At 44.2% G+C, this 62,385-nt stretch overlaps 1 long non-coding RNA gene, 1 other non-coding gene and 1 pseudogene across 3 annotated transcripts; 1 reads left to right on the forward strand and 2 right to left on the reverse strand.

Annotated features, from left to right (window-relative positions):
• Window positions 1–34,371: 34,371 nt before the first annotated feature.
• Window positions 34,372–34,552, forward strand: LOC132209473 (U2 spliceosomal RNA; annotated as a pseudogene).
• An 850-nt stretch (window positions 34,553–35,402) lies between these two features.
• On the reverse strand, window positions 35,403–50,629 carry LOC132209464 (uncharacterized). Of its 2 annotated transcripts, XR_009445548.1 has the most exons (5): window positions 50,403–50,629; window positions 48,585–48,760; window positions 45,104–45,202; window positions 41,768–41,814; window positions 35,403–39,519 (listed from the first exon to the last, which is right to left on the reverse strand). It is a non-coding gene; the product is annotated as an uncharacterized LOC132209464 (long non-coding RNA). The 2 variants fall into 2 exon arrangements; XR_009445547.1 differs by lacking the exon at window positions 41,768–41,814 and having other exon boundaries at window positions 35,404–39,519.
• Window positions 50,630–60,528: 9,899 nt separating this feature from the next.
• On the reverse strand, window positions 60,529–60,610 carry trnas-cga (transfer RNA serine (anticodon CGA)). The gene has a single exon. It is a non-coding gene; the product is annotated as a tRNA-Ser (tRNA).
• Window positions 60,611–62,385: the final 1,775 nt, after the last annotated feature.

Here is a 62,385-nt window from a genome sequence, read left to right on the forward strand (position 1 = left end):
TTCCACCCTGCCCTCACTTTCACCTGGTCTATTTCTGAGCCCTCCCTTCCCTTCTTCAACATTTCTGTTTCCATTTCTGGGATAGACTGGCCACTAATATTCATTACAAATCCACTGTCTCCCACAGCTACCTGGGCTATATGTCCTCACACGCACCTTCCTGTAAAATCCTGTAAATGTCTTGCATTTATGCAAATTAAACACAATCTGCCACACCACAGCCCAGTGAGTGATATTCCCACCGCACCCCCACACAACCCTGACATGTTTTGAAAGACCCTCCCAGCTCCAGAAGGCCTACAAACTCCGGTCTTTATTTTCGCAAAGACTCCCTCCATCCCATTCTCTCAGTTCCTCCGTTTCCAGCACATATGTGCAGATGAGGCTAACTTCAACAAGAGAGTCTCCGACATGTCCACCTTCCTCCTCCACCAAGGATTCCCCAGCTCCTTTGTTGACAGGGCCCTCAACCAGGTCTGATCCATCTCCCACACTTCCGCCCTCACTTCTTCTCCTTCCTCCCGCAACAGCGATAGGGTTCCCCTTAGCCTCACCAACCATCCCAACAGCCTCCACGTCCAGAAGATCATCAGACGCCATGTCTGCGATTTTCTGTGAGATGCCACCACCGCACCACCTCTCCCTTGATAACAAAGTGTGAAGCTGGATGAACACAGCAGGCCAAGCAGCATCACAGGCCTGCCTTCCGCAGGGACCGTTCTCTCTGGGATACCATGGTACACACTTCCTTCACCCCCAACAACTCCCCACAGCCCTACGGCCCTTCCCCTGTAACCGGTGAAGGTGCAACACCTGCCCATTTACCCCCTCCCTCCCCAGTATCGCCAAACATAACTACCCAGGTGAAGCAACACTTCACCCCCACTTCCCAGAATCTAGGCTACTGCATTCGCTGCACACAATGTGGTCTCCTCTGCATTGGGAAATGAAGTGAAGACTTGGTGAACGCGAGGTAGAACATCTATGCTCGGCTTGTAAAAAAAGTCTCTGAGCTGCCTGTTGCCTGCCACTTTAATGCACCACCCTGCTCCAGGCCAACATCTCTGTCTCTGGCTTGCTGCAGTGTTACAGTGAAGCCCAAAGCAAGCTGGAGGAACAACACCACATTTTCCACTTGGGGACCCTGCAGCCCTCCGGACTCAGTATTGAGTTCAATAATTTTAGGGCCTAAACTCTCCCATGTCCCACACCCCACTGCACACACCAGGCCTTGTTACCACATACCCTGCCATTACACACTCCCTGTTGTTAGTCACTAACAGTCCCTCTTAGCAACTACTCACCCTCCCAGCCTGATCGTTATTAACTCCTTTGTCTGTCCAACTTCTTTCTCTCTCTTTGGGCCCTAGCATCTCGGTTACTCTCTACCCCATCCACCTCCCTATTCTCAGCATATGAACTGACATTTTCTCAGCCACCATCAATTCTGAGGAAGGGTCACTGAACCCCAAACATTGACTCTGTTTTTTTTCCTTCAAAGATGCTGCCAGATCTGCTGAGCTTTTCCAGCAACTTTGTTTTTGATCCTAGAATCTAATTTGTTGCTGTGTCACATTTAAGGCTTTTAGGAGGAGGGCAGTCACGCCTTAGAGGTGGGAAATAGTGATCTGCAATATGATCTGTTGGGGTTGGAAATTATGCTCTTTTGTCGTGTCTGGTGTTCAGTAATGTCTAATCGAGATTCTTCATAGTGCAGAACATGTCTGCAGAATTTCTTTCCCTAACATTGCAGTCTCCAGATATAGTAGGAACTGCTGCTGCTGGAGAATCTGAGAAAACAAAGTATCGAGCTGGATGAACACAGCAGGCCAAGCAGCATCAGAGGAGCAGGAAAGCTGACATTTTGGCCTGGACCCTTCTTCAGAAATGGGGGATGGCAAGGGGATTCTGGAATAAATAGAGAGAGAGGGGGGGAGGCAGATGGAAGATGGATAAATGAACAGATAGGTGGAGAGGAGACAGACAGGTCAAGGAGGCTGGGATGGAGCCAGTAAAGGTGAGTGTAGGTGGGGAGTTAGGGTGGAGGTTGCTCAGTCAAGGGAAGCGGACAGGTCAAGGAGACAGGGATGAGACTGGTTGGTAGGAGGTAGGGGCGGGGATTGAGGTGGGAGGAGTGGATCAGTGGGAGAAAGGATGGACAGGTCAGGGAGGCAGGGACAAGCTGGGCTGGTTTTGGGATGCAGGTGGGGGTCGGGAGATTTTGAAGCTTGTGAAGTCCACATTGATGCCATTAGGCTGCAGGGTTCACAAGCAAAATATGAGGTCCTGTTCCTGCAGCCTTCGGGTGGTATCATTGTGACATTGGATGAGGCCCAGGATGAACATGTCATCCAGGGTGTGGAGCGTAGATGTTCCACAAAGCGGTCTCGAAGGCTCCGCTTGTTTTCCCCAATGATGAGGAGGCCACATCAGGAACAGGGGACACAATATACATCAGCAGATGTGCAGGTGAACATCTGTTTGATGTGGAAGGTTTTCCTGCGGCCTGGGATGGAGGGTACGGGGTGGTGGGGTAGGGGCAGGTTCCGCACTTCTCGCAGTTGCAGGGAAAAGAGCCGGGTGACATGGAGCTGGAGGGAAGTGTAGAGCGGACAAGAGATTCATGGAGAAAGTGGTCCCTCCAGAAAGCAGGGAAGAGTGGCGTGGGGAAAATATCTTTGGTGGTGGGGTCAGATTCCAGACGGCGCAGGTAGGATGATGTGTTGGATCCGGAGGTTGGTGGGGGTGGTCGGGGCGTGTGGGGTACCTCAGGATGAGAAGATTCTGTTTTGGTTTTATTGAGGGGAGTGGGTGTGAGGGATGAGTTGCAGAAAACATGAGAGATGCGTTCGAGGGTATTTTCAACCACTGTGGAGGGGGAGTTGCAACCCTTGAAAAACGAAGACATCTGGGATGACTGCAAGTGTAATGTCTCATCTCAGGAAAAGATGCAGAGGAGGCGAAGGAATTGGGAATAGAGAAGAACATTTTTGCAGGAATGTGGGTGGGGAGAAATGTATTCTATGTAGCTGTGGGAGTTGGTAGGCTTGAAATGGATATTGGTTTCCAGGTGGTTTCCAGAGATGGAAACACAGAGGCCTAGGAAGGAGATAGATGTATCACACATGGTCCAGGGAAACTCAACGTTGGGATGGAAGATGTTGGTGAAGTGGATGAACTGTTTGAGCTCCTTGTGGGAGCATGAGGTGGCACCGATACAGTTATCAATATAACGGAGGAAGAGGTGGGGTTTAAGGCCAGCGTAGCTTCGGAAAAGGGATTGTTCTATGTAACCTACAAAGAGGCAGGCATACCTTGGGCCCATGCAGGTCCTACGGCCAACCCCTTTGTCTGTAGGAAGTGGAAGGACCTGAAGGAGAAGTTATTAATGGTGAAGACGAGTTCAGCTAAGCGGACAAGGGTGTCAATGAAGGAGGACTGGTTGGGCCTGGGGGACAGGAAGAAGCAGAGGTCCTTTAGGTCATCTGTATGGGGATTATAAGTATACAGGGATTGGAGGTCCATGGTGAAGATGAGGTGTTGGGGACCAGGGAATTGGAAGTTCTGGAGGAGTTGGAGGGCGTGGGTGGTATCATGGACATTGGTGGGGATTAGCTGGACCAAGGGGGGGGGGGAAATGGAGTCCTGATAGTTGGAGATAATTTCGGTGGGCAGGAGCAGGCAGAGACAATGGGTTGACCAGGGCTGACAGGTTTGTGGATTTTGGGAAGGAGATAGAAGCGGACGGTGCAGGATTAGGGAACAATGAGGTTGGAGGCTGTGAGTGGGAGGTCACCTGAGGTGATGAGGTTCAGGATGGTCTGGGAGATGATGTATTGGTGGTCAGGGGTGGGGTCATGATCAAGGAGGCAGTAGATGGAGGTGTCAGAGAGCTGGCATCTGGTCTCAGCAATGTCGAGGTCAGTGTGCCATTCTACAAATGTGCTTCCCTTGTCCGTGGGTTTTATAGTGAGGTGAGGGTTGGAGACAAGGGAGCGGAGGGCTGTAGGTTCTGCGGGGCGAGGTTGGAATGGGTGAGAGGGGTGGAGAGGTTGAGGCAATTGATGTCTCAATGGCAGTTGGAGATGAAGAAGTCGAGGGAGGGTAGGAGGCCTGGGGATGGTGTCCAGGAGGAGGGGGTGTGTTGGCGGTGGGAGAAGGGGTCAGTAGAGGGAGGATTTCAGATAATAACCATTTAAGCTGGAAATCATAGCCAAGCAATTAAAGATGCTAATAGTTTATCTCAATGACGCAGCACATTCCCTCAACATCCTCCAGTTGAGGCAAGTACCTTGCAATTGTTCAACACTGAAAAATCTTCCCTGTATAATTCAGTAAATTTAACCAGAAATTGATAAATTCAAATTCAGCTGAAAGTTGGCACGTAAAATGTGACTCAAAATCTGTGCCAGAGGTCTGATTCAATTCCAATCTCTGAATCGATGATAATGTCACTAGCTCTGGACCAGAAGTTCTGGATACAACTCCTGCCAGTCGAGGAGGTGTGTCACAGCCTGTCAGAACAGGTTGATGAGCAAATATACGGGACAGTCATATTGTAGATTCAGGGGCCATCACAGTGTGGTGGCCTTCATCTTTGGACCAGAGGCCTCAATTCAAATCCCCCAGCAGTGTTTCATAAAATGTCTAAACAAGTTGGTGAAATTTTTTCCAGAATTGTGACTTGATTGAGAAGGACCAGTGTTGAATTTCAGAATTCAGGCCCGGGATAACAGAAAGCACAGTCATTCGTGTTGATTGTAGTAAAATGTGCACCTTATATATGTTTATAAAATCATGAAGGGCATGGATAGGGTGAATAGTCAGGGTCTTTTTCTAGAGTATGGCGAGTCAAACATTAGAAGGCACAGGTTTATGGAACAACGGGAAAGATTTAAAAAACCATACGAATGAACTTCCAGATAAAGTGCTGGAGGCTTGTGAAAACACCATTTCAAAGGATGGGTATATGTATTGGAAGGGCCCAGAGGAATGTAGGCCAAATGCTGGCAAATGGGATGAGATTAATTTCGGCTACCTGGGCAGCATGGACATGTGGACCAAGGGATTTGTTCCCATACTGTACATCTTTATGATTCATTCATTTGCTCAGGATCTCTTTGTAATCTTGGATAACCTTGTCTGTCCATGGTTCATATAATCTCAGTGTCATCCGTAAACTTGCTAACCTTGCCTTCTATAATTTTCATCTGAATCATTCATTTAAATGACAACCAAAAGTAAATCTAGCACTGACCCCTGTGGATCACCACAAACCACAGGATTCCAGTCTGAAGGACAATCCTCCATGAACACCCTGTCTCCTGCCATAAAGCAGGAACACACACACACACACACACACACACACACACACACACACACACACACACACACACACACACACACTCACACACACATGGACACGCACACGCACACGCGCATGCACTTGCACACATGCACACAGCCGTGGAGATAGATACATTCTGATGAATAAGCAGTTCAAGGGTTATGGTGAGAAGGCAAGGGAATTGTTTTGAGAAATATGTCAAGCATAATTGAACAGCAGAGCAGACTCGATGGGCCAGATGGCAAATTCTGCTCCAATTTCTTAAACTGTCTGGTCTGAAGGTATTGGGAATATTTAGAGAAGGTAATTTGCTGTGTGGCTGACACACTTTAAGGAGTCTCCCAATTAAGACTGAGGTACGAATATATCTTTCTCTTTAACATTGTGCTGTCTGTGGTGTTCTCATCCCCAGGGAATAATGAACACTGGATTAGTGAAGATATTCAAGGCGGAGCTCAACTGACCTTTAACGGACAAGAGACTCCATTTTTGGGAATAAACAGGAAAAGTGTGTTCAGCCACAAACAGATCAGCCACGATCTTTCTAAATTAAGCAGCAGCCTCGAGGGTCCAACTGGCCAACTGCAGCTCGTATCCTGTTTGTTGTTGTCTCACTCCACCCTTCAAAGCTGTTGCAGAGGAAAAGGATGTCCCCATTCAAACAGTCATGGTTGCTATCATAGAGACACAGAGATATACAGCATGAAAACAGACCCTTCGGTCCAACTCATCCACGCCATCCAGATATCCTAAATAAATCTGGGCCCATTTGCCAGCATTTGGTCCATTCCTCTCTAAACCATTCTGAATCATATACCCATCCTGATGCCAATTAAATGTTGTAATTGTACCAGCCTCCACCACTTCCTCTGGCAGCTCATTCCATAAACACATCACCCTCTGCATGAAAATGTTGCCCCTTAAGTCCGTTTTAAACCTTTCCCCTCTCTCCTTAAAGCTGTGCCCTCTCGTTTTGGACTCTCCCAACCCGGGGAAAAAGACCTTGGCTGTTTACACTCCTATGTCCCTTATGACTTTGCAAACGTCTGTAAGGTCACACGTCAACGATATTTTATTTTATTGTGTACCAATTGTGGCAATGTTTCCACACAGCACCCACAGCCAAAAATGAAATTAACCAGAAGCTTATCTGTATTTGTGATGTTCTTAAAGGGACAGATGTTAACCAGACTGATAGGAAACCTCCCCTTCTCCTCGATATATTTCTGGAGAAAATTGAACACCTGATTGAGAGGGCAGACTAGATTTATTGCTGCATCTAAAAGACAGCATTTCTGATCTTACAGCGTTCTACTCAAATGTCAGTCTATATCCTGTGCTTGTTTTTTAAACACTGAAGGATCAAAATCATTGACAGTACAACCTCTACCTGATGATCTGACAACAAATGGCCCTAATGGTGTAATGCTGAGCTCAGATACTTCTCGACAACCAGCTACACACCACAGGAGAGGCCCTGCAACCTTTCCCAGCTGCTGCACAGCGAGTCCTAGTTCACCAACAAGAAATGCAGAATATAGATAATTATTTAGTTTCAGGTTGGAAAGCAGTGATTAATGGAATTCCTCAAGAAATGTTGTGAGTTCATCAACAGTTTACAATCCAGATTAATGATGTCAATGAAGGGCTGATAGGATTGGAGCTCAATGTGCTAGTACAGCATTATAGTCACCCAATAAGAAGACAAGTGGAGGGAGGCGATCTACACTGGTGTGTAGACAGGGGGTGTTTGGGAGCAAACTTCCGGCAATGCAAATAAAACAGGAGAGTGTGGGTTGTGGGTCATTTGTGTTTTGGGGAAAGGATAAAGCAGCAGTAAATTATACGACTGGAGAAGTAACACAGAGATTGGTGCTACTGAGTGATTTGTGTGTCCTGGTAGAGAAATCATATAAAGTTAGTCTGAAGATGTCGCAAGTGATTTGGAAAGTAAATGGAATAGTGCTGTTTCTTGAAAAGGGTGCTGGGTATGATGTTAGGCATGTTTCCCTGCTTCTGTACAGGGCATTGCTGAGAATCCATCTCATACTCTGTCTGTAGGTATGATGCACGAAACTAAAAAAAAATCACAATGGCCTTTAACACTTTTCAAAGATGGTTCTCTTTCGACTGTCCTGTGATGAAGGCATTATGTTATGGAGGATTAACAGCTTAGGCCTGAGAACCAGAAATATTCTTGATTATATCAGAACTTGAGGAGAGTGTAAATGGTGAATACCCGACGGATAATTTGTCTTGATTGGGTGAATACAACTGGGGAAATAATTTTAAAAATAAAACAGATTCTGAGGAAGGTTCACTTGACCTGAAACATTAATTCTAATTTCTCTTCATAGATGCTGCCAGGCTGCTGACCTTTTCCACTAATTTCTGTATTTCTTTAGGAGTAAGACACATTCATTTTAATATAGATGTTGTGAAGATGTTGTAAATTATGCAGGCACACATAAACATGTCTTTAAATCAAGTAGGCCCTTTTGTTGCTCAGGAAATGACTCTGTGTATGACAGCAGCAATGATGCGCCAACATGGAGCAGGGAATGTGATGGAAATAAGTAGCTCGCACAATGTTCAAGAGGACCTCACATGTTCATGTTTGGGGGTTGCATAGCATTATTGCGTGATTCAACTCAGAGAGGGGAAAAGAAACACAACCTCCCTGAAAAGCAACAGCCTATCGCCTCTCTATTTCCTTGTTCCTCATCGCATCAATGTATGAGAGCTGAAAACGCACCAATCATCTTTACCACTCATGGAGGATTCATGATGAGGATTAATTGGAATCTCCCACTGCCTGTAGCAAAGGGAATGCAGCCAAATCTAATAGTTCCAGGAAATAATCCCATTGCCAACAACTTGTGCGAGCAGAATAAATTTGGAAGCAGAATAACATTTGGGACAATCTCTCACATTTTTCCTTTTATCATGAGTTCAACTGTTACGTGGACAAAGTTCTTTCAAGTTAATATTTCAGCTTGTCATCAAATATACGTGTGTGTGTGTGTGTGTGTGTGTGTGTGTGTATCTGTGTGTGTGTGTGTGTGTGTGTATGTGTGTCTTTCTTCTTTGCATCATAGTTTGAGTAAAATTGGTTTGGTCATAAATGTGTCATTTTAGCAGATTAAAGAAAACTGTGTGACTCTTTCCTTACACTGACCCTGACCCAGTCTGAGACCTATATTATCAGCCACATCTCCAACCTGGCTACATTTAAAATTTGGAGTGATCAGGGGAGAGGTGGGACTGGAAAAGGAAACACTGACCCGGCAGCCAGCGCGCCAGAGACCATTGAGCCTGACATGAGAGCTGGGTAAGTTGTTGGAGGCGATTCTGAGGTATAGGAATTACATGCATTTGGAAAGGGTAGAAGTGAATAGGGATAGTGAACATTGCTTTGTGCAGTGTAAATCACATCTCCCGAACTTGATTATTTTGAAGAGGTGATAAAGAAGGTTGATGAAGGCAGTGTGGCAGACATTTTCCAAATCGGCATCAGGAAGGTGTTCCATAATGTTCCAAACGGTAGACAGATTAGCAATGGGTAATCACATAGGATCCAAGGGGAGCTAGTCAATTGAATTCAAAATTGGCTTGAAGGTGGAGGATTGTTTTACAGACTGGAGACCATTGACCAGCGGTGTACCGCAAGTATCAGTGCTGAGTTCACTGCTTTCCATCATTAATATAAAGGATTTGGATGTGAATATCAGGGACATGGTTAGTAAGTTTACAGATGACATTAAAAAGTGGTGCCGTGGACAGTGGTGAAGTTTATCTCAATGTGCAATGGAACATTGATCAGATGGGCCAATGGGCCAAGGTGTGGCTGATGGAGTTTAATTTAGATAAATGAGAGGTTTTGTGTTTGGTAGAGTAAAGCAGGGCAGGACTTTGGGCCCCACAACTCAGGAATGACATACTAGCCCTGGAGCATCTCCAGCGGAGATTCACACAGATGATCCCTGGAATGGTACGTTTAATGTATGATGAACGGCTAAGGATCCTGGGATTGTACTCATCAGAGTTTAGAAGGTTGAGGGGAGACCCAATAGAAACTTACAAAATAATGGATGGCTTAGAAGGGGTGGGCGCTAGGAAGTTGTTTCTGTTAGGCGGGAGACTAAGGGAGACTAAGTTGTTTCTGTTAGGCGGGAGGAGAGCGAGGGCCAGACAGAGAGAGCGCCAGGAGGCTGTCGGGAATGTAACATTTTTTATTCCCACTTTAAAAAGCTTACCTCGAGCGGGGGCTGTCTTCATGTACTTGGGCAGGAAAAAGAGCGGAAGGGCGATAGTCATTGGGGATTCAATTGTAAGGGGAATTTATAGGTGGTTCTGCGGTGGAAATCGGGACTCCCGAATGGTAAGTTGCCTCCCAGGTGCACGGGCCAGGGATGTCTCCGGTCGGCTGCAGAACATTCTGAAGGGGGAGGGTGAACAGGCAGTTGTCGTGTTGCATATAGGCACCAACGATATAGGCAGAAAACGGGATGAGGTCCAACAAGCAGAATTTAGGGAGTTAGGAGCCAAGTTAAAAAGTAGGACCTCAAAGGTAGTAATCTCAGGATTGCTACCCGTGCCACGTGCTAGTCAGTGCAGAAATGAAAGAATAGCTAGGATGGATGCATGGCTTGAGAGATGGTGTAGGAGGGAGGGGTTCAGATTTTTGGGACTTTGGAACTGGTTCTGGAAAACGTTGAACTATTACAAATTGGATGGTCTACAGCTGAGCCATACTGGAACCAATGTCTTTGGGGATGCTTTTGCTAATGCTGTGGGGGAGGGTTTAAACTAATGTGGCAGGGGGATGGCAACCAAATATTGGATAGAAAAGACGAAGGAACGAAAGCCTGCAGGGTAATAGTTAATGGAGTCAGTGTGACTAAAGGGAATAGTAGTCGGGAAGCAGATGATGAACACAAAGGGACAGGTGGTCTGAGGTGCATTTGTTTTAATGCGAAAGGTGTAGTTGATAAGGCAGATGAGCTTAGGGCTTGGATCAGTACCTGGGAGTGTGATGTTATTGCTATTACTGAGGCTTGGTTGAGAGAACAGTATGCTTGGCAACTAGTTGTCCCAGGATATCGATGCTTCAGTGGGGTTAGAGAGGGAGATAAAAGGGGTGGAGGAGTTGCAGTACTTGTCAAAGACGATAACACAGCCGTACTGAAGGAAGGCCCCCTGGAGGACTCAAGCAATGAAGCAATATGGGTAGAACTCTGAAATAGGAAGGATGCAGTAACAATGTTGGGACTGGACTACAGGTCTCCCAACAGCGAGCGTGAGATAGAGGTACAAATATGTAAACAGATAATGGAAAGGTGTAGGAGAAACAGGGCGGTGGTGATGGGAGATTTTAATTTTCCCAACATTGACTGGGATTCACTCAGTGTGAGGGGTCAAGACGGAGCATAATGTGTAAGGTGTGTCCAGGAGGGTTTTCTCGAGCAGTATGTATGTCGTCCAACTCGGGAAGGTGCCATATTGGACCTGGTGCTGGGGAATGAACCCGGCCAGGTGCTTGATATTACAGCAGGGCACTACCTTGGAAATAGCGACTACAATTCCGTAAGTTTTACAATACACATGGACGAGGATGGGAGTGGTCCTAAAGGAAGAGTACTAAACTGGGGGAAGGCTGACTATACCAAGATTCGGCAGGATCTGAGGAATGTAGATTGGGAGAAACTGTTTGAAGGTAAATCCACATTTGATCTGCGGGAGGCTTTTAAGGAGAGGTTGATTAACGTGCAGGAGAGACATGTTCCTGTGAAAATGAGGAATAGAAATGGCAAGATGAAGGAACCATGGATGACAGTTGAAATTGTGAGACTAGCCAAGAGCAAAAAGGAAGCATACATGAGGTCTAGGCGACTGGAGACAGACGAAGCTTTGCAAGAATATTGGGAATGTAGATCGAATCTGAAACGAAGGATTAAGAGGGCTAAGAGAGGACATGAGATATTGCTGGCAAACATGGTTAAGGAAAATCCCAAAGCCTTTTATTCATATATAAAGATCAAGAGGATAACTAGAGAAAGGATTGGCCCACTTAAGGACAAAGAAGGAAAGTTATATGCTGATTCAGCGAAAATGGGTGACATTCTTAACGAGTATTTTGCATCGGTATTCTCCAAGGAGAGGGACATGACAGATGTTGAGGTTAGGGATAGATGTTTGCTTACTGTAGGTCAAGTTGACATTAGGAAAGAGGAAGTGTTGGGTAACCTAAAAATCATTAAGATGGACAAGTCCCCTGGCCCGGATGGTATCTATCCCAGGTTACTGAGGGAAGTGAGAGAGGGCATAGCCGGGGCCTTTACAGATATCTTTGCAGCATCCTTCAACACGGGTGAGGGCACAGAGCTCTGGAGACGTTCTAATGTTTTCCCCTTGTTTAAGAAGGGCAGCAAGGATAATCCAGGTAACTATTGACTGGTGAGCCTGACTTCAGTGCTAGGGAAGCTACTGGAGAATATACTGAGGGATAGGATCTATTCCCATTTGGAAAAAAATGGGCATATCAGTGATAGGCAACATGGTTTTGTGCAGGGAAGGCCATGTCTTACCAACTGAATAGTATTCTTTGAGGATGTGACAAAGTTGATTGATGAGGGAAAGGCTGTAGATATCATAGACGTGGACTTCAGTGAGATGTTTGATAAGATTTCCCATGGCAGGCTCATGGAGAACGTGAAGTCTCATGGGGTCCAGAGTGTGCTAACCAGATGGATAAAAAAACTGGCTAGGCAACAGGAGACAGAGAGTTGTAGGGGAAGGGAGTTTCTCAAATTGGAGACCGGTGACCAGTGGTGTTCCACAGGGATCTGTGCTGGGACCATTGTTGTTTGTGACATATGTAAATGATTTGGAGGATGGTGTAGGTGGTCTGATCAGCAAGTTTTCAGATGACACCGAGATTGGTGGAGTAGCAGATAGTGAAGGGAACTGTCAGAGATTACAGCAGAATATAGATAGACTGGAGAGTTGGGCAGATAAATGGCAGATGGAGTTCAATCCGGGCAAATGCAAGGTGATGCATTTTGGAAGATCAAATTCAAGTGCGAACTATACAGTAAATGGAAAAGTCCGAGGGAAAATTGATGAACAGAGAGATCTGGGTGTTTCGGTCCATTGCTCCCTGAAGGTGACAACACAGGTCAATAGGGTGGTCAAGAAGGCATATGGCATGCTTTCCTTCATTGGGCAGGGTATTGAGTACAAGAGTTGGCAGGTCATGTTGCAGTTGTATAGGACTTTGGTTCGGCCACATTTGGAGTACTGTGTATAGCTCTGTTCGCCATATTACCAAAAGGATATAAATGCTTTGGAGAGGGTGCAGAGGAGGTTCACCAGGATGTTGCCTGGTATGGAGGGTGCTAGCTATGAAGAGAGGCTGAGTAGATTAGGATTATTTTCGTGAGAAAGACAGAGATTGAGGGGGGACCTGATTGAGGTCTACAAAATCATGAGGGGGAGAGACAGGGTGGATAGCAAAAAGCTTTTTACCCAGAGTGGGGGATTCAATTACGAGGGGTCATGAGTTCAAAGTGAGAGGAGGAATGTTTAAAGGAGATATGCGTGTAAAGTTCTTTACACAGAGGTTGGTGGGTGCTTGGAATGCGTTGCCAGCGGAGGTGGTAGGCGCAGACATGTTAGCGTCTTTTCAGATATATTTGGACAGGTGTATGGATGGGCAGGGAGAAAATGGACCCAGACCGTTAGAAAATAGATGACATGTCAGACAGAGGATCTTCTGGATGTGAGTTTGCTCGCTCAGCTGGAAGGTTAGTTTTCAGACGTTTCGTCACCATTCTAGGTAACATCATCAGCGAGCCTCCGATGAAGCGCTGGTGTTATGTCCCGCTTTCTATTTATCTGTTTTGGTTTCCTTGGGTTGGTGATGTCATTTCCTGTTCTTTTTCTCAGCGGATGGTAGATTGGCTCCAAAACAATGTGTTTGTTGATGGAGTTCCAGTTGGAATGCCATGCTTCTAGGAATTCTCGAGCATGTCTCTGTTTGGCTTGTCCTCAGATGGATGTGTTGTCCCAATCAAACAGGACAAATGGACAATCAAATGGACAAACAGGCAGAAAGCTAGCCACCAGGATACATGAACATCAACTTGCCACAAAACGACATGACCCACTATCACTAGTATCCTTACATACAGATGAGGAAGGACACCACTTTGATTGGGACAACACATCCATCCTCGGACAAGCCAAACAGAGACACACGTGAGAATTCCTAGAAGCATGGCATTCCAACTGGAACTCCATCAACAGACACATTGATTTGGAGCCCATCTACCATCCTCTGAGAAAAAAGAACAGGAAATGACATCATCAACCCAAGGAAACCTAAACAGATAAACAGAAAGCTGGACATAACACCAGCGCTTCATCGGAGGCTCAGTGATGATGTTACCTAGAATGGTGACGAAACGTCTGAGAACTAACCTTCCAGCTCACCAAGCAAACTCACATCCAGAAACTCAACTTGAGCTACAAATCTTCTCAAAACTCGCTAACAGAGGATTATGATTGGCGTAGGCTTGGAGGGCCGAAGGGCCTATTCCTGTGCTGTAATTTTCTTTGTTCTTTGTTCTTTGACACGTGGGCACTGCCTTAAAATTAAAGGCGATAAATTTAAAACTGAAATGAGATGACATTTCTTCAGCCAGAGAGTGGTGTGCTTGTGGAATTCAATGCCACGGAGTGCCGCGGAGGCCAGGACGTTGGATGCCTTCAAGGCAGAGCTCCACAAATTCTTGATTGCACAAGGAATCAAGGGCTACAGGGAGAGTGCAGGGAAGTGGAGTTAAAATGCCCATCAGCCATGATTTAAAAGGCAGAGTGGATTTGATGGGTCAAATGGCCTTACTTCCACTCCTATGTCTTATCATCTTATGGTCTTATACAGTCAATGCTGGTGCCCTGGGGACTGTTGCTGAATAAAGAGACCTTTAGTGCACTCACTTAGTTCCTTGAAGGTGGAGTAGCATGTGAGACAGGGTAGGGAAGGACACATTTGTCATGATTGCCCTAATCAGTCAGAGCATTGGGTACAGGGGTTGTGATGGCATGTTGCTCCTGTACAGGACATTGATGAGGGCACTTTAAGAATACTGCGCACATATCGGTTGGCTCTGCTCAAGGAAGGAAGTTGTTATTTTTGAGAGGGTGCAGAAATAAAGATTTACAAGGATGTTCCTCAGCTGGAGGGTTTGAACTGTATGGAGAGGCCGAATAGTTTGAAAGGTTTTCCCCTCGAGTGTCAGAGGCTGAGGGGTGACATGACAGAGGTTTATAAAACTTCAATTCCATGAATATTCTGAATAACCAAAGTCCATTTCTCTGCGGGGTGGGGGGGGGGGGGGGGTGGGGGGGGGGTGGGGAGGAGGCCAAAAGTCAAGTGCTAAATTCAAAGCTGAGAGGGGAACAACTTAGAAGGGAATTTACATAGATCAAAAAACAAAGAAAATTCAGCCCTCCAAGGCTGGTCAATCCCAGGCAGGTGGAACTAGGATAGTTTGGGATTATGGTTGAAATGGACTGGTTGGGCTGAAGAGCTGTCTGACCCTGTAACTCTTTCACTAGCTCTATTACCACCTCTGTGTCTACTCTGGGATGTACCAGAGCAACGTATCAAACTTCAGTTCAATTAGTTTTGAGCAATTCTTCTTTGTTAATTCTAATCTCCCACAGTTACTCATTTTCACATTCACTCTGCCCTGCGGAATTTCTGGAAGATTTTCTGTATCTTCTTCAGTGGAGACAGAGTAATGTATCCCATCCAGCAGTGGGTCAGTGGGGGTGAGGTGAAAAGAGATGCCTCTGTCACCAAGCGAATACATTGGAGCACTGCACTTAGGAGATGATGGACATGGCACCCACTCCTGCTCGGAGAGTTCTAGAATCTAAACAGTTCAATGAAACTGTCATTTGACGACCATTGACAGGTTATGCTGAAACCAGTGACACAAAGCTGTAACCACCTCATTTTAGAATCAAACTGTCTTCACACTTTGCAACTGACATAGGTCCAGGGAGAGACAAGAATCAGTCTCCAGTCAAAATTATAGTAACTGCAAGTGTGGCCAGAAGAGAACTGCAACTGGAAAGGAGCAGATTATGATTTATTCATAAACAGCACTGAGGCAGAAGTGAAGACTGGGGATATTATTGGTGATAAAATGAATATTATGATACAGATCAGCTCTGGGCAAAATGGGCCAATGGTGGTTATGAATACTTTTCTTCATCCTCAGATGTTTGTAAGTGAAGCTGTGGCATAAGAATTGAGTTTGTGACTGAAAGTGAATACAATAGTTTCCATCTTTGCCAAATACAGAAAATAGAAATCGAGATGCTGTTCACAAAGACTTACAGAATTAATAAATGGAAAGACACAGAGAAACTTACCAGGAACACCAAGAAAAGCGAGAATGGGATAGTAACCTGCTTGAATAATTATCAGAACAGCTTCTATGAGCAATGTTAATGGTATCCAATTGAAAGTAAGCCAGTAAAGGCCAACGGATAAACTCCTGTCCATTGTTGGAATATTCCAATCTATTCCTCTCAGATTCTGGTGCGTTGTCGTAACATTCCACTCCATTGTTCTCACATTCTGATCCAATATTGGAACATCCCAATCTGCTAGTCACAGATTCTGATCTCCCCACTCTCTGGAGCTGCTGATCCCAATCGTGTTGAGGATGACACAGCCACTGATACTATGTGATAACACATTGAAAGAAACCCCTTATTAATAGAAGCGGGAAACCCTCCAGTGACACAGTCAGTATCCATGGGGACAGACATTAATTTGATTCACTGAACAAACAGCTCCAGTTAACCCCTTTCACACTGACACTTTAAATGTAACATGAATACCTGGTCTGGGTGGGAAGCTGACATTGCCTGCTATTGGTCTGAGTGCTCATCTCCAATTACTCTCACACTGTTAGGCATAAAGGAGAAAGGTGAAGATTTCTTTTCACAGGCTCGATGACTCTATTGTGTTATCCACATGAGGCGTTCGGTGTAACCACATTCCTAAGAGCCATTCAAGAGGTTTTCACTGCGCTGAAGCCTCCTCCACTATAAGTGCCAAAGTAAGCCCTGTCTCTGGACACAACTGCCCTGAAGAAAGACAGGAAACGCTGAACTTTCCTCTCATTGCCCTAATAAGGCAACATTTTATCTTTAACACAATACATTCAATAATTTCCCTCTCAAGTTGCAATCATTTTTTCACAGTTTATACACATTTTCTTTCCCATTTCCTTTGGCCTGAGCTTAAAAGTAAGCATTACATTTCCAATTGCCGTGTTTATTGGGATTAAAGAGTCAGAGACAGCATCTATGTGACTGGTTAGCATGCAGAAAGGAATTGGAGAATAGGAAATGCAGACTGGGCAGGAGTAAAGCAATATCCCCCAGACACCAATATCATCTTATAGTCAGAATAAAATAAAATGCAGAGAAGGAAAAAGAATATCCTTGTCCGAAGGAATGGCGAGTGACAATGTAAACAAAACATAATAGTTTGGAATAGAGGAGAAATGATTTGATATGTTCTCTGTCAGTGTGTGCAGATAGAAAAGACTGTTCATGTATGCACAAGACATTCAGAGTTAACAACTGAGACATAGTTCACAAAATATGATGCAGATGATGTACAAAATTTATAAAACATTTAAACATTGTTTGATTCTCAGCTGATGTGTTCTGTTCCCATTCTCTCAAGAATTTCCCCTCTCTGGGTTTCTATGCTCTCCTCTCTCATTCTTATCAGTTTGTGTGTTATAAATTTCTGCTTTGTGTGTCGTACCTTATTTGAATTAATTAACACACTGCAAGGAAATAAATATACTGACCTGCTGGGTTCTGTCAATGGCTGGCGTCTGTCATATTAGTGTAGATAAAAGTTCTGGCATCAGACAGAGAATGCGAACATGTTACTCTGTTGTACCTTCATTGTACTGAGGAACACAGCACACAGAAATTGCCAAAATAGCGAAGTACATTTACTTCTGTCAAGAATCTATTTTTACACCTCTTAATCCATATTCCCTCTCTGTTTCAGTCTCCCTTTCTATTTATATCTTGTTAATAAATCCTTCAAAATTCCCCGGTAAATCTCTCAAACCTCCCTCTTTCAGTTAGATCTATTGCTCATTTGTGGATGTGATGTGATAATAATGGAGGAACATCACTATAAAGGAGGAAGGATGTTGCCAGAGTTGATGGGAAGGGAAGCCGAGCAGGGAAAACAGTGGAGCGGCAATGGCAGGACTTTCTTGGGATAATTCGAAGGCACATTTTAATTTCCTCCCAAGGGAGAAGAAGCATACTCAGGGAGGACAAGGCAGCTGTCGGTAATACAGGAGGTCGGGGACAGCATAAGAGCAAAAGAGAAAGCGTTCAAAGTGGTGAAGACTATTGGAAATCCAAAGGATTATTAAGACTTGACATTCCATCTTAGGGTAAATGATAAAAACAATAGGGAGGAGAAGATGAAATATGATGGCAAGCTTGTTAATAATATAAAAGAAGGTTGCAAGAGGTCTTTAGATATATAACAAGGAAGAGAGGGAAGCAGGACCAAACACGGGACTGCTGGAAATGAGGCTGGAGTAGTTATGGGAAACATAGAAATGGTAGAGTATCTGATTGGGGACTATGCATCAGTCTTCACGGTGGAAGACACCAGCAGCCAGCCAGAACATAAAGCGAATCAGAAGCAGAGGTAAGTGAGGTAACCATCAGTAAGGAGAAGGTGCTGGGGAAGCTGAAAGATCTGAAGGTAGATAAATTAACCAGATCAGATGAACTGCGTGCCATAGTTCTAAGGAGATAGCGGACGAGTTTGTTTGGCTTTGCTGGTGATCTTTCAGGAATCACTGGAGTCAGGGAGGGTCCCAGAAGACTGGCAAATATCACCCCACAGTTTAAGGAGAGAGAGACACAGAAATCAGGAAATTATAGGTGATGGGGCAATGAAAAATATTTTGAACAAGGCTCAGTGGATCCTTAGTTTTATGAATGGAGGTCCAGAGTATTAAAGAGGGGAAGTGGTGGAGTATATTGAAAAAATATTTGATTAAGCTACAGCATAACAAGGGTTAAATTTACAAATTATAATACAAACTGAAGACTTGCAAGTGCGGTTGAAATGAAGGAAATCGGTTTAAAGCATACAGGAGCGCACATGACAAACAAATTGTTGCCTAGACCCTGTAGTTAAGGATGTTGGGAACAGCCTGTGAGTAAATTGAGGTTTTAAAAGTCTAAGAAGCACAATGAAAGCTGTTGCTGCAGAGGTCCCAATGTACAACAATGTTGTCAATATTGAAGATGAAATAAAGCCGGATATTTGAAAAGATCGCAGACTCATTCCTCCTTTCTCTGCAACCCAAAACCCACCTTCCAAGAGAAGCAGCATTTCACTTGTCCTCTTTCAATCCAGTCTACTGTCATTGCTGCTCACAATGCTGCCTGCTTTACACTGGCGAGACCAAAGAGAGACTGCTTTGCCAAACACTTCCACTCTGTCTGTAGGAATAACCCTAACCTCCTCGTTGCTTCCAATTTCGATAATATACCTTGTTCCCATGCTAACATTTTGCTCCTGGGTTATTGCAATGCTTCAATGAAGGGCATCCCAAGCTCGAGTTACACCTCATTTTATGCTTTGTGCTTTATAGCTTGTAGGCCTTAATATTCAATTCCATAACTTCACAGCCTGACACCATTGGGAATGTTCTCCATTTTTCGTACGTTCTCCCTCCCGGTCTCCCTGTGACCATGTCATGTTTGTGTCTTGTTTATCTTGCACTGAATGGAAGGAACCCATCTCTCCCATTCACACCTGTATTTACTCCCATTCTACATCTGTTTCTCTTTCACTACAACTAAACGTCCATTTGTCTTTTGCACTGTACAATACGCCCTCTGTTTTCTGTCACTCATCCTCCACCTCTGTCAAGGTATTTTCCAATCCTTTTCAGTTCTGAAGAAGGCTCACGCTGGACTTGAAACCTTAACTCTGTTTCTCTGTCTCCACAGATGCATCCAGAACTGCTGACTTTCTCCAGAAATGAATCAGCACAAAATAAATTTTCAACAAAACATAGAACTGTGGACGCTGGAAATCTGAAACAAAAACAAAAGTTGCTGATGAAACTGAGAGCTTTGAAGAAGTGTCACTGGATCCGACAGATGAACTTTGCTGTGACTCCATAGCTGCTGCCAGACCTGCTTAGTTTCTTCTGCAATTTCTATTTTCAAATAAATTCTAACAGTGTGTGTCAAAGCTGCACAAACGCCCTGTCCAACATGGAGCACCATACACTGGGAAGTGAATGGCACAGCAAGGTGCACTCATTTATTGGTTAAGGCTGGCATCACTGGCACTACAGAGCACTTAATCATGGTCAGGCAGAGAAACAGGGAGAAGCACATTCACTTTAAAAACAGAAGATTTCACTGGGGGAAGGGAAAAGATTCAGATGAATATGTTAAATGTGTCTTGAGGAATGTGACAAATTGGTAGCCTGAAATCATGGAGAGACTCTCAGAAGAATAAGAACAATAAAGTAGAAGTGTTACCATATCAGAACCCAGAGTATGCCACTGAGTACAGGAGCGATGGGGACTCGGACTGAACTGGGTGACAGGCCATACAATGACACTGCACATATTGCAGCTCAAACCTGGGCATTCATGTGGTGATGTAAACCACAGCAACAGCAGAAGCAGAATTGAATTCAACCACAATCTGTAACTTTTTGTCCCGGATAATCCCTCAGTCTGTGGTTACCATCAAGCTGATCGATGGTTCAGTGACGAGTGCAGGCAAACACACTGGGGTCAGAACCATCTGAACCAAAAACTGACACCAGCCCATTTTCAATACCAGATTTGGCTGCTTGCATTCCAAACAGCAGAACTAACACATGACAAACAGGGCAAAGTGACTGCAAGACCAACAGACCAGAAGTCCTGCCACAACCAGTCACAAATGGCGATTGACAGTTAAACAACTCCCTGGAGGAGAGGGCTCCACAAATATCCCCATCCGAAACAATGGAACAGCCCTCCACATCAGTACAAAAGTCAAGGATGTAGTATCTGCACCATCCTCAGCCAGAAGTATTGAGTGGATGACTTAGCTCACCCTCATCATGACACCCTACAAAATCACAGATGCCAGTCTTCAACCAATTCAATTCACTCCACATGATACCAAGAAAAAGATGATAAACTAAAGACACGAAAAAGATAACTGGCCCTGTCACTGTTCCTGCAATGGGACTGAAGGCTTGTGCTGCACAAGCCGTGCCCCTGGGGAAGCTGTTTCATTCCAGCCCCAACTCTGACACCTACCTGGCAATGTGGAAAATCACTCAGCTGTGCCCAGTCCCCTAAGAGGAGAATAGTTACAATCTGACCAACTGCCACACCCTCAGTTTCATCAGGGTGGTCGAATTGTTGGAAGTTGTTTTTGACAGAGCTGTCAAGTAGCACAGAAATAACCTGCTCAGGGTGGTTTCTGATAGTTCCCTATGTGGAGATGGTGTTGCTGTGGAAATATCATTAGATTACTAATCCAGACCAGGCAATGCTTTGGCAGCCAAGGTAGTTAAGACAATTAACAAAATATCAAAATTTCAAATCTGGTGTCAGCAAAAGTGGGCCTTGAAGCCAATATCGATTGTAAAAACCAATGTGCTTCAACAATGTACTTTCAGGATGGAAATCTACTGTCCTTTCCTGGTATGTCCTAAAAGTGACTCCAGACCCGTGTTGAACTCTTCAATGGTCTCTGAGACAGGACAGGGTGCAACATTACCTGCCAATTTTTATACTCAATGCCCAGACCAATGACGGCCGGCATGCCATATGCCTTGTTGACTACCTTTTCCAACTGCGTAGCCACTTTCAGTGACCTGTATACCTGGACACCCAGATCCCACTGCCTATGAGTGCTCTTCAGGGTTCTGCCATTTACTGGATATTTTCCAGCTGGATGAGACCTTCCAAAATGCATTACCTCACATGTTTCCGGATTGAACTCCATCTGCCAATTCTCTGCCCAAGTCACCAACCTATCGATATTCAGCTTTGTCCTTCGACGGTCCTCATCGCTGTCTGCAATTCCAACAACCTTTGTGTCATCAGCAAACTTACCAATCAGACCAGTTATATTCTCCTCCAAATCATTTACATATATATATTACAGATAGCAAAGGTCCTAACACTGATTCCTGAGGAACGCCACACTTTTGATCTCAATATGGCCCAAACTATCTACACACCCTTCCCCAGACTCATCATCCACCACGTCCTTCTTTATGGTAAATACTGACACAAAGTGCTCATTTAATACCTCGCCATATTCCTCTGGCTCCGCATATAAATTCCCTTCCCTGTCCTTGAGTGGGCCATCCCTCTGCCTGGCTACCCTCTTGCTCTTTGTATGGATATATGGGATTTTCCTGAATCTTGTTGGTCAATGACTTTTCATGACCCCTTTATAGCCACCCTGACTCCTCGTTTAAATTTCTTTCATCTTTCTTTTTCATCCACCCTCGCTTCGTATATTCCCAACCTCCTGGCCTTAATAAATGCTTCCTTTTTCTTTCTAATTAGGCTCACTATATCTCCCATTATCCAAGGTTCCCTAAACATGCTGTACTTACCCCTCATCCTTACAGTAATATACTTGTCCTGAGTTCCCAGCAACTTACACTTGAAAGCCTCCAACATACCAGATGTGAATTTGCCCTCAAACATCTGTCCCAATCTACATTCTTCAGTTCCTGCCTAATATTGTTATAATTAGCCTTGCCCCAGTTTAACACCTTCACTCGATAACTACAACTATCATTATCCATCAGGACCCTTAAACTTACTGAATTGTGATCACAGTCTTTGAGTTATTCCCTTCTTGAGACATCGACCACCTGGGCAGGTTCATTCCCCAATATTAGGTCCAGTACGGCCCCTTTCCAAGATGGACTGTCGACATCGTGCTTCAAAAAGCCCTCCTGGATGGTCCTTACAAACTCTGCCCCGTCCGAGCCCCAAACACCAAGTGAGTCCCAGTCAATATATGGGGAGTTTAAATCACCCACGACAACAACCTTGTTACTTTTACAGCTTGCCAAAATCTGGCAATGTATCTGTTCTTCTATCTCCTACTTGCTGTTGGGGGGCCTATAGTAAACCCCAAACATTGTGGGTGCACCCTTCCTGTTCCTGAGCTCTACCGATATTGCCTCGCTGTATGAGCCATCCGAGGTGTCATCCCATGGTACAGCTGTGATATTCACCTTAGCAAGTCGTGCAACTCCCCCACCCGTTATCTACCTGCCTCAATCCTGCCCGAAACACCTGTATCCTGGAACGTTAAACTATCAATCCTGTCCCTCCCTTAACCAAGTCTCTGTAATAGCAACAACATCATAGTTCTAAGTACGAATCCCAGCTCTAAGTTCTTCTGCCCTCCCTGTTACACTTCTTGCATTGAAACTGGTGACCTTCAATCTACTAGATCCGCTTTGATCAGCAACCACTCCCAGTCTGTTCTTTCTCTGAGTCTTACTGGCCCTATTCTCTAGTTCCCTTTCAGTCCATTCATTTTGCATTGATTCCCACACCACTGCCAAGCTAATTTCAATCCTCCTGAGTGACACCAGCAAACCTGCTAGTAGGAATATACACCTAATATTTTCAAATCCTGAAACATCAACTTTCCTGAACCTCTGATACTGCCTGGCCTGTTGTGATCATCCAACTCTACACCTTGTTATCTCAGATTGCAGCATCGGCAATTCCTACTATCTCTGAGGAAGTTCTGGAATGAAACCAGTTCACTTGATGGCCACTGTCAGTACTGGCCTCTCCCTGGTGCATACATGGCGCACTCTTTCAGTGTTGAAAATGCCTTCCTCTCCTTAGTTTATTTTCCTGGCTGATAAATCATTATATCTCTGTGCGGTCACAATGAACTGAAATTTTAATGTGCCCACACTGAATAGAAGCAGTTGACAATGTAATTGCACAATTTTCTGTACCACAGTCACAGTAACAGCAACACCACAATTGCTGCTGGAGTTGACAGGGGATGTTGGGGATGAGATGGCCTTGTGGAATTATTTCTAGACTATTAATCCAAGGACCCAGGTCACGACACACACCCCAATTCAAATCCTGCCACGGCAGATTGTGGAATTTGAATTCTTTGAAATACCTGGAATGATGAAATTATTAAGCCATCGTTGATCATTGGGAAAAAAACCACCTGACTCACTTATGGCCGTCAGGGAAGGAAATCTGCCAACCTTACCTGGCCTGGCCTACATGTGACTCCAGACCAACAGCAATGTGGTTACCTCTCAACTGCCATTTGGAATGACCAAACCAGCCACTCACATATATCAACCACCACAAAGTCTCACAGAAATGACACAGGACAGACCTATTTACCAGCAATACACAGCATGTGTACGGTAGAGATGCAAGAAAAAAGCTCACAAACACCTTCTCAAGGGCATCGAGGAAAGGGAAGTAAATGCTGGCCCAGCCAGTCACACCCACAAACCATTAATGCACAAAGAAGATGCCCACATTCAGGAAAGACAGACTGAGGTGACACAGCTTACTTTAAGCAGGGACTTAGAAGTATATCTACATGGGCATGATATTCAGGAATATGGGAACTGGCAAAAAAAGTAATTAATTTCACATTTTATTTCCGTCCCACCTGATCATCAACAATCCCTTTTTTTGCTTATATTTTTCTCTCGCTGTCTCTTTCTCAATTTATTCAACTCATTCCTTCCCCCTTCAAACAAATATCCCTGTCAGCAGCATAAATCACAATATTTGCCAGCAGATTTCAGCTCTGATATTTGTTCAGTCGACTTGAAATGTTAACTCTGCTTTTATTTCATCAGAGCCTGCCAAATTGTTCACTTTCCTCAGCACTTTGTTTTATTTTTGTTTCAGATCTCTGACACATTTCTTTCTTTGGTTTTACTGTTTTTTTAAAAATACATTTCACAGGATGACGAAATCATTGGTAAAAGAAGCATTTGATGACCATCATTAATTACCTTTAGCTGTGACCATTCTACAAGGCAGTTTGAAGCCAAACACATTTTGTGGGTCTGAATTCACACTTAATCCAGCCCGGGTAATAATGTTAGATTTCTTTACCAGAGGAGATCAGTGAAATGAGATAGGTTTTTTGACAAATTGCTGCTGGTTTTATGGTTGCTATGAGTGAAATTGGCCTTGGTTACAATTCTTATCATTAGAATGAAAGTCCAACCACCAGTTGTGGTAGGATTTGAAACAGTATCTATCATGTAATAACCAGTGTCTCTGCATTACCTCCAGAGTGACTTAACTACTCTAACATGGTGTCCCTATCACTAGTTACTTTGAAAACAAGACTTGTAACTTGGAAGACTGGTCAGAAGACAGCTAGAACCATAAAGTCTTAATTTTACCAACGCATAGATCATGGTTTATCAAGCCACAGTGCAGAGGCAGAGGGGGAGAGTGCAGATATTCTGGAGCTGGTATTGGACAAGTTTGGTAATGGAGACAATAGTAAGACATAAATCAAAAAAGGCCCTCAATGTTGTGAACAAGCCTTGTTCTCAGATGCTTGTGAAGGATGAGTCTGAAATTCATGGACAATGAAGCGAGGTTTAAATTCAAACTGAAGATAATTGTTTCCATCTTTTCCAAATACAGGTAACAGAAACGGCAACAAAGTTGTATATGCCTTGCGGAAGTAGTGACTGGACAGAGATAGAAAGGCTTACCAGGAACACCAACAACAGCGAGAATGGGATAGTAACCAGCCTGAATAATCATCAGTACACATAGTATTCAAAGTGGTAACGTTGACCAAGATGCGGTAAGATAATAAAGACCCGAGAATAAACCCCTGCCCATTGTTGCAACATTCCACTCTATTGTTCTCAGATTCTGGTCCATTGTTGTAACATTCCAGTCTGTTGTTCTCAGATTCTGATCCATTGTTGCAACATTCCAGTCTATTGTTCTCAGATTCTGATCCATTGTTGTAACATTTCAGTCTATTGTTCTCAGATTCTGATCCATTGTTGCAACATTCCAGTCTATTGTTCTCAGATTCTGATCTCTCCGCCCCCTCTCTCTGCAGCTGCCGATCCCTGTTAGTGCTGTCGCTGATGTTCTCGCTTATAGTATGGGATAAGACATTGAACAGAGCGCCTTAGTTATAGGAGAGGGAAAGCTTCCTGTGACGCAATTAGAATCCATAGAGACTGACATCAATCACAGGCACTGAACAAATAGTTCCAGTTAACCCCTTTCAATACACCTTCAGTGAACCTTCGGTTCACAATTGAAACTGGGCTGGATTGGATGTTAACATTGTTGGCTATTTGTCGTATATTCCATCACCAATTGCTCTAAAGATGTAGTGGTGAGGGAAAATGATGGATGTTTTCATTTTGCAGGTTAAGTGGCTCTGCCTTGTTGTCCATGTGCAATGCTGTAACCACCTGCATCAATACACTACGCCCCCCAAAAAAGACAAGCAAAATGTCATTACTGTGCTGATTGTACAAAAAAAAATGCTGAGCAAAATTGGGTTGGCCTTGCAGAGAAAGTGTAGATTTCTCATTGTTGTAATAAAACAACATTGTATGTTGAAGATACAAAGTTCTTCATTGCAGTTTATGTGCTTTAAAGCAGTAACATTTACATTTCTTGATTCAATTGACCAAAACTAAAATCAAATGTGGTGTGTACAATCATGTTGTTCATTAAAGAGCATGGACTAAAGAGCCAGGGACAGAATGAATGTGACATTGGTTCAGAGACAGAGAGGAATGGGGGCAGTGGCTGTAGAGACTGGAGAGGAGTACAGTGATATCCCAATGTCATCAGTATTTAGCTAGCACTTATTCTGACAGATGGAATGAAATGTAATGCAGAGCAAGGAAACAGATTATATTTGGGAGATGGAATGCCAAACAACAATATGAACACACCATGATAAATTTAAATGTAATAGGAAATTATATTTTATGCAAACACTGTTTAATCATGGGGTATGCAGAATGATAAAATTGTTCATATACGCACAGGATATTCAGAACTAAAAGCAGACAAAGATTTCAAAATGACAAGGTTTAGAGCTGGATGAACACAACAGGCCAAGCAGCATCTTCAGAGCAGAAAAGCTGACATTTCAGGATTTCAAAATATTTGGTGTATAGGGATTTTACAGGATCATAATAGCAGGGATATAGTTCACCCCTAGCTGGTGCAGAGATGATGGGCCAAGGGACCTCCATCTTTGGTGTAATTATTCTGAGATTTGTATGAAAAGGCTTCAGAGCCTGAGGGGAAACACTTTCAGTGACGGGCACGGATTGTGCCATCAGGAGTAAGCTATTTCTGTTGTCTCATCAAGTGCAGCTGCCTCGGAAATTTATTTTCAATCAAAATCAATTTCCTAAAATTCATGCTTTGAGGACGATTTTCATAAAATGTTTTTTAATAAAGAAACAGACACTGGTGTAATACACGTGTAACCAGCCCAATGGCTCTCACAGAATCAGGAATGGACGATATTGTCCATATATAACCAAGTTCAACATCGAGACCTATCCAGAAAAGCAAAATTCTGGAGATTAAGTAAACCTGAAATAGAAGTTAGTGGAGAAACACAATATATGAGGCAACATCTGGAGACAGATTTTGAGTTAACAGATCTGGTCTGTGATGAATCTGTTCTGAAAAAGTCATATTGCAGATGCTGCTAGACAGGATAATTTTTATTCCAGCATTTCTTTTTTTACTTTTCACTGTCACAATTTGTCTGATCTGAATCAGAACAGTGAAGCTGCCATTTGAGTTGACCTTCAAGTATTTGTGAATGGTCATTAAAGGAGACATTGCAAAGTTTCTTTAATAAAGATCCCAAGTATCGATGGCATGTTACATTGAGATTAATTGCCATGAAAAGTTTGAACTCAGTGGCACTGATATCGCACGATCAGTCCTCTTATTGAAAACAATGTGGATCCTTAACTCAATGTCATACCATGCTCCTGATTTCGCTGGGGTTACACTCATCCAGCAAAGTCTTACCTTTCTGAGTCTTTGGGCTCAACTTTGAAAACATAAAATATCTCGATATGTTTAATAGGACACACTCAACCATGGGTTTTAGCAGGCACTCGCAAAGGCTGAGTTTATTTGTCATCACCAATAGCTCTGGAGAAAGTAACAGCGAGCTACCTTCCTGAAACACTTCCAATCCAAATGCTGCAGACGTGCACACAGAGCTGTTTGTTAGGGATTCCAGGATTTTTTTTTCAATACATTATAGTCAAGGAACAGCAATTTAGTGCCTATCCAGGATGACAAGTGACTTGAATGACTACTTTCAGAGACTGATTTCCCCATTGTCGAGTCGAGGACATTACCAGTGCAGGATTGTCTCCAATTTGCATTGATCACATTTTTGTTCAGGGTCCATAATGCCACAATGAGTGAAGTAACATGGGTGGCATGGCAAGTTACTCTGATCTCACTTCAAATGATGTTGGAACATGAGCTAAAACACTAAAGAGTGAAAGTGCAGAACACTGTGCTCATTGTTCTCACAATATTCCAAAGCTTTTTTTCGGTATGGACTTCCGATTCTGTCAGCAGGTGTTTGTCCTATTTGTGATGAGGCTAGTTGGTGTCTGGATTGCACTGCTTCGGAGGGTGGTTGAGGCAGGTAACATCCCAAACAATAAAAGCATTTGGATCATCACCTGGTCGTGTAGTCTCAATGGGCCTTTTCTCAATTGTATGGTTCTGTGTGGGAGCAGCCATGAAAGGTCTGATGTATTCTGAAGTACTGGCCAATGGTACTTGTTTGTCTGTTCCATCAACTGTGCTCAGAATGTGTTTCAAAACAGCATCACTCAGACAGTATCAGCACTTACTCAGCCGAGGACAGCCCAGCTATCTCTGAAGACATACAGGATTTTTCAAATGGTCAGTGCAAGTTTATTCCAGCTGTTTATCGCCATTATTTTAACGAAACCAATAAAATGGATACAGCTTTCCCTTCATTAGAATAAAATATTTTATCTGTTATGGTGTCATTCCACAAAAGAAGAATAGACTCCTTCTTCCCATGCACACACTTTGAGAATGTATTTGTTTTCCTGCCGGTTCTGGATCCCCACTTCCCTCCAGAGCTGTTTCCATGATCTGGTTCCATGTTCGTGCCACACGAATATGCATTTTCAAAGAGAATGTTTCTGTTCAAGCCAAGATTGTGAATGCTCACAAACTAACAGATCATATTCCTCAGCACCGCTTCACAGTCCTCAGTTCCTGCAGTAGTCTATGTTGTTATTCCAAAATATGTGGCACTATTCAGGTTTAGCTGATGAATGGCTTACAAGAACAGTTCTTCAGTGTTGCCGGGCAGGAATTATCTCCAACAGGAGGCAATCCAAAAGGCCCACCTTGATATTCAATGAGATAATCAACTTCCAGTGACAAATATCCTGTGTCTAACTATTCATCAGAAATTCACCAAATCATAGAGTCAGAAAGTTGTGAAGAATGGAAACAGAGGCTTCAGTTCACTTCATCCATACCAATTACATATACCTAATAAATCTTGTCCCATCTGCTAGCTTTTGACACATATCCTTCTAAACCTTTCCTAATCACATACCCACCTTTTCAAATGTTGTAATTGTACCAAACTCCATTACTTCTCCTTGCAGCTCATTCCACACACTCACCTCCCTCTCTGTGAAAAAGTTACCCCTGAGGTTCCTTCTAAATCTTTTCCAGCTCACCTTAAACTGGCACCCTCTAATTTTGGACTCCCTGACCCCGCTGAAAACACCTTGTCTAGATACCCTATCTATTCTCCTCCTGACTTTATAAATCTCAGTAAGGTCACCCCTCAGCCTCCGAATCTCCAGGCAAAAGCCTATTCAGTTTCTCCCTGCAGCTCAAACTTTCCAACCATGGCAACATTCTTATAAATCTTTTCTGAACTTTTTCAAGTTTCACAAAATCCTTCCGATAGCAGGGAGGCGAGAATTGTATGCAATATTCCAAAAGTGGCCTAACCAGTGTACAGCCGCAACAGGACCTCCCATCATCTACATGCAATGCACTGGCCAATAAAGGCAAGTTGTACCAAATGCAACAGGAGTAGATTCCCAACTTTAAGGGTATTTAAATGGTCACTGGATAAACATATGGATGATAATGGAATACTGTAGTTTAGATGGACTTCAGATTGTTTCACATTTCAGCACAACATCGAGAGCCGAAGGGCCTGTACTGTACTGTAATATCCCATGCTCTATGTTAAATGCTTTCTTTACTATTCTATCTATCTCTGAATCCACTTTCAAGGGACCAAGCGCCTGCACACCAGGACTCATTGCTCAGCAATACTCCCCAGGGCCTTACCATTTAGAGTACAAGTTCTGCCCTAATTTGATTTCAAAAATGCAACACCTCAGATTTATTCAAATTAAATCTACCTACCATTCCTTGGTCCATTGTCCCATCTGATCAAGATCCCATTGTACTCTGAAGTAACCTTTTTCAGTGTCCACTACATTTCCAATTTGGTGAACTTCTAGCTGGAAGTTTTCAAGGTCAATTAATGCCGGTCTAGCTACACTAGAATCCCAAATGAATTTTTTAAAAAGTCTGATTTTCCAGAAAAATTATTGATCTATAGAGCTAATTGCTGTCTTTGATGTCATGGGATATATTTGCAAAATGCAGTTCATGCATAATGTGAAAGAAAAAGACAAATCACAGCTCAGGTCACAGATCATTAAAGATAACGCAGCATTTTTTGAAGCAGCTGGAGGAGCACTCAAAATGCCATGCCTAGTGGGTGTCGACTTCAAGATAAGTGTGATTAATGTAGTTCTGTTTTTTTGATTGGAATAGACATGGTGAGCTGAAGGTTCTGTTTTTCTGCTGAATGGCTCTCTGACCTTAATTTTTGAAAACAGAAAAAGCAGTCTCACAATTTCCATAATATGTCAGCTTTTGTGCTCCTGAGATGCTGTTTGACCTGCTGTGTTCATCAAGCTTCACACTTTGTTATCTTGGATTCACCAGCATCTGCAGTTCCCATTATCTCTGATCACAATTTCCATGTAACATATGTTAGTGTCCCTGGGTTTCACCATCATATTCTGAATGGAAATTAGACAGAGGCAAGAAATGCAGGTCTTGCCAACAAAAGTCATCTCAACAGTACAAATAAAAGTAATCTGTACTATTAAAGACATATATTCAGCCCAATCTGTTTACTAAAGCAGTTTTATTGAGATTTTAGCTTTGTTCTATGTCTCTGATCTTTCTGAAAAACCATGAAGCTTTCCTGAGCATTTTCATAGTGTCGTTTAAAAATCGTATTTGGAAGTTGTACCCATCATTCTGAAAGGGAGAGCCTTCATGGCCATGTGAAAACTTGGATCAGGAGTAAGTGATTAGAAAAATCAAACCAAGTTCGCCATGTGGTGAGCTCTTGAATGATGTGGCCTCAAATAAACGTTCCTCTCCACCCCTGCTAAAATTGGTGTGTTATTCTTAGTCATGAATCTGTCTGCCACTCCCTGACGAATATTCAATAACTTATCTTCCATCTCTCTCTGGAAAGACTTCCATAAACACACAATCCTTTGAAAGGGTAAAATAAACAAGTCACCATTGTCGAACTGAGATATTCTCCAGTTTTACAGTCCATCCACTGGTGGTAATCTCGTGCACAAATGGAAATATTGTTTCAGCATTCAACTTGAAAAGACTGCTCGGAATATTTTGCGTTCAAAACAAGATCATGTGTCATTCGCCTAAAGTGCAATAAATCCAGGGCCAGTCTGGTCATGATTTCCTCTGAAGACAAATACTTCTCAAAAGAATCACTTCAGTCAATCATCTCTGGATGGCTTCTGATTTCATCGTGCCCACAGCCTAATGCAGTCTCACCATTACCCTGGAAAAGTGGCCAAAAACTGCTCTATTCGGCCTTGAGACTGCTCGACCATATCCTGCAGCAAACCAGGTACTACAGCCACGTTACCTTTCTTAGTACCTGCCTAAGGAACCAGATCATCCCCATTGGAATACAGTCCACATTCAAGCCTTCCCAATTTGTCCCCAGATGTGACAATGTCTACATACAGAACATTAAGACACTTCAGAAGCATCTTTCCCTGCAACTCCTGAAACACACACTCGCAGCAATGCGACGGCAACTCCAGGCAATACAATCCAGCCTACCCAAGCTCAGACCCTCCCTCTCTCAGACCTCTACACCCCTCGCACTCACTCCAACCTCTTCCCTGCAGAACGTACAGCCCTCTGCTCCAATCCCAAACTCACCATAAAACCCATGGACAAGGGAGGCACAGTTGTAGTATGGCACACTGACCTCTACATCGCTGAGGTTACACGCCAACTCTCCAACACCACCTCCTACTGCCCCCTTAATCATGACCCCACGCCCGACCACCAAACCATCATCTCCCAAACAACCCACAACCTCATCACCTCAGGTGACCTCCCACCCACAGCCTCCAACCTCATCATTCCCCAACCCTGCAACGGCTGTTTCTATCTCCTTCCCAAAATCCACAAACCTGCCTGCCCTGGTTGACCCATTATCTCTGCCTGCTCCTGCCCCACCGAACGGATCTCCACCTCATTGGAATTCATCTTTTCACATTTCGCCCAGGAACTCCCTACCTACGTCTGTGACACCACCCATGCTCTCCATCTCCTACAAAACTTACAATTTCCCAGTCCCCAACACCCTCATCTTTACCATGGACATCCAGTCCCTATGAACCCGCATTCCCAATACAGATGGCCTAAAGGTCATCCGCTTCTTCCTCTCCCACAGGCCCGACCAGTCCCCCTCCGCTGACACCCTCATCCGCCTTGCCGAACTCTTCCTCACCCTCAACAACTTCTCTTTCAACTCCTCCCACTACCTACAGACAAAAGGGGGTGGCCATGGGTACCTGCATGGACCCAAGCTGTGCCTCCCTCTTTGTAAGTTATGTGGAACAATCCCTCTTCCATACTTTCACAGGCCCTCAACTCCACCTCTTCCTCCATTACAGTGATGGCTACATCAAAGCCGCCTCATGCATCCACGAGGAGCTCAAACAGTTCATTCACTTCACTGACACCTTCCACCCCCCCCCCCCTTCAGTTCACCTGGACCATCTCTAACGCCTCTCCCTCCTTCCTGGACCTCTCTGTCTCCATCTCCGGCAACAACCTAGAAGCCAATATCCATTTTAAGCCCACTGACTCCCAAAACTACCTGGAATACACCTCCTCCCACCCACCTTCCTGCAAAAATGCCATCCCCTCTTCCCAATTGCACCAGATCTGCTCCCAGGATGAGGAATTCCACACCCTGTACATCTCAGATGTCCTCATTTTTCAAGGACTGCAACCTCCCCCCACTCAGCGGTCGAGAACTCCCTCGACCGTGTCTCCCACATTTTGCGCAACTCATCCCTCACACCCCGTCCCCACCCTTATCTGCCTTCCGGATGGACTACTCTCTCCATGACTCTCTGGTCTGCTCCACACTCTCCTCCAGCCTCACCACACCTGGCACTTTTCCCTGCAACCGCAGAAAGTGCTCCATCTTCCCCTACCCCTCCCCCCTCATCTCAATCCCAGGCTGCACATCTGCTAATACGGTATACTGCATCCGCTGTTCCCATTGTGGCTCTGCTGCATCGGAGAAACCAAGCGGAGGCTTGGGGACAACTCTGCACATCACCCATGCTCGGTTCACACTAAACAACTCCCCCTCCCATTCTGCAAATGACATGTCCATCCTGGGCATCCTGCAGCGCCACAACAATGCCACCTGAAGGTTACAGGAATAGCAACTCATATTCTGCTTGGGAACCCTGTAGCCCAATGTTATCAATGTGGATTTCACAAGCTTCAAAATCTCCCCTTCCGCCACTGCATCCCCAAACCAGCCCAGCTTGTCCCCACCTCCCTAACCTGTTCTTCCACTCACCCATCCCCTCCTCCCACCTCAAGCCGCACCCCCATCTCATACCTACAAACCTCATCCCGACTCCTTGACCAGTCCGTCCTTCCCGACTGACCTACCCCCTACCTACCTCCCCACCTACACTCACCTTTACTGGCTCCATCCCCATCTCTTTGACCTGACTGCCTCCTCTCCACCTATCTTCTCCTACACAGCAGCAGCTACGCACTGATGATGTCTTCTCGACTGGAGACGAAACGTTTGCAATTCATTTGCCAAACTCAGCGAACAAACCAACAGCCAACTATCTTCTCCTCTCTCCATCTTCAGTCCGCCTCCCCCTCTCTCCCTATTTATTCCAGAACCCTCTCCCCATCCCCCTTTTCTGATGAAGGGTCTCGGCCCGAAACACCAGCTTCTGTGCCCCTGAGATGCTGCTTGGCCTGCTGTGTTCATCCAGCTTCACACTTTGTTATCTTGGATTCTCCAGCATCTGCAGTTCACATTATCGCTGATGCAGACAGTGACAGGCTGAAGCACCTTCCCCTGTGCTGGAACATTCTCTGAGTGTGCGGTTCTGTACCAATTGTTGCTGCAATCTCACTGACCCGCTGCTTGTCGTGGAGCTGGTTCATGAGCCGTGTTGGTGACGTCAGCTCTGCCCTACCTCATTCGATTGGTACATTTCCGATGATCTACATTCACTGCGAAGAGAGATTTATAGAAAAGGTGCTGAAAAAGTGTTGGTGTAAACTGACTGTTTGGCCTGGTCAGGAAGCCCAGGAGTTTGGGAACAGTAAAAACTGACAGCAGTGATTTACAAGTCTTTGCACACAGTCAGGCTGATGGAAAATATGGAAGGTAACTGGGACTTAAGGTAGTCCAGCACTATAATGGCATTGCTTCTTGGCCTACTTGGTTGACATCAGTGTGTAATACTTATTCTCGTCAGTTTTAATATCTGATATGTCCTTTATTTAAAGGCCCTATGTTAAACTGATTGTTGGAGTAAGGAGTAGGATCTTGCTCCATTTGCTGTGTTTCCAGGACTGGTTATAGTCTCTTTGACCCAATTCTAAAAACAGTCTCATCAAAACTTGAGGAAGTGTCTAGGCATGAGATGTCAGCCTTCCTGCCGTGTTCATCCAGCTCTACACCTTGTTATCTCGAATTCTCCAGCATCTGCTCAACAGGCCCTTCAGCCCCACAAGTCCACACTAAACCTCAGAGCATCCTAGCCAGACCTACAACCCACCTAATCTACCCCTCCCTAAACATTACAGGCAATTTAACATGGCCAATCAGCTAACCTGCACCTCTTTGGATTGTGGCAGCACCCTGACGAAACCCACACAGACACAGGGAGAATGTGCAAACTCCACACAGGCAGTCTGCGAGAATCGAACACAGGTCCTGGCGTTGTGAGGCAGCAGTGCTAACCACTGAGCCACCATGCCGCCAAAGTGCTTTCTCTCAGTACTCTCACCCAACTTTCTCCAAATATGCTTGTTCCAAGGTAACTGTTAATCTGTCCATTTTTGCATGTTCAACACTTGCTCTGATGTTAGTGCCTCATCCCTGGTAATGCCACACCTTCCCACCAACACCATCCCCAAATATCCACACATGGCATCAGAAGTAAAAGCAAATCGCCTGCCAACACTACCTCATTACAAATAGCATTTCAGAAAAAAAAGATGAAGCTATCGAAATATTCACTAGTGTTGACTTTGATGATGACTTGGGATGTATTGAAGTAGAGATTTTGGAAACACTGTGAGCTAGGAAAGGATATGGCATATACAACACACGTTTTTCATTTGAGTGCAGAGCAACTAATCAAACAAGTGTGCATGTGACTGCTTTATTTTTCTCATGCCAAGGCCTGAGCGCTTAATCAGATTACCAATTCACTGATGTGGGATACAACTGTGAATGACAGTCAGTGGCACATTATTCCGAAAGCCAATTCTCACACTAGCCAGACCGAGATATATTTGCAAATCTCGCAAAATGAGCCAGAGTTAAATAAAAATGCTAAATCAAGATGCAGAATTGCCTGTCCACAAAGTACATTCTTGCTCTAAGAACTCTACAAGCTTTTCAGCACCTGACACGAGTTATGCTGCAATATCTCTGCCCTTCCCTGACATTTTTGCACTTTGATGTTTCAACTAGAACTTAATGTCTCACAGTGCTCCTGTCTTGCCTGGTGTTTATCACAGGCATAAGACAGGCAGCTTAGCATTGTTATCACCAGCAGTCAGTCAAGGGCTGGTCAGCAGCTGTGGCAACAAACACATGTGTTTCGACCAAATGGGCACGTCTCAAATTCTCAGGGAAACTGTTCTCAGTCAGGGCAAGGGAGATAGTATTCAGTCAGGAGATCCTGACACAGCATGGCCAAGGAATCATTCGATATCAGCCCAGGGACTTCGACACTGTCAGTCAGCCATTTGGGACAATCGGGATCTGGGAATCTGTATCACTACAGTACAGAGAGGTGGCCACACTCACCACGAGTTACATTCCCAAAATGCTCCAGTAGATTTGTTGAGCCTGAATTATGAGCATCAATCCAAGCTGATGCTGTCCATTCCTGCCACTAGGGGTCAGTTTGATGCAATTCTCAAAGGTGTTCAGGAGATTGGGAGGTTCAAGTCCATCGCTCCCTGAAATAGCAACACAAGTAGATAAGATGGTGAAGAATTTCACTTTCATGGTACACTGCATCAGGATCTGGTCAGCTTTGATATCTGGCTCATAAGTGAGATGAGGTTTTTTTTTCAAACATGTCAGAGCATGTATTGTTCCTATGAGAACAACTGTGGTTCCATTCATGCATTTTTTTTTATTTCAACCATGAAACGGCCACAACTTGATTAGAAGTGAAAATGACCATCAAACAGTTTGAACTGTCGGTTGCTAAATAAATTAAGACAGAGGTAAATGTATTTGCAGGAGTTTTTTTTTGTTAAATAAAAAATCATTCATGGAATCTTGATATCACTGGATAAGAATGGAAGTTTTCTTCCCTAAAAGGACAGGTGAACAGATGGGTTTTTCTAACTGACAATAGATTCACAGTCATCATTAGATTCTTAATTCCAGATTTAAAAAAAACTCAAATTCCACCATCTGGAATGGTGTGATTCAAATCTCGGTCACCAGACCGTATCTCAGTCTCTGTGTGAGATGTTAATGTGATGACATCCCATTGATTTATCTACTTCTATAAATTAAAGTCTCTGTATAGGAATCAAATGCAGATAAAAGACTTCAATTTACAGAAGTAAGCTCTTATCTACCTACACATAGGTATGCAGACACTACCCTGAAGCTTCCTGCCCAGCCAGGAATTCAGTGTAAAGCTTTTGTAATTCCTTTTCTTCTCACACATTGGTATGCAGACACTGTCTTAAGCTTCCTGACTGAATTAAAATTAGAATCAAACTGTTGTTTCAAATAGGGTTAGGTGGGGAAAATTTGTAAGGGTGTGAAACCTCTAAAGCATGTAACTTCTGTCGCTGGCAAAGGGGCCAGGGCACTGACTTTGTTCTAGCCAGACACACTAGCAACTTGAAATCACAATCTGTCCTGGACAACAACTCAAAAATCGCCTCCTGCCATTCGCAGCTACTTCACTCGCAATCGATATATAAGCTGGTCTTTTATGTTCTTGATGTAATAATTGCTTGGTATCCTATTTTTGTCTGTTGTAGTAATTGTTTTATGCATCATGCCATTATAAATTGTGAAATCATTTTCAGTATCATGTCTTTTGTCAAGTATAATAAGCGGGCACTGTCTGCTGCTCGGGGAGAATTACTTGCGAGACTCTGCACTCTGTGCCGGGTTGAGTACAGTAATTCTCCACAGCTTGTACTTGCTTGGTAATAAAAGGATGTGTGTTTTTCTAAACAGGTCAGTGTCTTGTGATTGCAGCAAGTCCGGAGGGTCTCCGAAAACAAACTTGACATGTGGAGTAATGGACAGCAGACTAAATAGAAAATATACACTAGATATCACACAATGTCTTGGTTTTTGTCTTCATCACGAGATCCGTCACTGCTATGGACACCTGGTAAAGATCTGAAGAGACTGCATTCCCCATGGATAGGTCACCAGGTCTCATTGCATTTTTGCAATCGGCTATCAGGGATATAGAATATGACTCATCCCAATCTTTTGGTTGGATTTAAAAACAAAACTTTCCTTTGATTGTTTCCAATAAAGGAATATCTATTAGTAGTTGAAACATGTCTGTGGAGAGCAATAGAATCCATAATTGTAGAAGGTGTGCAAACATATTGCCCAGGCACAACAAATAAAGGGCCATTAAGATCAACATAGAATCCCTACACTGTGGAAGATGGCCATTCAGTCCATTACCAACCCTCCAAACAGCATCTCACCCAAGTCTCACACCCTACCCTGCATTTGGCACACAAGACACTATGGGCAATTTAGCATTGCAAATTCGGTAGAATGACACATTTTTGGACTGTGGGAAGAAACTAGAGCACCTGGAGGAAACCCACGCAGGGAGGGTCTGGGTAGGACACTCTTTGTAAGTTCAGTGTGAACTCAATGGGCTAAATGGTCTGCCTCCAGACTGGAGGGATCCTATGATCTCCAGAAGCAAGCCCAAAAAGCATGGTTTGGATATAGCTAACAGCAGAATCAAAAACCAACTTCACAGTTACTCAGAAATTTGCTGCTCGTTAACCAGTCCCGATGAACCAGGAAATCCCTTTTCACATACTGTGCAGGCAGCTAGTCTTTAGTCAGTGAGAATGTGTCAATGTGTCGTGATAACGTGACTATTTCCAAACTCTACCTGACAGATACACAACTGATATTAACATTTTATCCACAATACCTGTACCTTTAATTGAGCAGGGATCAGTAACATCAGTACAAACAGCCCAAAACCATGGTTCACTTGATAGTGAGAGTGACAGCAAAATAATTCAACTGTGCTTCTTTGTGAAGTCACTGGTGTGTTAACAGTTTGGATAACTGAGTGAATGCTTTCCCCAATCAGAGCTCATGAATGGGTTCTCCCCAGTGTGAACCTGCTGGAACACAGGCAGGTAGGATGACCAAGTGAATGCTTTCTCACATTTAGAGCAGGTGAATGGTTTCTCCCCAGAGTGAACGCTCTGTCGGTGAGGTGAGCAAGTGAATCCCTTCCCACACTGGGAGCAGATGAATGGTCACTCCCCAGAGTGAAGTCGCTGGTGGATCAGCGGGCAATTCGAGTCAGCAAAGCCTTTCCCTCACGCAGAACAGGCCAACGGTCTCTCTCCAGTGTGAATTTGCTCGTGCATCAGCGGTTGAGATGTCTGAGTGAATGCTTTCCCACATTTCAAGCATGTAAATGGTTTCTCTACAGTGCGAACTCACTGGTGTTTAAGCAGGCTGGAGGACTGAGTGAATCCCATTCCACAATCAGAGCAGGTGAATGGTTTCTCTCCAGTGTGACTCTGGTGGTCAGTTTCTAGCTGGGATGGATTAAAAAATTCGTTCCTGCAATCTGCACATTTCCACAGTCTCTCCCCAGTGTCACTGCGCTGGTGTTCGGACATTTCAGATGAATCTTCACAGACTCTTTACAGATCATGTGCATTTCTCCCCAGTGTGAATGCTGCTTTTTCCTCCAATGTTCAAAATCCTGAGGTAACTGGTTTGTGATAAACAAAGTGACTGTCAGAGCTCGATGTGGACCTGTTTGAATTCTCCAATTGCAGACCAAGCTTTCAAACAGAAAGCAAGTGCAGCGAGTGAGGAACCAGAAGAACAACCACAGATTGTGAAATCGAGAAATCCTCTGGACATTTATGGAGCGACACTTGGGAAATATGCTGGATCATCATTAGAACAAATTCAAATAAATATCCTCCAGGTAAGGGATCCAGTCAGTATTTGCACACAACTGCTGAAAGAGAGGTGGGAGAGCCAGGGAGCAAGGGCAGGCATTGTAACTCAGTCTTTCAGAGGGATCAAAAGGTTAAGAACAGTGCAGAAGTAAAATTGTGGAAATCTGAAATGAAAACAAAAAATGCTTAGTCAGAGTTGTACAGCATAAACCAATCCCTTTCATCCCAGTTGTCCATGCTGACCATATGTCCCAAATTAATCTAATCCCATTTGCAAGCAATTGACCCATATTCCTCTAAACCCTTCCTATTCACATACCCATCCAGATGCCTTTTAAATGTCATAATTGTACCAGCTTCCACCAGTTCCTCTGGCAGGTCATTCTACACAGGCACCACCCACTTTCCCTTAAAAAAGTTTCCCTCTCAGCTTAAACCAATGTGTTTAGTTCTAGTCTCCCCTACCCCAGGTAAACAAACTTGGCTACTCACTCCATGCCCACCATAATTTTATTAACCTCTAAGGTAACCTCTCAGCCTTCAACGCTCCAGGGAAAATAGCCCCAGCATATTCGGCCTCTCCCTGCAGCTCAAAACTTCCAACATCCTTGTAAATCTTTTCTGCATCCTGCTAAGTTTAACAGCATCATTCCTATTGCAGGGAGGCCCGAATTGAACACAGTATTCCAAAAGCAGCATCATCAATGCCTTGTTCAGCCTATAACATGACCTCCCAACTCCTGCACTCAATGCACTGACCAATAAATGCAAGCATAGCAAATATCATCTTCACTACCTTCTGTACCTGCAATCCCCCTTCAAGGAACTGTGCACCTGCACCTCAAGGAGTGTCTGTCGTGTAACAGTCCCCAGGGCCTCACCATTAACTGTTTAAGCCCTGCCCTGATTTTCATTACCATAATGCAATAGCTCGCATTTATCCAAACTGAACTGATTGCTGTCACACCTCGGCCCATCGACCCATCTGACTAAGATCCCATTGTCCTTGGAGATAAACTTCTTTGCTGTTTACTACACCAACAATTTGTGTCATCTGCACACTTAGTAACCATTCCTCCAATATGCATGCCACATGACTTGTATCAATGGCAAAAAGCAGTGGAACCAGCACCGATCCTTGCAGCACACTGCTGTTCATAGTCATCTAGACTGAGAAAAAAAAAGCACCCCCACCACGATCCTGTTTCCTACCTTCAAGCCAATTTTGTTTCAAATAGCTAACTCTCCCTGGATTCCACTTGATCTAATCTTGCTAACCTGTCCGTCATGTGTAGTTTTGGTGAATGCCTTGCTGAAGCCCATTTAGACAAAGTCCACTGCTTTGTCTTCTTCAATCTTCTTTGTCACTTCCTCAAAAAACTCAATCAAGTTAGTTTCTCAAGATTTCCCACTCACAAAGCCATGTTGGCTATCCCTAATCAGTCTTTGCTTCTCTCAACACATGCAAACCCTGTCCCTCAGATTCCCCTCCAGCAATTTACCCACCACTGACATCAGGCTCAATGGTCAATGGTCCTCTAGCTTTTCCTTAAAGAATGGCACCAGATTAGCCACTCAGCCTTCTGGCACTTCACCAGTGTCTCAGTGATGCAGATATCTCAGCAAGGGGCCTGCAATTACTTCCCCAGCTTCTCACAGTTTGTGGATAACACCTGATCATGTGCCAGGGACCTATTCACCTTTATGCAGTTTAAGACGTCCAGCACCTAGACCTCTGTAATATGGACACTTGTCAACTCATTATTTATTTCTCCAAGTTCTCTAGCTTCCATATCCTTCTCTGCTGTAAATACTAATGTGAAATACTCATTCACATCTCACCCTGCAGTTCCACACAGACAGCCTTGTTGATCTTTAAAGGGGCCCTGTTTTGTCCCTAGTTGCTTTTTTGTCCCAAATGAAGTGTCAGAATCTCTTGGATAAGGATAGCTCATGTCTCCTTTTTGCCATCTTCATTTCCCTTGAGTATACTCCTACTGCCCTTATACTTTGAGGGATTGACCCAGTTCCTGCTGTCATTACCTGACATGCGCTGCCTTCTTTTTCTTAACCACAGCCTCAATTTTTTCAGTCGTCCAATAGCCCCGACAATTACCAGCCTTGCCCTTCACATGAACAGGAACATACTGCCTCTGGACTCTCCCTATTTTATTTTTGAAGGCCTTCCACTTTCCAAGTATACCGTTAACTGCATATTACCTCTCCCGATCATAGTTTGGAAGTTCTTGCCCAATACTGTCAAAGTTGGCCTTCCTCCAATTTAGAAATGTATATGAAATATACAACTTTTATATTTAAACTGATCACAGCTGTTTGCATCTGGCACATATTCCTCTAAACCTTTCTTATATATGTCCTAATTCAAATGCCTTTTAAACAATGTGACTGTACCTGCATCCACCACCTCCTCTGAAAATTCGTTTCACACATGAACCACACTGTAAAAGAAAAATTGACCCTCATATTTTTTTCAAATATGTCTTTCTCCTCTCACCTTACATGTCCCCTTGTCTTAATCACCCAACCTAGGGGAAAAAAACCCTTAATATTCACATAATCTGTGCCCCTCATGTTTTTTATGAGGATTTGTAAGGTCACCCCGTAACCAGTGAGAAAAGTTTAAGCTTTGGCAGTCTCTTTTGATAATTGAGCCCTCCATTCCTGGCAACATCTCAGCAAGTCTTTTCTGACCTGTCTCCAGTTTAATAATAATGTCCTTCCTGTAACAGGGCGACCAGAACTGCACGCAATACCTCAAATGAAGCCTCAACAATGTCCTGTACAACCTCAACATAACATCCCATTTCCTATACTCAAAGGAGTGAGCAATGAAGGCAAGTGTGCATAACAATTTACTAACCACCCTGTCGGCCTGTCTCCATAAACTTCGAAGAATTATGCAGTGAATCTCAGCATTTCTCTGTTCCACAACACTACCCTGGGTGTAACCATCAATTGTGTAATTCCTACCCTTGTTCATTTTACCAAAATACAATATTTCACATTTATTCAAATTGAGCTTCATCTTCTACTCCTCAACCCATTGACCCAATTGATTAACATGTCACCATCATCTGAGATAACCTTCACTAACCACTATACCAACAATTCAGTATCATCTGCAAACTTAGTAATCTTGTCCCTTAAATTCTCATCCAAATCGTTAGTGTAAATGAGAAACAAAAGTGGGCTGTACCGATTGCTGTGGAACACGCTGGTCACAGAACTCCACTCTGAAAAATCCTCCAGCACCACGTTCTCTCCTATAACTAAACCAATTTTGTTTCCAATTAGCAAGTTCTTCCTGAATCACATGTGATCTAACTTTACAGATTAGTCGACCATGTGCAACCCTGACAAAAGCTTCACTCTCATTCTAGAGGTGTTGCAAATCTGACCCAAGTCCCCTGCCATTTGTCCATGGCCCTCTTGATCATTCCTTGAAAAGTTAAATCCCAAATCTTTGGGAATAACTGCTGAATCTGCATCCAGCTGCCATTCAGACTGTTCCAGATCCTGGGAACTTGCTGAGTCAAGTAATCTTCAAGTTTTCACACTGCATTATTTGCCAATTACCTGAATGTTGTATTCTGCAGTTACCAAACATTGCCACAATGTTAATCTTTTTTCTCTCTCTGCAAACTAATATCCTGGAAACAAACCAACTACTCAACTAAATCATTGCTAATCAGCCCCAAGGAGAATCATCCGAGCTTCTGTTAGCTCTCTCCAAACCAGAAACCCATCATAATTTTAGATAACAAAGTGTGGAGCTGAATGAACACAGCAGGCCCAGCAGCATATGCTGTGTTCATTCAGCTCCACGCTTTGTTATCTCAGATTCTTCATCATCTGCAGTTCCCATCATCACCCATCATAATTGTAACTTACTTATGGGATGTGGTCTTTGCTGCCCAGACTAATATTGACTGTCCATTTTTATTTGATTTGGAGAAAGTGGCGGTGAACCACTTTCTCTCACTAATGCACTCCGTGTACTGTAAGTGCACCACTGTGTCGTTTAGATGATAATCCACCCTGGAGCCTCACCTCACTCCCTATCGCAAGAATCATACCTCAATCCTCACTACCCTCCCTATCATGAAAATGACCCTGGAGCCTGCACTATTGCAGGCTCCACCCTCGAGCCTTACCACCTTTCCTATCACTGGAATCTCTCCCCAGCCTCACAACCTGCCTACTGTTGGAATCCCCCTCTAGCCTCAGAACTCTCACGGTCTCTGTAGATTCCTCCAGTCTCTCAAGCCTCCTTATCTCGAATCTCCTCCAGCCTCAACACCCTCCTATCTCTGTAAATTCCTCCAGCCCGTATAAACTTCCGTAGATGTGTAATTGCCTTTACCCTCACAAACCTCCTTCTGTTTGAGGTCTCCTCCAGCCTCTCAATCCTCACCATTTCTGCAACTTCCTCCAATCTCACACTTTTCCCTATTTTCGTAATCTTCTCCAGTCTCAGAACCCTTCCAGTCTCTAATATCCTCCAGCCTCACAAATCTCAACATGTCCCTTCCTCTAATACAGTCCTAATGATGATGCCCCATTTTTATTCCGCCACTTGATAGCAGCACGTGCAATTTCCTGGGCTTCAAGCTCCAGAATTTCTTGGTAAACTGCTTCATCTCTATACCTCACTTGTCTCCCAAAAACATTAACCATCTATTCAATTATCATCTATTCTAATATCTCCTTTCCTGAGAGGGGAAAAAAAACATTGCTTGAACTATTGCTTGGCATCTTCTCTGTGAAGTGTCTCGGATGGTGGCCCATCCAGCCTCTGCCAGTTAAAATCCACCACCTAACTATTCTAATCTAATTTTCCAGCAGTTGGCCCATAGACCTGTCTGCGTTGGCATCACAAGTGTGTATCTAAATATGCCTTAAACGCTATGAGGATCTCTGTGCCTACCACCCTCACAGACAGTGAGGTTCAGTGCCATTGTCACAGCATGATGACATCACAGACAGGAACAGAGATGAGCTGAGTCTGTGCAAACCAAAGATCCCCCACACACCGTGAAGGACGGGAGGGTCCCTGATAGGGGGCAGAGGAGACTTAACAGAATGGTTTGTAAAGAAGAGTTGCATGGTTAGGGCTGTTTTTTTAACATTCTTCTTTCATGTGACTTGGGCGTTGCTGGTACAGAGCGAATATCCATCTATAATAGGTGGACTCTCCTTCTCAAACTCTCCCCTCGCCTGGGGTGTGGTAATCTTCAGGTTAAACCAGCCCTATGGTCAGGTCGGAAAATGGTGACTTTACTTTTGGCACAGAGATGCCACTGTGCCTCGGTGGTGTAGAGGGGAATGTTGAATGTGGTGGCTGGGACACAACTCTGACAGTGCGCTTCATCTGGAGGATGTTCACTTTTTCTAACAGTGTTGGGGCTGTACTCATGCAGGGAAGTGAAAAATGTTCCAACACAATCCAGACGAGTGCCTTATAGACAGCAAACAGTCATTGGGGAATCAGATGTTTGAGGAAACTGAGATTGTTCTCCTTGAAACAAAGGATTTTGAGGGACCTTTGATAGAGGTGTTGACAAAAGAAACAGTTCAGGATGATAAAATGTACACTCATGACTGATCATAAAAAAGATTACAGGACATATACTGAAAATTTTAGGAATGATCTATTGAGAGAATGGGGTGATTTAAGAGAAAAAAATTACACGGCAAATGAGAAGTCAGCAGGAACACAATACTCACACAATACGAATATCCAGATGTTGATGAATTGAGTAATTCTGTCAGAGTTTAGTGTTACAATTATTGAGTTTCCCCACCTGAAAGTCCACTTGTAATATCCTGTAACACAAATTCATAAAATCCATCGCTGTCAGTCCGGGTAGAAATTCACAACATCCCCTCATCCTGGCCGAAGATAACTGTGCATTGTCCCTATCGCACGTTATCCAATGTGGAGGCCAGTCATCGATTCAGGGAGAAATCTATTTGGGTTTCTAGGAATTTCCACCTTGGGACTTCATGTCACTGACCAGAACTGCAGATCTTTGACACATGGCAAAGAATGGCCAAGATTTAGTGACAGGAAAGAGAGAATAGAGATGGAGTGGGATTTTCTAACGACAGTGAAGTCAAATATTAAAACCAATATTTGACTTCACTGTCATTAGAAAATCCCACTCCACCAAAATGTTCCAACACAATCCAGACGAGTGCTAGGACAATATCTGAACTGGCATGGGGGAAGAGGCAAAGAGGAGGAGAAATAAGAGAGACGCAGAATGTTTGTGATTTAGCAGGAGTAGGGCAAAGGATTAAGACGAGCTCTGATAAGGCTTGACACAAGACTGGAGAAAGATGCATGTTTAGGACTAAAACGCCGAGCAACATGCAAGGCAATTTGGTTTGGTGGGCTAGTGGCAGAGAGGGAAGCAGCAGAGGCATCTGATTTGGATTGCCTCAATCTTAATGATATGGAGTTTCTATGTGTCTCCCTCACTTGTTGGAGGGGAGGATGGAGGAGACAGGATGATGGACAACGACCTCCGAGACACTTCACAGAGAAGATGCCAAGCAATAGTTCAAGCAATGTTTTTTTCCCTCTCGGGAAAGGAGATATTAGAATAGATGACTCGCCAGTGTTATGCTGAACAAACCTAATGATTTAACTTTTATCTAGTATATTAAAATTTACAACAGAAGTCCGCGCTTGAATCCCATCTCAGCAGATGGTGGAATTTGAATTAAATAAAAAAAACGGAATTAAGAATCAACTGGTTGCCATGGAACCATTGCTAATGGCAGAAAAAGGAGAAAATCTAATGTCCTTCAGGGAAAGAAATTTGCCAACCTCAGCAAGCCACTCAGTTGCAAATCACTGCAAAGCCTCAACAAAGGAATGATGCTGGGTGGAACACTTGGCATCTGCCAAGGCACGAGGAAAGACAACTGCAGAATCAGCCCTATCGACTCCATAAACTCCTCCTTACTAATATCTGGGGGCAAGTGGCAAAATTTGGAGAGAGGGCTCAAAGACTAGTCAAGAAACAGCGTCGTATGCATAGAATTTACCTTATAGACAAGTGACACACGCCACCATCACTGTCCTTAGTGAAGGCCTGTCCCAAGAGCAGGCCAGACGTGACAGCACAGTGCTATTCTGATCGCAGTAATTGAACTGGGAGTACAACATTGACTCTGCCACCTGGAAGACTCATGGCTCCTGCTGAATTCCATGAACCATCCTCCCTCAGTTGATAAATTGGCAACAGTGTTATCCCTAGATTATTACTCCAGAGACACTGACATCATTGCGGGGTCCTGGGTTCAAATCCTGCCATGGCAAATGGTGGAATTTGAATTAAATAATGATCTGGAATTAATAGTCGAATGACGACCATGAAACCATTGCTGATTATTTGGGTTCACTTGTGTCCTTTCGGGAAGGAAATCTACCATACTTACCTGATCTGCATGACATGCAACTCCAAACCCACAGCAATGTGGTTGACTCTTAACTGCCTTCAGGGAAATCAGGGACAGGCAATAAATGCTGGTCCAGCCAGCGATTTCCACATCCCAAGAGTGAATTTTGATTAAAAACTCCATGTTAAACAGCACTTGGAGTAAGCACAGAGTGTAAATGGCAATAGGTGTACTCAATGCCCTCCATCAGGAGTAGTTCACAGCAGGATTACCAATCAAGCTGGTCAGGTCCTAAAGGACAAAGCTGACTTTCTGGGACTGTAGCAGGTGCTGACACAACCAACAGAAGGGAAAAACATAGATCTCATTCTCACAAATTTCCCAGCTGCAGATGCAACTGTCCGTGACAGTATTGGTAACAGCAACCACCGCACAGTCCTGTGGAGACAAAGCATCATCTTAAACTTGAGAATACCCTGAGTGGCGTTGAGTGGCACTAACTTCGGCTAAATGGGACAGACTTGGAACAGATATAGGGGTTCAAAACCAGATATCTTTGAAGCTTTGTCGGACATCAACAGCAGCAGAACTTTCCAGCACAATCTGTAACCTCATGGGCCAGCATATTGTGCACTCAACCATTACCATTGATCCAGGGGAACCACACTGATTGAATGGATAGTATAGGAGGGCATGCCAAGAGCAGCTCCAGGCATAGCTAAAAATAAGGTGCCAGAGGCCTTCTCCAGAGGTCCTCAATATCACAGATGTGAGTTTTCAACCAATTTGATTCATTTCAAATGATATTAATAAATGGAGGAATAGTGCAGCAAAGATTATGGGCACTGGCAACAGTACCGATGACTTGTGCTCTAGAGCTTGCTACCTGCAAAGACAAACTGTTTCAGTCCTGCTACAGCACTGGCATCTGCTGACAATTTGGGAAATTGCCCAGGTCTGTTCAGCACAAAAACACAGCAAATCCAACCTGACCAATTTCCCCTCAAGCAGTCTACTCTCTATCTTCAGTAAAGTGATGGAAGGTGTTGTCAACAGTGGAGCTAAGCAGCACTTAGCAGTAACATGCTCAGTGACACCCAGTTTGGGTCACGCCAGGCACTCAGTTCCTCATCTTATTACAGACTTGATCCACAAATTCACACACAGATGAATTCCTGAGGTGAGGTGAAGGCAACAGCAGAGTCCTGCACAAAAACCATTTCGTTCCACTTCAGTGACAATGACACCTTAGTTTCAGCTCATCTGCTGAACCTCTCATCTATTCCTGCGTTACCTCTAGGCTTAACTATCCAAACACACTCCCAGTTGACCTCCCACATTCAACGTCCCTGTAATCTCAAGAATACATAAAATTCTGCTGCGCTCATGTTCATTTGTACCAAAACCTGTTCACACATCACTGCTGTACTCCCTGACGCACAAAGACTCCTATTTATAAGCAACAATTTAAAATTCTCACCCGTGATTTAATTCCTGGCCGTGATGACCCATGTTTCCCTGCACCACACAACCTTCAAGACTCTGTTGGAGTCTGAAAGTAAATGATTGTCAATGTATTTAATCATTGCTTCACTACTGGAGGCTTTTTCTACAGTTGCCAGGCAACATGGTCTGGAATTCCTATGATAAACCTCTCAGATTTGCTTTCCTTCTTTAAGATAGTCATGAAAACCTGTGAATTTGGTCATGTTTTTGGTCAACTAATCTAATATGGCCTTACATCAAAAGTTCCTTGATAATATTTTTGTGAAATTATAAATATGATAAAAATACATACAGTTTGTTGATTTGGACACACACCATCAGCTCTTCAGTATCGCTAGATGAATGATCTGTAACTTCTCTAATGACCGCATTGTGGGAGTACCTTCATCATATGAACTGCAGCAGCACATGAAAGTTGAACATCACATTTTCCACAGGCAACAGGGCTTTGGCAACGATCGCTGGTATCTGTGGAAGGAAAAACAGACTAAATATTGCAGAAGTGCAAAAATGAACGCCAGAATAAAAAAAACTGTCAAACTTGGTGGTCTGAAATGGAAGAAAAATGCACTCTCTGCCAAAATATTGCCTGACTTTGAAAGACGCCATTCAAAAATTAATCTAGTAAGACAGCAGCGCACAGTTAGGAGGTGGACAGCAATGGAAAATTCAGTTACAACAGGTATAAGAAAATAACAGTAAAATACTAAACAGAGATCAAATATATCCATCATTAGAGACTGGAGAGATCAGTCGCCGACAAAGCTGTGATCAGGAAGCACAGAACTAAGTTAGCAGTGCTAGCTGCTATGATCCCACATTCTGGGAAAGAAATCCAGAAGAAACAAACATTTAACTTGGTTTGAATTTGCTCTGTGTAATTTCATTTCATTTCTGAAGAAGGGTCCAGACTCAAAACGCAGGCAGTGCCGATACAGTCATCCATGAACTGGAGGAAGAGGTGGGATTCGGGGCCAGTGTCGGTATGGAAGAGAGATTGTTCCACATAACCAACAAAGAGGCAGGCATAGCTTGGGCCCATGCAGGTACCCATGGCCACCCCCTTTGTCTGTAGGAAGTGGGAGGAGTTGAAAGAGAAGTTGTTGAGCGTGAGGACGAGTTCACTTAGGCACACAAGGGGGTCAGTGGAGGGGAACCGGTCAGACCTGCAGGACAAGAAAAGGCATCGGGCTTTTAGGCCACGTGCATGGGGAATGCAGGTGCTAATGTGGTATACTGCCTCTGCTGTACCTGTTGTGGCCTCCTCTCCATCAGGGAAATTTGGGGACTGCTTTGCAGAATATTTACACTCAGTTCACAATAAACAACTGCACCTTCCAGTCCCATTCCACCGACATGTCCATCATGGGCCTCCTACAACACAATAAAGATGCCACCCAAAGGTTGCAGGATCAGCAACTCATATTCAGCTTTGGAACCCCGCAGCCCAATGGTATCAATGTGGATTTCACAAGCTTCAAAATCTCTCCCTCCCCCAACTGCAGTCCAACACCAGCCCAGCTCATTCCCCCCCTCACTAACCCATTGTTCCTCTCAGCTACCCGCTTCTCTCATATCAAGCCACACCCCCATTTACTACCTACTAACCTCATCCCACCCCCTTGACCTGTTCATCCTCCCTAGACTGACCTATCCCCTCCCTACCTCCTCAGCTACACTCACCTTTACCGGCTCCAACCCCATCTCTTTAACTTGTCTGTCTCCTCTCCACCTGCCTCCCCCTCTCTCCCTATTTATTTCAGAATCCCCTTCCCCTCCCCCATTTCTGAAGGGTGTAGGCCCGAAAACGCCAGCTTTCCTGCCTCTCTGATGCTGCCTGTCCTGTTGGGTTCCTCCAGCCCCACACCTTGTTCTCTCACTTTCAGCCAGAGACGGCTGCGCATGCGCCCAGCTTCACCTCCGCCCTCAAAGTTTCAATGCTACCGCGCATGCGCCCCGCTGATCATTGCCCCCAATAAAGATGGTGGCGGTCACACGGGCCTATCGCCATCTGAGGCATTGATTTGTTTTCTGCAAACGTGAGCCTGGGAGTTTCAAATGTGGGTTTTCCGACGTGCACTCCCAAGCCCATACGAATATCACTTCCCACCTGCTTTCTGCCGTTTTGCCTTCTTCACCGTGTCCTGCTCTTACATCAATTGCACAATCCTTAGTCTCAGCGAAAGGGCCAGGCACAAAATGTGAGCTTTCCTGCTCCTCTGATACTTCTTGGCCTGTTATATTCATCCAGCTCTACACCTAAGTATCTCGGAGTCTCTAGTTCCGACTGTGCTCAGCGAACCTGCACGGATCACGTGGTTTGCACTGATCCAGCCCTCTCTTCATTCCGATTGGTTATAAGGGCAGAGACGTCCGCCCGGTCATTCACGTCAAACCTGTATTCCTATTGGTCCCACACTGACATCAATCAATCTGACGCAATTGTGACCTGTAGCATGCGCAGTGCTTTCTGTTGTCATTGTCATCAGACTCTGACACTTTGAGACAAATGAGACTGAGAACTGGATGAGAAAGATTGTTACATTAGCGATCCTGGGGCTTTAATAAGTCGCTCTGAGGAAGGGGCACTGCAACGAAAACGTTAACTCCGTCTTTTTACCTTCACAGATGCTGCCAGACCTGCTGAGCTTTTCCAGCAACTTCGTTTTTGTTCCTGATTTACAACATCCCAGTTCCTTTTTTTTAATAAGTCGCGATTGAAAAGGCTTCCTGCAGCTCAAAGCTAAAGATACTCTTGATACCGCTCTGGCAGCGAATAGAGAAATGGCGGTGAAATAAGGCTAATAAATACAGGTATAACAGTCCTCGGGTGAGATGTAAAGGGAGTAATTATGAACATGAAGAACATCACGTGGTGAAGTGAGGTGAGTGTTGTTCATATGAACTGTGATTGGGCAGAGAGGGAGGTTAATCAAAAAAGAACAAACATAAAGGAGATTCGCAAGAAAGGTCTGTGCAACGGAAAGCAACGAGAATCAGAAGATAAAAGCCCAAGACGGAGGATACAGTTTGAAGACCAAGGCTGCAAAAACTCCTATAAGTTGTTTCACTGCTAGTTATTGGCATCAGCAGTATAACCCACGTTCAACTGGAAATAGCTGTCTGAGTTTCTCACTGTAGTTTACTTCTTAACAGATAAACTCCACAATTTGTCTCAATAATGCTGATAGTTGGTTCACAAATTAGTTCTGCTGCCAAGTCCATTCCTTTTTGAAAAGGGGTATAGATCCCATTTAAATAGACAATGCTAAATGTCAATCCAGGCTGGCAGCCAAACTCCATCGCCTCACCACTGACTCCATCCCTGCCCCTGGTAACTGGCAGGTAACACACTGCTTACAGTCATGGTGCAATATTTCACCCCAAGATGAGCTTCCAACCACATTACTCACCCCCACACTCATTATCACAAAGTCCACATACAATTTCAACCTCAACAGCATCTCAGTTCATCTGCTGCTGAAACTCTCATCCATTCCTTTGTTACCTCTCGACTTAACTCCCCAAACACACTCCTGGCCGGCTTCTTAATTCTACTTTCCTGAAATCTTGAAATGACCCAAAAATCTACTGCCCGTGTGTTTACTATCACCCATTTCAACATCTTCAAGTTTTGTCATCCTGTGCTCATTAACATACACATTTTCTGGGTGGCAAAGCACCAAGGTATTGTAATTCATATCCTTATTTTGAAATTTTGTCATCAAACCTCCTTCTGCAGCTACAAACCCCTCTGAGATATATCTGAAGAAGGGTCACTGGACACAAAACAATAATGCTGCTTTCTCTCCATAAGCACTGCCAGATATGCTGAGTTTTTCATCAATTTCTGTTTGTGTTACTACTTTCCAGCATCTCCAGTTCTTTTGGTTTTTCCTTCAAGACATTTGTTCTCCCTGACTTCCAACTTCCTGTGGATTTCTGGCTTTAACTCTCCCACCTTTTTCATGGCCTCAGTTTCCAAGGCCATAAGCTCTTGAATTTACTCTCTAAACATCCCTGGGTTTCAAAGTCCCTTTGTTTGTTCAGGATATTCCTTGAAACCTACTTCTTTGGCCTGTTTTGGGTCACTTGTCCTAATATGTTCATCAGTTCCTGGTAGCAGATATTGTTTTGTGACAACCCTGTGTAATATGTCAGATCATTGGATTGAGTCAAAAATCTGAAAACATTTACATTGTTCTTTTGGAAAACATCACTAATCCTTAATGATCATTTGGTAACTCCTTACCTAATATCATTGCAAGTGTGACTTCACCACACAGCCTGCAATGGTTCAGAAAGGTCAAACATCATATTCTCCAGAGGTAACTGAGGATTGGCAATAGTTACTGATATCTGTGGAGAGTGATCCAAAGTTCATGTATCAGGGTATGGTGAAGGAATGACATGGTTCAGAACTTCTTGGGTAATATAAGCTCAGAAACAGTACAGAAGAGGACTGCATTACGAATAATTTCTGAGTATGAATCGTACTGTGGGAAGACAAAGCTTCTAAACCCATAGGGTTCGATCAAAGAAATGTGGTGGAACGCTCATCTGGACGTAATCTGATAGAGTAACAGAAGCATTAAACAGACAGTTACTCACACATTATTAGAGACAGAAGGAAGGCAGAAGTGAAACAGAGCAATGTACTGAAATGGATTCAGATCCATACTAAAGGAGACACACCAGCCCGAGAGCTACAGACCATCTCACAGGTAACAGGCACAGCAATAAAACTCAACATTGTTGACGAATGGTCAAAAATACTCCACCACGTCACTGTTGACAATTTGAGATTCTCCTGTTGCACCTGCAGCTGGAAAGATATCAGAAATACTGGAGTTAGAGAAAAATCTCTCAGTTGAGGAAATCCCTACGGAAAAGGTGGCGTCACTGTGCTACTGTTGCTGCATGATGACATCACACACGGGAACACAGAGCATCTGGGTTTGTGCAAACCAGAGATCACCCACACATTGGGAAGGACGGAGGGTCGCTTAGAGGGAGCAGACCTATTCCTTTGCCAGGAAGGTTAAACATTGAAAGATTTAGGATGTCAGGGATTAATGGAAGCTGAAGGGAGATTTGGCAGAGCTGTACTGTTTACTGTTGGTTGAGGCAATGTGGGCAAAACAAGCGGTTCACATTAACTGAAAAGAAATGGATCATGGGATACAAATGTCAGATTTAGATCAACATGAAGGTTATAATAGAAAAATTACATGCAGTGAGTGGGAATGACAGGGAACTGAATACTTACACTCAAAAGGCCAATACTGCCCAGTTTCTGATTAATCGATTGATCATGCCAAATTTTGATTTGATGTTTGTTTAAAGTTTCCTGTCTGTGTTTTTTTTATATATTATGTAAAAGAAGTTTAGTAAGGCCAGTGTCAGTCTCGGTTGGAAATCAGACACACAAATTATTCCCTTTGTTTGATTTAATATTTTATATGTATGTCCTCATATGAGCCTCAGTGAAAGAAACTTCAAAAATCAATCACTATCAGTGCAGACATAAAAGTAGAATAACCGGTTCTAAACATTAACACTATTTCTCTCTCCCTAGAGGTTTTCAGTCCTACTGGGTGCTCCAACACCTCTCTTTTATTTCAGGAATTCACAACATCCCTCCTCCTGGCCGAGGATGACCAGGTATACTCGAACAGAGATTATCATACAATGTGCAGGAGGGGAGGATCCTCAGAGGAGATAGATTCATTCATAAACCAGAAAGTTTCAGGACTGAGGGAGTTGTGAAGCGATGGACCAACTGGAATGGGAGGGAGATTTGACTGGACTTATAGGCTCATAATTGGTTTAGGTAAGGGAAATAAAAGCAATAAGTTCACAGTAGTCAAGGGGAAATGGGCCATGAAATACAATTTTAAGATCTTGGATCAAATCGAGAAGGAGGATCTGATGAAGAAGCTATGTGAAAGGGCTTCTATAGCCTGGCTGCAGTAATTGTTTGTAGATAGTTTGACTGAGCGGTCAAAGTCACTGCATTTAAGCTCTAGTCTCTATCGAGTCATGGGTATGAATCTTACCGGTAACCAAAATCATGAGTGATCTACCTCAGGCAGAAACATCGAAGGAGCTGGGCAACTTCAAGTTTGCAATGTTTACATTTCTTCTGGGTAACTGTGGCTGCTTGGGCCTCTGATACGCTTGGTGCTGAAAGTGGGAAAATGGGCAACAGACTCTGAAAATAACAAGAGCTCTGGCTTCACAACGGCCCTTCAGAACTCCGCTGACACCCTGCTTTAGCGGATTTTGCATAGCTTGTTGATGCCAGTTTTTATGGCTCAACCGGTCAGCATTAGGTGGTAAACTGAAAAGTCGGGTGTTTGAGACCATCCAGGCACACAACTTTAGTTATTTTGGATCAAGCAATTTAAGTGACCACCGACCTGCATTTAACCCATGAAAAAGTTACAACAGGATTGGATTCAAAACACATCCATCAATGATTCTCTCTTCCCCAGCTCCACACAGAGTGAGACTGGGACAAGCAGCAGGGTTTGACCTCGCTCTCCAATCCCCATTGCCAGATTTTATGGGCAGAGAGATCAAGGACAGAGAGATCAAAAGATCGTACAAATGGTTTGAGTGCAGTCTCCAATAAACAATCTCTGCAGGTGATCTAAAGTGTTAAACGGTGTGAGTAAAGTGTCAACAGCTGAATAACAGGTGAAGGGATGAACTTTAATTCGATTAAATGAGGCAGAGAGATAATTACAAAAACAAACTTAAAATAAGGCCGTGCTTGGCACAAACCAAATGGCTGGAATTACGTCAGAGATAATAGGAACTGCAGATGCTGGAGAATCCGAGACAACAAGGTGTGGACCTGTATGAACACAGCAGGCCAAGCAGCATCTTAGGAGCAGGAAAGCTGACGTTTCGAGCCTCGACCCTTCATCAGAAATTTCTGATGAAGGGTCTAGGCCTGAAACGTCAGCTTTCCTGCTCCTAACATGCTGCTTGGCCTGTTGTGTTCTTCCAGCTCCACACCTTGTTATGGCTGGAATTATGTGTTAGATATAAAAATCGCCTGCTGATAGTCTAAAAAACGTAATAAATAATCCAAAACAGTACTAACTAATTAAGGTAGAGAGGTCATAACAATTTATCAAGGTGACGGTGTCGAAATAGGACAATAAGAAAGATTTTACAGAAACAGAACAGTACAGTAGGAACACGTCGCACAACATGAACTTAAGATCATGGTTGAGGCCATCTTCATGGACATGGAATTTGGCAATCAGTTTCCACTCAGTGATTCTGCTTTGTCGTGTATCTCAAAGGTCACGTTGCATGCTTACCCGAAGTTCGGAATCTTAACGTACTTTACTGCTGAAGTGTTCCCCAACTGGGAGGGAACATTCTTGTCTGGCAATTGTTGCACAGAGTCCATTCATCTGTTGTCTTAGCGCCTGCACGGTCTCACTAAAATACCATGCCCGGGGCATTCTTGCCTGCAGTGTTTGAGATCGATAATGTTGGCCGAGCCACATAAGTATCTCCCTTTACATGGTGGGTGGTGGCCCCATATCTGATGGTAGTATCCATGTCAATGATCTGACACCTTTCAGAGGTGCCAGTGACAGGGCTGTGTGGTGTTGTGGTCGATGTTGTCCTGAAGGTTGGGTAGCTTGCTGCGAACGACAGCCTGATTAAGGTTTGGCACTTGTTTGAAGGTGAGAAGTGGAGGTGTATGGATGATCTTGGCAAGGTGCTGGTCATCATCATTGACATGTTGAAGGCTCCGGAGAACACGGTGCCATCACTCCGCTCTGGGGAAGTACTTTATGATGAAGGGTACTCGATAGGTTGCATCCTGTGTCTGTCTTCTGAGGACGCCGTTGCGGTTTTTCGCCGTGGCACGTCGGAAATGGTGAGCCTCTGTCTAAAAATAAGTCTCTGTCAGTGATCAAAAAGTGTTCGATGGTGTGAGTAAAATGTTAACAGCTGAATAGCAAGGGAAGGTATGATTGATAATCCGAGCAGAGGAGAAAGGGAGATAATTACAAGAAAATAAAAAAAAATAAGATGGTGCTGGAGAAAAACCAAATGGTTTTGTTACTCCTGCGGAACATTAAAAACCATTTTCAGCACTTATTCCGGGATTTTAAATGAATATTTTTTAAAGTTATTGCCCTCATCTTTGAGCAGCCCACCTGACTGCTAACTACTCTGTCAGGCGCTGAATTAATCTGGGAAATTGCTTCAATAAATCCAGTCGTTTCTGTTACAGATCGTAAGGAATTCTCATTTGGCTGACGAGACACAGTCAACACTTTGTCTGTTCTGCGTGCAGGGTCTCAGCGAAGATCTGAAGAGACTTTGTACAACTGGAGGTTTCACTGTTTTAAGAAACTGTTGCCAATTTTACTGCTCACATCGGTCAGTGCATTGGAAGCCTGCAGAGCCGGCAACTGATCGAATCGTGGGGAGCTGGTTACATTACAACTACATTTAAACTCTCTTCCAAATGAGAAAGGCCTCAAATATTCATCACAGTTTCAAGGAAACTATAAATGACATATGGAGTAATGAATTGAATTATTGGTGATGTTTAATCCGTCTGTTAGGATTACAGAACAAAAGAAAATTGCTGATGGTTCAAATCTGAAAGACGAAAAGTAAATGTGAGCGACACCCAGCAGGGCAGAGTCTAATCTATCGGCACAGAATCTCTCCGCCCTCAGAGACTGGGGTTAGAATCTTTAGAGCAGAATAGACTGAGGAATGGTCACCGCACCTGAAAAGTTAACAGGCTTTTTATTCACAGATGCTGCCAGACCTGCTGAGCTTTTCCAGCAAATTCTGATTTTGTTATACACTGAGGGCTGGGGAAGAGGGGAGGGTGGGAGGACATGATTGTGATTAATACATTTATGAGGGAAATAGACAGAGTAAACAAGAATGAAACTTTCTGCTTGGTGGTGGAATCAGTATCAGGTTGAGGGTGGCAAGGATTAATGATTAGAGGCAGGCAGTTGAGATGAGATGTGAGGACTTTTTTTCACTCAGATAGTGGGAATCTGAAACTCACTGCCTGGAAATATGGGAGAGGAGGAAACCATCATAGCATTCCAATCTCGTTAGATGTGTAAAATAAACACTGAAAGAACTGCAGATGTCAAAGTTCTGCAGGTCTGGCAGCATCTATGAAGAGAAATCAGTGTTAACTTTTCATGTCAAGTTTCCCTTCCTTAGATCAATTCTCTCCGCAGATGGTGAGAGACGTGCACAGCTTTGTCGGCAATTTCCATTTACGTTGGTGCCATTTCGGACACGTCTCTGGGCAAAGAGCTGGTAATGACACTTGTATAGTTATTTGACTAGCACTGATTCGATGGGCCAAAGCATCTTTTTCTCTGCAGTGGACTCTGAAACTGGGTGAATGGTTCAGGTTGGTGAGCAAGGGCACGGGGAGAGGTGGGGAGGGGAAGTGAACAAAGGAATGTGCAGGTGAAGGTTGGGAGAATTTCACTGACAAAAGTTTTCATGTTGTGAAATCAAGGGGAGTGGTGATGGAGAAGTAGAGACGATAGAAATGTCTGATATAACAAGGTGCGGAGCTGGGTGAACACAGCACGCCAGGCGACATCAGAGGAGCAGGAAAATTGACGTTTCAGGTCTGAACACTTCTTAAGAAATGGGGGAGGGAGAGGGGTCTCTGAAAGAGAGTGGGCAGTGATAGAAGGTAGGTAGTGGAATGGACCGGCTGGGAGAGAAGATGGACAGGTTAAGGAGGCAGGTATGAAGCTCGTCGAGGTGAGTGTCAGAAGGAAGTGGGGATGTGGGTTGGTCAGTGAGGAGGGAGGAGCGAATAGGTGGGAGAGAGCATGGACAGACCAAGGAAGCAGGGTTGAGGGGGTACTGTTCTTGGGGTGTGGTCAGGGTTGGGGAGATTTTGAAGCTTGTGAAGTCCACATTAAGACCACTGGGCTACAGTGTTTCCAAGCAGAATATGAAGTGTTGTTCCTTCAACCTTCGGGTGGCATCGTTGTGACACTGGAGGAGGCCCGGGATGGTCATGTCGCCAAGGGAGTGGGAGGAGGCTTTGAAGTGGTTCGCGACTGGGAGGTTTTTTTGCCATGAACACAGTGTAGTTGCTCCACAAAGTGGTTGCTGAGTTTCTGCTTGGTCTCCCTGATGCAGAGGAGGCCACATCGGGAACAGCGGATACAATATACCACATTAGCAGATGTGCAGGTGAACATCTGTTTAGCGTGGAAGGTTTTCTTGTGGCCTGGGATGGATGTGAGGAGGGAGGTGTATGGTAAAGTGTAGCACCTCCTGCGGTGGCAGGGACAGGTACCGGGTGAGGTGGGGCTAGTGGGGAGTGTGGAGTGGACGAGGAAGTCGTGGAGACAGTGGTCCCTCTGGAAGGCACATGACGGTGGGGAGGGAAATATATCCTTGGTAGTGAGGTCAGATTGCGGGTGGCGGAGAATGATGCGTTGAATTCAGAGGTTAATGGGGTGATACGTGAGGACAAAGGGAATTATGTCTTTGCTTTTATTGTGGGCAAGCGGTGTGAGGCCTGAGGTGTGGGAAACACTAGAGATGCCATTCAACCACTGTTTGGGGGGGATGTGGTAATTGCGGCCCTTGAAAAACAAGGACATCTGAGATGTCTGGGAGTAGAAAATCTCATCTTGGGAGCGGTAGAGGAATTGGGAATAGGGGATCACATTCTTGCAGGAAAATGGGTGAGAGGAGGTGTAGTCTCGGCAGCTGTGGGAGTCGGTGGGCTTGAAATAGATATTAGTTTCCAGGTGGCTCCCGGAGATGGAGATAGAGTGGTCCAGGAAGGAGAGAAAGGTATCAGAGATGGTCCAGGTGAACTTAAGTTTGGGGGTGGAAGGTGTTAGTAAAGTGGATGACCTACTCGAGCTCCTCGTGGGAGCACGAGGCGGCACTGATACAGGCATCGAAGTAACAGAGGAAGAGGTGAGGGATGAGGCCAGTGCAGCTGTGGGATAGGGACTGTTCCACATTTCCTACAAAGAGGCAGGTATAGCTTGTGTCACTATGGCCACTCCTTTCATCCATAGGAAGTGGGAGGAGTTGAAGGAGAAGCTGTTAAGATTAAGGATGAGTTTGGTTACATGGATATAGGAGTCAGTAAAGGAGGATTAGTCTGGCCTGCGGGATAGGAAGAAGCAGAGGACGTTTAGACCATCTGCATGGAGAATGCAAATATACAGGGATTGGACGTCTATGGCAAAGATGAGGTGTAGAAGGCCAAGGAATCGGACGCTTTGGAGGAGGTGGAGGGCGTGGGTGGTGTCCCGGACGTAGGTGGGGAGCACCTGGACTGGGGGGAGGAAATAGAGTTGAGATAAGTGGAGATAAGTTTGATGGGGCAGGAGCAGGGACGATGGGTCAACCAAGTCAGTAAGGTTTGTGGATTTTGGGAAGGAGATAGAAACGGGCGATGTGGGGTTGGAGAACGATGAGGTTGGAGGCTGTTGGTGGGAGGTCACCTGAGGTGATGATGTTTTGGATGGTCTGCGAGATGATGATTTGGTGGTCAGAGTGGGGTTCTGATCAAGGGGACGGTAGGGGGAGGTGGTAGAGAGCTGACACATGGCTTATATTTAAGTTATCCTTATAGGAGAAATATACATAGAATACTTGTACACAGAGCAACAAATGTGCCCGAGAATATCAGAGTCAATGTGTGAGCCTCTTCAAGAAGGGCAAGGTGCCTGACTGTCTTTGTTCAGTTGGACAGATTCACGCTTCATTCTCCCCTCCCTTCTAAAGGTTCATAATGCTGAGACTAGGTTTTTTTTTCATTCCCAGCAACTGCAGTGATTCGGTCGGTGGGGTTGGTCAATTGACACATGCCATGAGCAGCTTGTCGACTATTTTACCTTCCCGTCCTGTTTGCTGCTCTCAGTGAGGCCTTGAAAGGATTTTCATTGCTGCAAATCAAGAATGCAAAGCTCATTTCGCTTTCAACGCCACGAGAAAGTTTGGTTTGGAGCTCCAGCACATGGCTCACAGCCTCACCGCCTCACTATGGTTGCCCCTGCAAATGTATATCCTAAAACATGTCAGCTTTTGTGAAGGTTTGTGCTTGTTCTATCATGACAGGTAGTGAGTTGCCTTTTCCCTTCTTTGCAATCTCAGTGAAAAGTTCTGCTGTCCTTGCTTTGACTCCTGACATAAACAGCCTTTGAATTTTTTTCTCCGTTTTCACCCGTAGTCAGGAGGATTTGAACCAGCGCAGGAATAACCCAATGGATTTCGAGTCCATCACCTTAACCACTCGGCCATGACTACTGCAAGACAAGCTATGCTATTTATCTTTTGAGGTGGCTTTCCGAGGCCAGTCGCGCTGTGGATGAATTATTTCTGGGTTTGCTTGAATCCAATCACTTCACAGATTTTCAAAGTGTTAAATTTGGTACATGGTGATGCAGGTTGTTTCATCCCAATGCATAAAATAAATGTTCATTTACCGGCAAACATATAAATTGCAGGGAAACAAAAAAGCTCAGCAGATCTGGGAACATCTGTGGGCAGAGAATTTGAATCAAAGGTTCAGAACTTCTTCAGAACTCTGTTTTCTCCTTTCAGTCATGCAGTTTCTGTTTTTGTTTCAGATTCCAAACATTTCCCAGGTCTTTATCGCAGCTGTTAAAGCAACATCGAAATACCTTTGTGGTCACTCACCGGACAAGATTTCCATTTGGGCAACATTTTCCTGACTACATTAAAACCCATAGCTGTACAGTCAAAAGGGAACTGGTAGAGTGAGAACAGCACTTGTTCCCTCCGCAGTGGCTTCAAAGCGACAATTTCACATTTCACCCTCAAAAGCAACAGCCAATTGCACCGCAGAAAATGGCGAGCTCTTGCAGCAGCCCTTAAACTGAGCTTGTGGTGAATTCAAACTTCCTCGCTTGGCAGGATAATTATCCTGTATCGACTGTACTTTTCCAAAATAAAACCTGGGACATACCTTGAGGAGACGTGAGAACAGTCTGATCCTACCCTCTGCAGGCCCATCCACATCAGTGGGAACCCGCTCCCCTACAACCGGCCCGTCTCCCTTCAACCCTTTCAGTGTCTTGTCTATTCCTGAGTTTTCTCGTTGTCCTGGAGCTGAGATGAGATTTGAATTCCTGATGTGCAGGAACGAGAATCCTTTCAATGTCTCAGATCAGTTCATGTCTCGAGAACATCCAAGTCAATGTCCCGGGCTCAAAGAAGTGGCAGGTGTCTGGACTGTTTGTGCTCAGTCGGAAAGTTCACTCTTCATTCTCCTGTGATTCCAGTTCCCAAAAGGTTTCTAAAGGTTCGCAAAGCAGGAGGCTGGGTTTTCTGTTTTACTTCCTTAATACTTTTTTTCCCCACCGACTGTCAATGTTTTCCCAAAATCTCTTGCACCATGTCAGGAGGTGAGGAAGTCCCATTTGGTGGACAGAATCCTGGGGCTGGGAATGTTCGCTTTGGAGCAAAACCAGAGATTTCCTGGGGCTGTATCTAATGATGGGGTTGGGTAGGAGTGAGGATGCGCAGGTTGATCGTCAGGAGAAATTGTGCCAATGACAAAGGTCAGTTGCCAGAGGACTGGGATTGACGATATTTCATGAAAAACAGCAGTTATTCCGGATAATAACACAGCATACTGCAGAAACTCAACAGGTCCAGCTGTATCAGTGGAAAGAGAAACAGAGCTCAGGTTTTGAGTACAGTTAGATTCTTGTTCAGAAGGTGTCTTTCCTGAATGCCAGCAAACTACCAGACCTGAGAAAACAGGTTTTCTTTACAGGATTCAAACCTGTGTGGGGAAACTCCCAATAGATTTTGAATCCATCGCCTTAACCACTCGGCTATGAGCTACCTTCTAATATTCCTCACGAAACAGTTCGAACAGGAAAGGTGAGTATTCGATTCGTGATGTCTGTGCCACCACCCTAACATTTACTGCCACCCTGTACTTGATCGGAATGGAGTAGGCTGTTGTGGGAATGAATTGATTTAAACACATAGAGGAGAGAGAGTCAATGGAAAAGATGTTTCCATGAGTGGAGAGATTAATTATCAGCGCA

This window comes from Stegostoma tigrinum, unplaced genomic scaffold (assembly GCF_030684315.1).
Source record: "Stegostoma tigrinum isolate sSteTig4 unplaced genomic scaffold, sSteTig4.hap1 scaffold_98, whole genome shotgun sequence".
Classification (NCBI taxonomy): Eukaryota; Metazoa; Chordata; class Chondrichthyes; order Orectolobiformes; family Stegostomatidae; genus Stegostoma; species Stegostoma tigrinum.